This window comes from Ischnura elegans, chromosome 3, assembly GCF_921293095.1.
Source record: "Ischnura elegans chromosome 3, ioIscEleg1.1, whole genome shotgun sequence".
NCBI lineage: Eukaryota > Metazoa > Arthropoda > Insecta > Odonata > Coenagrionidae > Ischnura > Ischnura elegans.
In genome coordinates, this window is record NC_060248.1 from 78,082,159 (window position 1) to 78,154,247 (window position 72,089).

Below are 72,089 nucleotides of genomic sequence, written 5' to 3' on the forward strand. Positions count from 1 at the left end.
CTTGGTCACCTTTTAAGTATTTTCAAAAATGTTCGAAAATTGATTAAAATATGCTTGTAAGTGCCAGTTGTCCCGAAAAAAATAAATGCAGCATATCCAGCTCATTTGCAAAGTTAAAGAAGCAACTTAAACTGAGCCCTGTTACCTATTTTTGATAGGCTGTCATTTCTACTAGAAAAAGTAAGAACAATACCTCCGGAACCTGCATTTCCCGTTTCATGTTTCTTTTACTTGGTACGAGTATGATATTACATATTTTTTGAAGTTTGATTTGGAATCTATTTTGTACTTTTATTGTGTGGCTCGTCGTCTGTCTGGGGTTGAAGTTAGGTAAAGGAACAGTAAGAGAACGCACTCCCGCTCCATAGGTCGCATTAAAAAAAATATCATGCCGAATTATTTTTTTTACAATGCATGTCATAATCTTAAGTTTGAAGCTACATACTCGAGCAACTCGAGCATAATAATCACCTGTACCTCAAATGTACAAATTTTACCCTTTTACTTGAAACTACTGAGGTTTTTTCTAAAAAATAGGGATTACTGCTTTGACAATTATGTTGATTAACTGAAAAGTGAAACGGAACTTATTATCAAATAAACATTTTTTCAGCTTCGTGGTAGGGAACGCTTTACTGTAGGTTCTTTTTCGTCTCCGGCTAAATGTAAACGCATTTCGCAAATCCTCCTCCTTTCTAACGTGCTATTTGCGTAGCTTGATTGCATGCCATTACGCTGGCCGAATGAGTAAACATCTTTCCGCAAACCTTCAGCTCACGGACAGCTTGACGACCCTAAATTTGTTCACGTGACTCGAGGCAAAAATAAACGCTTAAAGCAAACGAGCAGAAAGAATGCTGCAAATGAGTCATTTTTTTATTGAGTAACACTGCCCCCATGTCCTCATTAAATCATTTATAAAACAACTCCGTATACAATTATCGGATTTTCGGCGTAGCCACGAATTAATCATGGAGTTGAACGCCCGAAGGAAATCCGCAGAAGCGTGTATCGGTTTCAGACGTTCTGGTCATGTAATGAATGGAATTAAAGCGGCATAGTGGAAGGAGGAACGGCTCCATTGATATTTCATCAATCATGTAAACTGTGGATGCGTTGCTAAGACAAAAAAATATTGGCCCCTTCATCGAAATATTTTTAAGAGGAGTTATTATTTTATAAGAGTTTTAGGAAAAGTCTAGACCACTAACACGCCTAACGCCTGCTTGACGTTTACTAGCATGTTATCCTTGAATTCGTGCGGCGCAATCCTAAGCAACATGAGAAGCTCATTAATATTACTGTATTAATTGGCTTCTCATGTGTGTGTATTAAAAGTGTGACCTTCTGCGCTCCTAATGTCTCCGCGGTGAACTTTACAAAGAGACATGTCTTCGACCAGGTCTAAGTTGTATTCTATGGTGGTTTTATAATTCAATCTATGAATATATTTAATCTGTAACGTAATAATGATACTTGATACACCCTGTTTACGAATTGGACTTAATTTTTACATTTTCTTCAAATGGCAAGGTTTAGTCCTCATAATTTTCTAATTCGTCGTCATCATGCTACTAAGATTATATCGAAAACGGGATTTATTTCCTTAGAAATACGACTAATATTGAGCCTTCGCACCACAGTTACGCCGACTACTGTATGCTAACTACGGGTATAGTAGGAATTTTACTAATCCTAACCGTCAATCCCATGTTTGGTGAAGAAAACTTTTGAATATAGGAGCTTAGCACGTCGAATTTCGCGTATAGCGGTTATTTCTAGGGATGATAATCGCTTCACTATTCGTGCATAGCTAATGGAATGGCAGCGAATCTTTTAATGCGTGTACATTCTCCGAGGAAAAACCTATGCATCCAATGACATTAAAATATTTTGAGAAAGAACTGCTGCAGAATTCCCCGTCAGCGTAGCGTAGTTTATATTTAAGTCCGAAATGAAATATATCTATTGAGTTACGTGTGTTTAATTTTATTCACCTTAGGCATGATATTTTGATCTCTTCTGATTTTTATGCTAGCATTAAATGATAAAAATAATAATTTTTCTGCAAAACATGCACTTATAATTAGAGATTTTTTCATTTAGGCGTGAATCGCATATTACGATTTTCGGTGTTATTGACTCCTCAACTAATCCTTTGCACTTAACATAAACTACCCCCGTAGATGGCTTGTAGTGGAAGTATTTTTAGATTCGAGAGGGAAAAAATATTGCTCGTTACGTGTCGCGAAGAAAAAGATTGATTATCATGTAACCTCTGATCCAGCGCTGTACCCCCTGTTTTGGTCGCAGATGATCTGCGAGTGGTGGTGATTTTATTGTTATTGCTAACCTCTCATACGCCATCCTCGTATCTGAGAGATGTTCTTGACGTAAAGGGGTCACAACTCAAAGCGTTGGCACTCATTGTTCCAGCGTTTTGTGAAATCCTGTAATAGGAGTCTAAGGTCTGATGGGAAGACTTTCGAAGACGTTAAATCGTCCCATAACCCATGGGTTCCTTTTCCTGCGATGTTAGGTCACTATGGGGCGTTAATATAATGGGCCGCATGAGACACCGCACAGAACATAAAATCAGGATTTGCGATACAGATGGGTAGTCTCTGCGGTATTCCTCGTTCTAGGATTTTTTATTGTTTTGTACTTTGTGTTTATTGCATTTTGTATAAATGGCATGCGACGAGTTGTGAAATGTAATATTCGGAACTGGGTGATTTATTGTGCCATTATAATCAAAATTTGAATAATGAACCTTGTCACGGACGAATAATCTTCATTGGGCGGTACCTTGTTGGAAGTCGGATACTGACGTATTACAGCCTCTCTATCGCTGTCGTTATTAAAGGGTTGGCTTAGTATGTGTGGTGATTGGTCAGCCTTTGAAATACCACATTTAGGCTTTATAAAATCAATTTGCTTAGGCTATATATTATTTATTCTGAAGTTAATGATTATAATAAAATTTAAACGTTCAAAGGCTGTTCTCGAATTTGAATCCAGAATCCATCACTTCATGATCAAGAGGTTTACCTGACAGGTCTGCTGGAATACCATTTGAAGGGTAACAAGAGGGCCAAGAAGACATAATAAAACACAGGGAAGTAGGAGAATTAGTGGTGGAATTGGAGGTAGTGGATTCTTGAGAATTGGCATTAGTTGCTGATGCCTATCCTGATTCATTTCAATAAATCCGCATCGATTAAAACCAGGTGTTCATCTAACCGTAAATGCTTCAGAATTATAATTCTCATATCTTGACGTCAAGGATAGCTAATTTGTCTCGATGCTGTTATTAAAATATCAGTTTATTGTCAATTTTATTTGGCACATACTTTGTATCACTTCTTGAAGTTGGAGAATGTAAATTATTTATCCCATTTTTTTACTTTGAGGATAAAAATTTTAAAATATTAAATAATTATGAAGTTTATCGAATTCCTGCTAATTATATAGAACTTATATTTTTAACACTTAACGTCCCATTCTTTGTTTTTTTTTTCGGCGTTTGCGGCAGTGACGAATCTGCACAAGCTTTTGGAATTTCCGGTAATTTTTGATGCGTGGGAATGATGCTGTCCCAATTTCATCGTACTCACACTTGTTTTAGAGGCACTCATAACCAAGTTAAAGTGTGAAATTTCGAAAGTATTTTTGTCAGAAGGTAAGAGATCCTTGTTCGAAGCGATGAGTGTTGATGATATTTACTGGGGCATGTAGGCACTGATCGATAAGTTTTTCCTGGTCGGATTATAAGGCCAACGCGGGTGGGAACAAGGTCCAGATGTTCCTCTGTCGGCGTCTCCGATCCGAATCGAAGACGTAAATCAATTAAATGCGGGGACGTGACCAGGTGCCTCGCTCTTCTGATCGCTGTGATCCTCCCTCCTGACGGTGGTGAAAGTGTTCTCCTTCGATCCCCTCCGGCTCCATGGCTCGCGCGCCGTCGCTGCAGTGGGAGGGAGGCTTCGCTCAAGTTCGCCGACCGCCCTGACATCCCAGGCGGAGGCCTACCCCCCCTCAACTCTGGGTCACCGGGTGAAGAGAAGGAGTGGGTGGGTGTGCGGGACAACTTACGTGCAGTCTCGATGCGGAGAACGGTATCCATTCCGGAGTGTGCTCAGGGAATCTGAGAAATTTTTAGCCTCCAAAGCGACTGAAAAATTCTTTATATTGGATCTGGGGTTTCCGCGGCGTCTCTCCATGTTGGCAAAGACTTTCGGGCGATCCTCCGCGTATTATTTTCTAAAGGGGACGACAGTTTCTCCAGTATTCTGGAGTGAGGGTAGGTAATCTGAGTAATTTTTAGTCTCTATAGCGACTGAAAAACGCTTTACATTGGATCTGAGGTTTCCGCGGCTTTTCTCCACATTGGTAACGGCTTTCGGGCGTCCCTGCGCGTAGTCTTGTATAAGGTGACGACAGCTTTTCCAGCCAACCTGCTGGCATATTTTGATCAGAAGATTGCTTAATATTTCATCAAAAGTGCGTGGATTTTTATTGAATGTTTCAAGAATCATTTAGTTAATTACGTGTGATGAATTACACTATTTATTTCAATTTTTGATAGCAGTGAAATGTATATATTCAATGAAGCCACTCTTTCATTCAGTGGTACGACCCGGTTGTTGGTTTGTACAGGTGTGGGTAGAGCTCACTCTAGACTCAGCCACAGCCGTGTGAACATCTCAAATCCAGAGTAGGGGGCCAGTTCCTCATTAATTATTTTTAGCCACACATTTTTCCCAAAATATTTTTCTTGTTCGTGAAAACCCAAGGCTTTGAAAGATTTTTATGAAATATTTCCCATCATTTTTATTCACGATTGTCCGTAGGAACTGTAATTTCGGATAAGTCCTTGATTGAACATGGAAATAGGGTCACGGTGAGGATTTTGCTGAAGTTAATGCGATGAAAAGAACCCTATTAGTTTTCCTTGCTTTCGAACCTCATCATAAATTCAAGGATTATTGTGATAGCGTTGGAATACAAAAAAATTTTTCTAGAGGAGTGAACATTACACTGAGCAGGAATCATTCGCCTTGACCTGAACTCGAACCTACATCTCCCTTAATCGTTGTCGAGTGATTTAGATTTTTGAGGCTCATCGTGAACATCTTCGTTCGATTCTAGTCAACGTTTCTTGAGTTTTCCTCTGTGTACACTACCTCTCACTCTACCAGTGCAACTGTGGATCTCCCCGTTAAAAGTACACCTCTGGCTAGTCCAAGATTTTTTCCTAGAAAAAGCTATTTGGCGTATAAAGACACAGCTTGAAAATCTTTCTCGATTCTTTCAACGGTAGAACGATGTGAAGGTGTTTTTTCCATCTTTAGATTCTGTTATTATCGGTGTTTACTTTATGAAAAATGAAATATTAAAAGCTTTAGGTTTATGAAAAAAGAGATCATAAATATATGATTGCCTTTAGGTATCTTTCCTGTTCATTAGTTTGAAAAGCGAATTTTTTTGCGTGCTATATCGTAAGTATATGCAATAAGGCAGGCAAACAATGTTCATACGTGAAACTTAAAATGTTATTACTTTTTCAGATGTAAGTACATGTTTGGGATGAGAGCCTGCTGGATATTATGTAGGTGCCTTACTAAATTCCTGCTAATTATTTTTGACTTCATCATTTCCATATCTCGAATTATAACCGTAGATGGAATGAATGAGGAACCCATTAAGCCTTATGGCTTTCAACTTTCTCTTTTAAATGTTTCACGGCTATTATTTTTGAGTATACAAAAAATACTTTGATGCAATAAGAATAATGTGTAAATTCATGGTGCGCCGTCGTTATACTATAATCTTCCGAAAGATAATGCTTGGAGGAGGTTTTAACTCGTGAAGCAACTTGCGTTGGTGAAGATGGGTACTCTTTGGAGAAGAATGAAATTTATTTTTCTCCATTAGTACTTCTTGTCGACCACTTATCAGTTTTGAAATGATGTCGTATATCAACACTTTATTCTTCACTATGATCGGCCGACTTGCAAAATAATATCCTTGGATTCTATCTAACTCCCTGTTGACTCTTCATTGGATTTACAGGTAAAAGATTACAGCTCTTAAAAGGGATATCATCCGATTTATTTGTTGGAGAAATAGGTATTCTTTAGGACTGCGAGAAAAAGATTATGTTTATGTGGGATTCGTGTGAAATAACGTCAAGAAGGGGACAAAGAGGGTTTAAAAAGTGCCGGTGATTGAGGCTGGCTTCGTGATGCTCGCTGGAGAGAAATCTCCGTAGGGATGGCCTTCGTCATTTCCGCAATCTTCAACTGGTGCCATGGTGACGAACTGCACGCGACCTATTTATTAGATAGAGGTGATTATTGGCGATTAATATTTTACGATCCTAATTTTCCCCCGGAGCGTGGAGAGGAGTATCGTATGACGCGACGCTCGTCCTTTGGTGGTGAAAGACGTGGGAATAAATCGTTGAAATGCGATTATGTCTCTATATTCTGCTTCAGTAGCGCTCACGAATTAATCAAGGTCTCGCGAAAGCAGAACTATTACGCTGACTTGCTGGCCTCGATTCAATGGGCATTTCGCTGGTTAATTTTTTTTTTAACTTCTACTTTCGATTCTGACAGCATACACTAAGAATCGTAAAGCCCAAATTATTTGGCATTAAGGCCTTAATGACGTAAGAGGCCACTTATTTTCTCCAAGTGCGTAGTACTGAGTACTGGAGGCAAGGAAACTATGTGATTACATTTTTGTGGGAAATTGCACTCTTCGGATCAATAATATGGACCAATTGTTTTGGACAGTTGTACATATACCAATTATTTTATACATCCCTGAATTTGTGAACTGATTTAAAAAAACAAAGGAAAGCTGCGCAATTCATCAGAAACTGCTGCGGGAGCACAGAAAGCGTTACACAGATGTTAAACGGATGACACTAGGAGCCGCCAGAGACTCGGAGGCTGCGCGCTATGCCCTAGATGGCTTGAGAATAGATATTTTTAAGAGTGACAGGGAGAAAATCATAGTAAAGCCGCACTATATTTCTAAGTCCGACAGAAATGATGAATTAAGGGAGATTTTTCCTCGAACGAATAAGTATTCGTTTTTGTCCAAAACCATAAAGGACTCAGAGAAATGCTAGTCGTTTTTTCGTTTGATCCTTTGCTTTTTATATGCAAACGGCTGGTGTCCTAACACCCCCCGCCACACGCCTTTTTTAGGCAGCTTGCGGGGTAGCATGTATGCCTTCAATTGGAAAAGTGTTTCAAAAAAGACATGAAAAGTTTGAGATATGGTGCTGGCAGTCGGTGTTGAAGATCAAATAGTCGGATAGTGTGGAAACGAGGTATACTGAGGGATATCTGAAGAAAGGGAATTGTGGAGCATCACTCGCCAGATATATGCAATGGGATATAACGCAGTGATTTCATGAGTTGAATAGTGAAGGAAAAAAAATGAAGGAAATATCCCCTTAGGAAGGCCAAAAAATTAATACTTTCGGCAGATAAGGATGGAAATTTGGAAAAAGTACATCGGAAAACTGAAGGATTTTGGGATAAGGAGGAATGAAAGACAACCGTATACTAATATTTTGATTCTGAAATTATTTGAATGAATGCCAATTCAGCTGCTAATACATGTTGTCGGTCACTGATATCAATGATGGGTCTTAGATCTTATTCGCGGTAGATGCACTTCCATTCATCAAGGCAATATATTGATCCCAACCTGGCACAAGACGGCAGGAATTTGTTCTAGACCATTAGTGTCACACTTTTACGCAGCTTGCATCGCCTCCGAGTTTGCATGGTATTTTGCGTGATGTGATGGATTCGCAAGATTTTCATGTCGCATGAATGTAATGAAACGCGGTTTAAGGAGCGTAGTCTGCTTATTTTAACCAATTTGCGTTTTTCCGGGGTCATTACAATTACGGGGCTTGCAATTAGTGAAACTTTACGGTTGGGAACCTCTGTTGGTAATCGTTCCTCGATGTGTGCCTAGGAAAACATTTGTTTAGCAAAGCTAAGAATTCAAATGAAGCCGATTGGACTTCTGCGGAACTGTTTTCGACCCCAGTACCCGGCATCTATATACATTAGGGGCGGTCATCAAACAACTTTTTTCGAAAGTCAAAGTTCGACATATTACAAAATGTAGTCCGACGTACCAAATGAACGGAGAAAAAATTTTGTTCATGTAGGTTGACATCCTACGGTTGCACCAGGGCCAGTTGCGTTTATGTTAAGCTTAGGCAACCCGCAATACATTCCCTCTTTTTACGCTATTTCGGCGATAAATGTCGTGATTTGAATGATTTTTTCAGCCGATTCTGCACCAGTCAAGTATGAAATAGTCGAGGTAAGCAACATAGGTCGAATAATAACGTTTATTATACAATCACCGGTATTAAAATGCAAAGAAACATAAAAAACTTTGAAATTTTCTTAATTAATGGTATATATTTTAATTTGGTGTACTCGTATGGGCATGATCGCACTAATATGACCCTACCGTTTATATACAACAACATTTTTCCCCTCTCCCATCCTAGAGTAAGGATCTCCTCGTCTCCCTACGCCTATAAACTAATGTCAACGCACTGCTCAGGCTACATCGTCTACGAAAATGACTCCGTGTTCCAAATTTTGCAGTTCTTCACCCACCATGAGAACAGGTGCCACTCTGGCTCTCAGGGAGACCCAGAACTCGCCACGTGGAGGGCGCTCCAACTCGAGCTTCTCCCATTACTACTCACCCTTCAAGTCTTCTGACGTACCAGTTAAGATGCAATCTTTTTTGTATCCAAAATTGGTGGAGATAAATGGTAATTAAACAGATTGGAAGGAAGTGAGTTGCTGAAGGCTATGTAAATACAAATTAAAACAAAATAACATTTGCCGGTATCCTCTCCTTTTTCTCCATTTCCCCTCTATTCTCTTTTACTATATACATATCCCCTGTACGCTATTGATGAATTGTCTTGTACATGTGGATGGCCTTTCGCAAGGTTTTGTGAGGCAAGGATTTCGTGCCGAAGTGATTTTTTTTAATGGAGAAGCAACTAAAATAAACAATGTATGTATTGACACGCTCTTCAGTTGAGAGTCATCTCTTTGGCGCTCCTCGACAGATGTTTGGGAGATATCTTCCCACATATGAAGATATTATGAAGTATTACTAATGGGTGAAGATGGAAAAGATGCAAGAAAGATGAGAATTTGATCAATCGGTCCAGGAGATTGCCCATGTTGTCGCCGACAGAGTGGACCAAGTGTAAAACTACGCGTCTGGACCTTTAATGTCGAACCGCGGCATCCTCATGGCAGTTTAGAGATACAACACGAAATGTAAAAAAATTATGAAGAGCACAAAGAAGAAAAATTCCTCTGTTGCCCATCGAGACTTTATTAATTTAAGGAAGATGTTAAAATATTGTTTTATTTTCCTCAATGTGTCTTCCAAAATTGGCCTAGTGTATTTGTAAGCCGAAGTCGTAAATTAAAAATGAAGAAATATCATTCCTTTTAGACCAAAGATCAACCGGAACTCTAGTGATTGGGACCATTGATTGGATAACCACAAAAACATAGGAAGAAGGCTGCCAAAGAAAAAAATGATAAAAACGAAGGAATCATTTGAAAATAGGGCATCACTTGCCCAGAAAATTAGTTCTAAAGTCTTAGTGCTCTAAAGTTCAAAATGACTCGCCACCTGTGCTCGGCGACGAATGGCAACCATCCTCCCGCCCATCCTATAATAGCTCGGCGCGCAACATCCTGAAGCTGCCTGTGACCTGCCAATCGGTGAAAAGGCACAACGTAGCCAGCGGTTTGCAGCAACTCTCGTGACTGGAGCGTTTGAAGACGTCGGCCAGGTCACACCTGAAAATGCATCGATGATTGTCGACCGGAAGAAAATTGCGCGACAAAGGAAGAAATACAGAGAGCTTGCGACTTCAGAAGATATGGAAAAGCTTAGAGATCAACTGAGGATAGCATTGTTCTTCGAGGGAAGAAAAGAGAAGACGAAAATCAGGGAATTGTGCAGCAACAATGAAGTGCGCATCACGACATAACCGAAGAGCATGTAGTCATCCTTGCAGAACCCGGCGGGGTTCATTTGGGACATGCATAAACTGAAACAGGAGAAAGAGAATGGCTCGGAAACTCTATCCTCGAATTAGTTGAAGCTGCTACAATTGACACGTCTTCCATATGGTGCATCGATTGTGATGGATCACATTCGAACACCGCGAACGGCTGGAACGGAGGCGCTATATGTTTATCGACGTGCGTCTCGGGCGTGCCTTATAGATTTAAGTGCCTTCTGCATTCAGATGAACTCCACTTATAATGGAGAAATTTGATGGGACAACGACGGGACCAAATATCTACATTGGGTCAGTTGGTCGCCAACTAAAGACCTGTGCGCAGCTACCTCTAATGAAATTTCAGACGATTGATCTTGGTCTACCTGATCCTGAACTAAATTCATCTTTCAGCAGCAAATACCAAAATTATTCGCTGGACATGGCTCGTGGTATTTCCAGGGGATAATCCCACAAGAGCTGGCTGATCGCGATAATGGGGAAATGAATAACAGCAGATGGGGAATGACGGCCAACAGAGTGATCCGCGTTTACATAGAAACAAGACGACCAACAGTGGCTTTGAATTCAATAACCGAGACTATGATGAAACTCTATATTCCTATGAGGTTCACAATAAAGAAAAATTGGAAGATTACAGAAGCAGAACATATCTGGGAAATGCTTAAGAGAATAAGACAATTCCGTAAAAAGTAGAGTTCTTGAGAAATTCATCCAGAGCAAAGCGTTCTTCGCTCATCCAGAAAACATCCTCATTGGTGAAAAATGAAAGGGTCGAAGCGAGAAGAGTAGCCTTCCAAAGGATATTGCAGGCAAGAAAGACCTATTCGCCAGATGAAGGCATCAGGGCTTTTCACATCCCTGACCAGTGTATTTATATCAGTTCATAGGCGGAGACGAGTAGGGAGACGAGGAGATCCTTACTCTAGGATGGGAGAGGGGAAAAATGTTGTTGTATATAAACGGTAGGGTCATATTAGTGCGATCATGCCTATACGAGTACACCAAATTAAAATATATACCATTAATTAAGAAAATTTCAAAGTTTTTTATGTTTCTTTGCATTTTAATACCGGTGATTGTATAATAAACGTTATTATTCGACCTATGTTGCTTACCTCGACTATTTCATACTTGACTGGTGCAGAATCGGCTGAAAAAATCATTCAAATCACGACATTTATCGCCGAAATAGCGTAAAAAGAGGGAATGTATTGCGGGTTGCCTAAGCTCAACATAAACGGCCCTGGTGCAACCGTATGATGTCAACCTACATGAACAAAATTTTTTCTCTGTTCATTTGGTACGTCGGGCTACATTTTGTAATATGTCGAACTTTGACTTTCGAAAAAATTTGTTTGATGACCGCCCCTAATATACATGGTATTAGGTCATTTTATTCTTCGTAAATGAAAATGGAAAGTTTTGGTGTGAGAATACGGAGGGAGCAGTGACGTTATGGTAAAATTAGCAGTGCCGGAACGCACTTTCCGTCACTTTCTTTAGAAGTGAAATATTACTCTTGTGTATTATTTTATTGCATGTTAATATTTACATTTTATTACAATTTTTTGTTTTGGTTACGAATGTATATATTAAAAATTTTGAGGCAACAAAATTTATAAAAATGTTACTTGACTATTATGTCTTTTGTTAATCAGTGCCGGAACGGCTTTCCGCTTCTGGCACCATGACACCACTGGGGGAGAGAATTAGAATTTAAAATCATTTCCACATTAAAAAATTTCAGTGGTCATACGTTATGACGATGACTATTATGCATTCATGGTACGGAATATGAATATTTACAATATTATTCCAGTGGTCCGCATTGATGCTCTGATAAAATACCGCTTTGGGGAAGTAAAATCTGAGTGATATACATGAAAAATGGAATACATATCGATTAGATGGCCATTTGCTGTTATAAGGTTATAATTTTCCGGGGCTGATGTCCGTTGTCATCCTTAATTGGTTGCCCTTGGTTTCCTAACGTAGCCCATTTTCGAGATTTTTGTTTTTGTTTATGATTTTTGTTCTGTTTATGAGGGCGTCATTTTTCTTTTTTGCTATGCGATGTGAATTACTCTCCTATCCCGTGAGTTTCAAAACTATGTTTCCCTGTACGAAATTGCTCCATCGATTCCCGGAAGCGTAGAGAACCAACGTTAGACGGGAGGTATATAGGTTATAAAACAATATTTATGAAAGATGCGCAAATGATGTAGTATATCTTACTTTTTATACCCCTTGCAGAATAGAAAGTTTGTATGATTCCTGGTCCATTTCATCTTAACTATTTCAAGGAGCTTGTCTTTGCTGCTTAGGAAGCAAACTTTCTTCTCTTTGCAATGGGATTTTTTATATGTCCCTTCGTTAGCGGTAATGTGTTTGGCCAACAGATTTCAATGTAATCACCCTTAGTGAATGCTTATTCACCATTTCCTTATGAAAACTGTTCAAGTGTAATTCAAACGGTGACTTACGAAGTGGGCTTATCTTCATGTCGTCTTTCCCTGCACACCGGTTTTCGCTATCATGTTACTTTTCATTTCAACTTTAACAGAAACGTGAGGGCAGCTTAGCCTAGAGAATTGTACCATTCATCATCAATTCTCAATCAACTAGGAATTCTCTGTAAAGTGTGCGTGCATGGACTCATCTCAACATGACTCGGCCATCATTTTTCCGTAAAAATAGGAGTGATGCACTGGTCTGGCTATGTACCCTCTCTTTCAATAGGAGGTCATATTTTAATTAATCATTCCGCAAATATCCTTCAGTTTTAACTGTGTAAACTCATAAAATTATTTTTTCCGAATTCGTCGTTTTCAGTGCTTACCATATACATGAAACCTCGAACTTTTGGCTCTCATCATAAGAGTCTCTGCGGAACGAATAATACTTATCCATGCTGGGAATAGTACGTGATGGAGTTTTGAAAATGGAAAGGGCGAGATTAATGGTTGAGGAAAATGGAGTTTTTCTTAAATTAGAGGGAGTAATGGACATTTTAATTTTTCCCCTTTATTTTCTGTGCATGGATTTCTGGAAGAAACTATTTGTTTTTGCTGAACAACTAAGATACCATCCATAAACGGAATTTATTAATTGCGTTTGAATTTCTGGTCAAAATAAACGATACATAATCCAGAATGATGCCACGATATAGAAAGATTGCTTATTTGTGCCGTAGTTGTTTGCCATTTTACAGAAGGTATGTTCGATATTCCTTAGTGAGTGCCTGTATAATGCAGGTGGTCACATCTGGATTTTCTGTTATGCTTAGGATTCCAGAGGTGGAGAGTGTCTTCCAAAATCAAACGAGAGGCTAATGCTCTCATAAGAATGACGCATTGGAGGGCAAAGAGAGCGAGTATGACCACAAAATTGACTGTCATTAACTTATGTTCGGCCAAGCACATTGATTGGTGGTCATTTAGATTAAGAAAAATTTTCACTTCGTTTTGAATAGAATTAAAATTTCTGTGGATGAGTAGCCAAAAAAAGTAATGACAGAGACTTGCTGGTGATCTATGTAAAAAGTCTGTCAAACGTTTGATATATTATTGTGTTGTTTAGGTTCTACATGAATTCAATGGAAAAGATCTTAAACGTAATATTAATGCCGCATTTTACGCTTTGATTTCAACTTGTTTCCTAATGAGTTTTATGGCATCCATTCATCTTGTCACCTAGAATTAAAATCCAATGTAATGCGTTGTGAGTAAAAGTGCGTGAGAAAGTCATGGGTATGTAAATTTTTTGATCTTGTGAAACATCCGTCTTCCTGGATTATTTAGTGTGGCGGTCATTACCCGCGATGAAAATGATTGCATTGAAAACCAGTTTTTGGTTTCTCTTTCATTTTGCATCAAAGGCCGAGTACCAATTAGCTTCGTCTTTCATCGTTCTTAATTGACTTCTTTACTTTATCTAAGTATAAAATATGCTCACTTCGTCATCAAATGTTGTACATTTAACGTTTTTAGACGTTTTACTAGGTAAGGTGCTCCGGGGTAACTGGGACCATGGGGGTAACTGGGGCATGGGTTGATATAGAGCATGATTATGGGAATGTTAAGTTTATAAGGTTGGCACACGCACTTCTCCTTTTGCTCCTTGAACAACACCCCTTACCTCATTTGCTACCATTTAGTGAGTTTGGGCTGCTGTGGACTTTTAGTGTGGATATTATCTGTCTCAGTGAGATTAGCTGGTTTTCATTGTTATATGGTGAGTAATTTCAAACTATTAACTACTTCAGGATAAACATGAACGTTGATTGTGTTAATGTATGTGGTTGTTATAACTCTTAAACTTCCTGTAGTTTTAATAATTTGGGTGTTCCTGTTAGCCCATAAGTTTTTAATAAATGGGGTAACTGGGGCATGGTGTTGGGGTAACTGGGTCATTACGGACCCAGTTACCCCAACAGTTAATTTGAATAAGAATTGCACAGAGATATTTATTCTGTAACTTCACTTTGCTCTGAAATAGCGTAAAAATCCCTTTGATAAAACCTTTTTGCTCAGCTGCAGATAATAGTGCGAAAATGTAAGGAAAACTCAGAAGGGTGCTGGACTAACTTACTTAATTGAAGATCTTGAAAATGCTGTAAAATGCGGGAACAAAACTGCTTGTAGAGCAGCATTATTTTATCCTATTGCTAGGAGTACGGAATAACATCATGTTTCCGAAACTCGGAGGAAAAGACTCATATCTCAACGCCCAAGTAAAGGAGGTGGGGGTGTGACTTCTTATTTCTCTGCTGCTGAGGAAGAGGGATTTGCCAATTCAATAAAAGTTATGGCAAAAATGGTTTTGGCCTTACTGGCAAAAAGGTATTAGACATTATACAGTGTTACATTGTTCTAAACAAACTCAATACCAGATTCAAAAATCAGCGGCCTGGCGCAGACTAGTTTTTTTCGTTTCGAAAAAGAAATAGGCTACCCATTAAAGTTTCCTCAAATGATTCAATACTCTCATTGTGACCAAACTAATCCTGGAGTAATTCATGTCCTTTTCTAAAAATTAACGGATTTTGTTCAGCTACTTCGCCTGGAAGGGGAGCCAGGCCAAATATTCAACTGTGACGAGACTTCATTCCGTCAGGATTCCTTCCAAACCTAAGGGCGCTATTAATCAGAATATTCAACGCAAAACAATAACGTCTGGTAAAGAAAACACGGCAACATTGCTTTTCTTTTCTGTTAATTGTAATAAGCTTCATTTATTATGTGTTTTGGAAGGAAAATCCTTGAGGTATTTGTTACCGTCCTATTAAAACGGCCTTAACATTCATAACAATAAAAAAACTGCGTTAACCAATAGTTTTTCTGACCATTTAAAGTACTTGGATAGATCCAGTTACCCAAAATAGTTATGGCAGTGCTCAAATGGGATTTGCCATGGGGTGATCCAGTTACTCATAAATCGTGGGGTAACTGGGGTCAACCGAGACGTGAAAATAATATTAATATAAAATATTGTTTACTGATAGAAATTACATTCAAGTCACGTGATGTTTTAGTCCGATAGTTGATAAATCATTACGTTTTTTTCTCAGCCATTCATTGGGGTTATCTGTACAAAAAATATTTGAAAATGATACTGTACTATCATATTGAAAAACTATGCCCCAGTTACCCCGGAGCACCTTATCCGATTAGCGCATCTTAATTAGTGCGGTTATAAAACGTAAAACTAAAGTCGTGTAAAAACCGGGGGTGCGTGTTTTGGATATTTTTGCCGGTAATTTTTTTCGCAGCATATGCGATAATATGGTGCTTAAAATATAAGTAGATGCACGGTGACTTGAGCTGGTAGGGAATTTAAATTATTTGGTCACTACACTAGAGGAAAACGGTTACAGCCTTAATCGATAGAATACATTAGTGATTATAATTTTCCAACTATATTTCATGCAGTACAACAATGTTTCCTTTGGTATTCAAATGTAGAGGCAAGTCAAGCCACACCTTCTCACCAAAATTCTGAATTTTCTGTTTGAACAAGTGACATAGTAATCTTGAGTGTGAAGCTTCTTCGATATCATTTTGACTATTCAGATTGTCACGTTTATCGAAAAAAAATTACATATAAATATTTGAGTCTTTGAATGCTAACAAAGGCACTTCATAAGCCTTATAGTTACGCAGATCAAAATCATTTTGAGAACAAATATGAACAAAATTACAAAAAAATATGATTCTTTGTATTCGATTACCTCTCATTCAAAGGCAGGTTGGCCGAGCCTTCAAACAATTTGATGTTATAATGTATTTTAACATTGTAGAGGCAATAGTTCCGCTACAATGAGTAAAAATTTAACATTGGGTGTATTAAACTCCCTGGGAGGCCTTCCTCATGCTTAACTCTGAATTAAAGCAATGTGTTATTATTAATAGTTTGGCACTCGGTCGAAATTGCCCCGAAAACTTTTAAAGTAACCCACGTGTGTGTTCTACGGTACTTTTGTGTTTTCGCAATACTAAACTTATAATACTACTATTTCGAAGTTACTAAGACTATTGATAACCATAACCATACTCGCAGTTAATCTTATCCAATGTGATTTACCAGAAGTTGGAGCTACCTTCAATTGAATTACATAGCTTCGTTATCGTCAGCTTTGTTGGAAGGCAATTTAGATGTTATGATGGACGTGGCGTGAATAATGGTTCCATATTCCTGGAGCGGATCTTGTTTTATTCATTTATAAAATTCGATTTGATTCCAATTTATTAAAACAATCCTGTATGCATGAACTGTGCACGGACTGTATATATCCTGTAACACGGACTGTATATATCCTGTAATCCTTAGATTTTTATCGTCTGGAATAGAGACTGAAAAATTGTCAAACTGGACTATTTTTAGTCATTAACAAAAAAGTCTAAAATAATTTATTAGGCAATTTTATTTACCAAGTGTTATTGTAATAAATTTAGTCTCAGTTCCTTTTCGCAGTTTATGGTGATATATCATCCACAGAAAATAAAATAGGATGTATAGATTCGTCTTCACCTTCTAGCTGTTATCAAGAAGTAACCTAACTACCAGATTATGCCTACCCAATCGAAGCGGTTGGAATGGGCTTATGCCTGTGGTATGAAGCCTTATTTACCTGTTTGAGGCTTTATTGTTTACTAAACCAACGTCAAACCTCTCCTGATTGAGATTCAAGGATACAGCTATTCAACTTAGTGACCATTGAGGACCCGTTTCAGTCGAATGCTCTTAAGTGAGAACAAATAATCTTCTAAACTCTGTCCTTGGCGTTAATGTGTGAACTCCACTTGGAATCTAATCTAAATCTATTTGATCTATTCTTGTGAATAATCTAGTTCATTATTCATACATTTCTCTTAGTTGTGATATGAACAATTCTATCTACGATCCTCTATTAATACTTATTATGTGAACTATCTTCCGCCTTCTTATAATCTAGGTGCTCTTTTCGTCGATTCAATCTTTTTTAGTTGGTCACCTGCGATTAGTAATTTCTCTCATGTACTGTATTTAATTTTAAGACACGTAAGAGACCCTACCCTTAAGATAACGAGTTTCTTAAAACTCTTTCAAACGGTTAAAGGTCATTCTGGGACACGGGTGTCTTTTATTGGATGCCTGAATGGGAGCTTAAAGCTGAATAGTGAAAGGCTTATTCGGTTCGGAAAATTTATCAGAGCCCATAAAAGCGAGCGAGGTGATTGAAGCCATCATTCCTTTCTCCTAAGGTAATCAGCTCTTATCTCCCGTGCCGGTAGCTTTACTTCATTCTTAATACCTACGGCAGGCGGTGTTTCGTCTTTGTTTCAGGTTATGTCTAAGGTTGAGGAAGAATACCTATGCGTTTATGATTCTATCTGTGAATCATGCATAATTATATAGGAATTTAATGGTTATCATTCCATTACTCAATAGTGATTTGTGATCCATAAAATTAAATATGCAACGTCCTTACTGGGTGGACTTATTGCGTTTCCCTCCGGTAAGCTTATGGCGTAATTTCCTTTTGTTCACAGGTTTGTACGTAGGTACCTGATTTCTTAATGAGTGCTTGGGAACTTATTTTTTTCGAGGGTCGCGTTTGCTTCCCACTGTACCGCGTTCCATTCCAAAATAAAATAAATATAAGCTTATCTCTACGCGTGACCCAACATCTGAGCGTAAATCTGAAAAATTAATAGTTTTTGGCTCTGGCCGATTGCAGTTGTTCCTCGATGATTTTCGAAATCTTTTTGGCAAGGCCTGGTTCTCATGCAGGGAGTGGCATGGAATTTCATGTGGTCATCTTCACGTGGTTTCTCGGAAATTTGAACTCTTTTTTTGTTTCTCGGCGCTTTAAGAGATACTTGCAAGGTCTTTTTTTGCCGCGATATGTTTTTCATGTGTTTTTTGGTTCTTTTTATTTCATGAGCCCCTTACGAAATTTCCATGATTTTGGGCGAGATAAGTGGTATTTTTCAGGTTAAAAACTGGCATAGTGATTCTAATCCTTCCCCCTGAGAACCGGTAAGCGCACTCGTGTCGGGAAAAGAAATGCTAGGTCAAAATTTTCTGAGGAGTTGAAAAAATTGCTCGCCTCAAGGATATTTCGATTTGTCGAGCATGGCAAGGAGTTTGGTAGCCGATTTCAAAAATTGTTTGAAGTAATGTATTGAAATAACGACTCGTCCGATTGTAAATTTATTTACATCACGATACGTATTTTATTCTGCGTTGATCAAACGGTTCTTATTCTATTCTGCGTAGGTTATTGACAAAAAATATTTTATTAGTAATGAAGGCATGTTTATTTACCGAGAAAAAAACACCTGTTTTACTTCACTTTCAGCGCGATCATGGAGTTTGCGCCCTTCTAAAACCAAAACTAATTATCACTCAAACTTGAAAAAAAAACATTGAGAGATCATATCCATAATTGGTTACATAAATGTGAATAGCGGATTATTATTTTTACTCGCGTCAATGTTCATTTTGTGCGAAGTAACTTGTTTCATGATTGGTTATTATACTATACATAGGTGTGTTCATGTTTACGGGCTGAATTTAAACCAGTTTGTGCAGTCGCTCATAAATCTTGGTCACAAATGTAATTTAAATCAATTTCACGTTATAATCGAAATTTTGTGACAATTGGGATTTTCGTGTTCGTAAAAAGTTCTGTTGCGATTGGCGATTTTAGATGCAAAATTTGAATGCTATTCAGGGATAGTTGTCGGAAGTGACCCTATGGTATTATCCGAAATAAATATGGATTTGAGTCTCCTTATTTGTAGGCCTCTGTGCACGTTAAAAAGAAAGGCTTTCTCTTTGTAACGCGTTCTAAGGAGTGTGCTGGGTAAGAGTTTTGTGCCGTGCTCCGCATAAGTATTCGGTACGTGAAGGCTCAACTACCTTTTAAGGGTAATGTAATCGTGCCGTAGTCATCACTTCACGTGAAGGCAACTCAGGTTTTCTTGACGTCTCATTCTCATTATCGATGCCTTGGTTTCGCCGCAAACATAATGAATAGAATAGATGAATATCTCTTGCGACGAATGGAGGTATATTATTCCGCGGAAAACTTCACTCGCTGTTTCGAACGAAGGTTTAATTTTTTTAAATATCAATGCATGGTAAATATTTTAGATATTGAATATAAATAGCTTGGAATTTTTTGACAAAAAGGGTTTCTACGATCGTTTTGAATGTAAGTATGCCGATTAGGGCAAGTATCTGTTCAAAGTCAACTTCACCCATGACGTATATTATAAAACTGATGAAGAAATATAATATTTGGTAGGAATTCCTCTCCATGTATTGCGTCCACTTGATTTGGTACCATATTTGATATTTTTATGTGCTTTATATATTTTCGTATCACATTTAAATTTACTTAGTTATACATATTGATCGTTAAAAGAATATTTTAATATCTATCAATTTGAGTTGAGAATACAGGGATTAATGCCACGGAATTTCGTAATTTTTACCGGGATGGTTGGCAATTAATATTCCCATGGTTACGCCTACAGGGCCAATGGATAGATGACTCTATTTTTATTTCTGTTTAGCTTTATGTTCCCTTTTTACCATTTATGCAAACTCTGCCGTTATCACCGCGCCCTCAGGAATTCGCGTACTTGATAATATTTTTTCATTTCGTCATAATATTATTTTTTCATTGTGTTTTCACCACGCGCCTTTCACAATTTACCCTCATGAGGTACGACGCTTGGATCATTATCAAACTCCGTTTCGTCATTTCTCTCTCCAAACAAGAGATTCACATCTTGATGGATACTTGATGGACATTTTGGAAAAATAAATCACACTTTCATGTGCTCACTTAAAGGTTAAACTGTGCCTCATTTGTACTTGTTATACCAGATTTCAGCCTGGTTATGTAACCCTAACGTATGAAATGCCGTGGGTGTTCCCTTTTTTTAAAGGATTTTGCTCTTCCCTCACAACTTGAGTCTCATTTTCCGAGTAAAATAAAGATTGCTTAATGTACCCAAAACGATTCGGTTATTTCTCTGGCCGTGATAAGGGGCGTGGCCTTTTTGGTTGCTTCGGATAACGTCGATGGATAGTAGCATGAACGGAGATTCATGTATCTCGTTTTCGGTGGAATCGTGAGAATAACCGATCACGGCTTGAAATCACTTCGTATAGTGATGGCTGTGGTTGAAATTAGAGGATTGATGTTTCCAGTTCCACGAGGCCCATATTTTTAAACAACCAAAAGAGTGAACGACGACTACTTTTTCAATACAACGAGCCGCAATCAATTATGCATTTCACCGGCGAAGTCGCAATGAATTACTGATACCAAAATTTAATTTCCATGAGTGTAATACCTCTTACAACAACAATTATAGATAAGATTTTGGTGCGCTTATGAAGAAATCAATTCATAACTACATACAAATCGAACATTTGTGAAACAAGTCACATTGATATAAAATTTTGATATAAATAAATGTTTTCAAGTATCGACAGTCACAGTGTCACATATAGAAAAAATCTGAAAAGACAACAAAAAATATAGTCATACCACTCTTTTGGTGTTCTATGAAGTGATGTCACGAGAAAATTTCTAAAAATAACAATCAATATGCGCCAAAGATGTGCAGAAAAAAAACCCACAGAACAAAGCAACAGCGCTACATACATTTTTGAAGCTGAATTTTAGATTATATTTTTATAGCTCAATTGTCACATGTTGCACAGAGGCTGCTCTCGATTTTCACCATCTTCTACTTTAAGGTCAGTATTTTGGAAGAGGAGCTTAATGGCGTGTATAGTGAAGCTCTTCGTTCATGCGGAAAACTGTTCCTCCCATCCATGTCTTCATGTCGCACGCAGAGCGCCATGGTCAGTGGCGGTCACCGTCCCTACGTGCTTATCCCTTAACCCCTACATAATTCTTTTGTTTTACATACTTATGAGCCTGCTCCACATTTCGCATCCGTGGCCATCCTTTGCCATTCTCCCCTTCTACCTGCCTTTCAGAAATTGTTTCAATAACACCATCATCAGGTAAGGGACGAAAAATATCGCAACTAGATTAACGATGGAACCACAGAGGACTACAAAGGACCTCATCTTTGTTTTCGACCCCATGTGAATATAGTTTTGTTCACTGAATGTATAGATGGTGTGATCCAACGATAAAATTATAGTCATTTTTATTGTTCTGTAAGTATTACTTGGATTACTTCAAGTTATGTTTGGAAACGCTTTTCACCCATTTATCAGTTGAATCAGTCAAAAGTGAGAGTGAATTTTAAGATGTGACGTCAGAAGTATGGATGGAAAAACCTTTCCTTTCAATCCCCATCCGTGCCTCCTGGGAAACGGAGCGATGCATTAATCTCCTAGTTCACATCTCATTCCTCGTCCTCCAAAAACTCTCTCTAAGGATACCAAATTACCGCCTTTTCACCACCCTGCATTTATTGTAGTCTTCTTCAACCATCACCCACGTCGATTCTCGTAGATATGGACGTAGATATAGATTGCGATGGACGACGCTTGGCGTCATTGTCTATTGTGCGTGTGTGTGTCCGATTCGCCGAGGGCGCCCTGCGACCTTTATCTTGCGATGCGCCGCTGCCTTTAAGCCATCCGAACGAGACAATTGAGCCAATCAACCTGCGATCGCATGGAGAAAGCGGCAGATGCGATTATGCAATTTCCGGTGACTTTGCGAAATGTTGCCGGAAGTTCGAGGGTTACGCGACCTGTTCTTCCTCCGCTGCCTTAATGAGAACGGCTTAATGGGCTCTCGAGCCATTAAGTTCCGGAGACCTTGACCTGGTCTGCTAAATTCGCGCGCCTGGTCGCGCAGGTGATTTAGAAGGAGCTTAGATGGCGATTCGCGAGTGCTCATTTCGGGTTACGGTTCTCTGTTGTATTCTGCTCCACTTAAGGAGTCGATAGTTTGAATAAATATTTATTTTTATGATCTTGGTACAAATCACCCCTGAAGAAAATTCTATTGTGAAAAATAATTAAGTTGGTGCAGTAAAAAAAAATACATACATGAATGGCTAAAAGAGCCGATGTATAATGCTTATAAAGTAAACAAATAAAAGGGCTAATTAGGAAACAATAATTCAACTATGGGATGGAATCGGGTGATTCCTCATAATACATTCTCATTTATTTCATTTATTCCACTCCAAGTAACACCAATTAACTTGCTGGTAAATGTTGTTTAGGTTTGAGATTTGTACATTTTTGCTGCTTTTGCATAACACTCTTTTAAGTGTGTATCCGATGCTAGTTTGTAAAGGAGTTTTGTCTCGCTATTGGTCGTTACCTTTCTTCAATGGTGCTGAGATATTGCCAGGCTTTTCAGTGTTGCATCCATCATGATTGCAGACTATGGGACATCTTAAGACATGGAAAAGTATTTAAGCACCAAGTAAGTAAGCTCCACTGCCTATCTTTTTCAATGTTTTCCTACGATTTTTGACCCTCTAACTCATCTGGCTAAAGGCCCGTCTTTAATGTAGGCATGGAATAATGTAAAATTTGATTTCTTTTTATTGAATTGAATTTTTATTTTATTGAAACTATTCAAATACGTATTAGCTTTCTCTTCCTGTGATCCGCTGACTTCTGGTGGTAAGATATTTATTTAATTATTTCCGTTTTAAGAGTTGTATTTCAGGTGTGGTTATGTTACAAGTATTTCACGAAAATGTTTGCATTAGTTAAGTAGAATACTAGTGAGATTTTTTCCGTATTATGTTATTCATGAACGTTCAACTTTGACGTCATAACTGAATGAATGCATACGGGACAGAGATATTGAATACACTGCCAGTAGCCATTAAAAATGCAATTTCTGTAATTAACTACTTGTGACTTGCTGTTTCTGCATGCGTATCTATAATAATTTTATCGGTTTTTATAGGTTTTAACGGTAAATATGTCTATGTTTGTGTGGCGAAAATGTCTCAACTATTTCATCTAAGACTTCATTTCTTTCGTTCAAGGTGAGCCCTAGAAATTTGAAATTTCACTTTTTATTTTCCTTTCTTTTGAATACATTTTACAAGCACATTAACTGCGGTAAATTGATTGCTTTTTGTTGATTGCATTATTCAAAAGGTTAGCTTGCGTGTGACTAATTTATGTGCTTTTGACCGTGAAGAATGCTTTTATATTTTTTTGATCAATTTTGTAGCTACTTTGTCTTTTATCACAAGTTTAATAACGTGTAAAACTTACAGTGACCTATTGAATGAAGAAATATGAGTATGATGGATATTTTTTGGCTTCTATCGTGCGCTTACAGCGGGGTAAATTCTTTAACCTTTCTCTTGTACTGGATTCTCTGAATTAGCGACAGACGACCAGAGTTTCACTTCGCTTCGAGTAACGTGTAAAACTCAGTCGATTGGTAGTTTTCGGGACGCGCTTTTGGGTGAAGGAGCTTGTGTTTGTGTAGTCTTCAGATCAGAGATGTAAATGAATTATGCCTCTCATTGTCAATTTTCTCTGGTGCCGGTTGGAGAGGATCGCTGTGCAAATAACCCGTGAAATTCCATTTTGAAGTGGTAATTTTTAGGGTTCGATTTTTATCGGCAATTTTGTTCTGTAAATGTGGTTTTGAACTCAGGGCATTCATTCGCACAGCCTGGGGCTCAACTAAGACTTCTCTATTTACCATATGCTCATGCGGAAGTAAATGTCTGAAGGGCGAAATTTTCTGGAAAAGTGGAAATATTTCCGGGTTTTACGTTTATTTAAGTTCTGGTGGTTATGATTTCCTGATTTTAGAGTGCTTCTAAAGTTTGAAAATTTTATTGGGGGTTAACCATAGTGAACTATCATTGCTTACGAAGCAGAATATCAATTCCTCGAATCCTCGTAAAAGCTAGACGTTGATTTGAAAATAATACATTGACGACTTAAAATCACAGGTAATTCAGTCATTATCATGCATAAGGAGTTAAATTAACTATCTATCATGGTAAAAAAAGTATAGCGATATGTAAAAGCTATATTTTTAAAATATTAGAAAAATCCTTCAGAAATTAAAATCAAATCGATTCTTTGTCCACAACCTTTCAATAACCACCCGATGGCTTTGTTATCGACTTCAATATAACTCTCCTCCTCCGAGTAACATCACAGCCGTGGTACTATTCATGAGTAAAATGTAATAAAATGTAATAAAATGTCTTTATAAAATATTTTCGTAGTTAAAACTGAAAAATGTTCGGCGTTTGAGCATTCTCTGCCCCTCCTTTTATTTTTGCTCGAAGGGTGAAAAATAAATGCCTATTGTTGGTAAAAATATCTATATTTGTGTGGCGAAAGTGTCGCAACTATATCATATAAGATTTCATTTCTTTCGTTCAAGGGGAACCCTAGAAATTTAAAAATTCACTCTTGATTTTCCTTTCCTTTTCATGCATTTTTCCTTCATTTATTCACCCGGCTGCACTATAAATAAATCATAGTGCTTTACCGCTCTTTCTGGCTTGTCAAAGAAAATGCAGCCATGAAAATCGGTGAGAGTATCGTTTAAAATAATGATTTTAATAGTATCAGTCAGAGCTTTAATTGTGTATTAGGTGTACCGGCATCCGAGATTTCAAATGATATACCGTACGCCTCTCTAATTTTTGATTGGATTTGTAGGTAAAAAAAGGTTTACCTATCCCATTCGGGTCATGCTTTCACTTGGAAGTTAAAGTAACTTCTAAATCGGCTGTGGTTTTTGTAATGTTTTCAGGATTGAATGAACCCAATACTAAGTTTCATAAATTGCTTGACGTTCATTAAGGCGAGTCCAAAATGTATAAAACAATCAATTTCGTAGGATCCTTACTCCTGTCTTCCCGTCTGGCGAATATACGCAGTGATGCTGAAATAATCTTTTGCAATTGATGTAATGGCATGTGTACAATAGACGGGGAGTGCCAATCCTGCCTTAATCGTACCTACATCTAAAGGCCAAAAGGGAAAGTAAGCGCTGGATATTCATTTCAAGACAAGCAATCGCAGATGCACGCAACCATTGAAATGCAATCAGTTGATTATTTTGGATTCATCGCTGGAAGTTTATTGTGGGTTTTGGTACACTAGGTCATTAGCTGTAGCAGAGATGAATGGTTGATTTTCAAGGGAAGTTAGAAATCCCGTGTGTTGAAGAGAGGGGATACATTATCTTGCACGAATAGCATCAGAAAGGTGAATTACTGAAATGCCATAATCTGGCGCTTCATCCGCGATTATTCAGCATACTGTTAGCAAAATATTGTTCGAGTAGTACTCACATTTTGGATCCGGTTCGTATGCATAAGCTATTGCTTGCACTAAGTCTTCGATACGTAAATAGATATGTCAAAAGATTACATTTTTGGAAGGAAAATTGAGAATTTGGACCTAATTTCCATCGTTGATATCGCATGAAATATTATTTTTCGACTTTTTTCATGTCACTCGCTTCTTTTAACTCGTGACGAAGGATTTTTTTTCAATTTCTTTCACGTTGGCGTTTTAATGATGTTATTTGAAGTCAGCTCATGTAATCAGTTGAAGTATTTATAACGCCCATACACCTTGCTGTATTCACTCCACGTCTCTTTGGAATCGTATCCTTAACGGAGATGAATTCAAAGAGCTACCGCTGTCAACTATTATCTTCTGATTTAGAGATGGAATTCATTTTTCTCATGGTCACTTTTAATGGATGGGAGCATCCGTAGCCTGCCTGAAGAAGTCGCCGGTGTGCTACTATTCACGAAGCCGTCTACTCGAATTAGTGGTGAATTAGGTCAAATTGCCCCCGCTGTGGAATAGTGGCCCTGAGGGTCGCTATGGCGACCATTGGTCGACTAATTGAATGGCTTCGGGTTCAAATCTCGAGTGACGCATTCGAACTACTCTCATTCAATAAATGCTCGAAGTCCGAGGTGGCCCAGGGAAAGAAACTGACCTCCTTACCCTGATCGAGCGTATAAATTCGCATATCGGTGGTTAATACGAGAGGATCTCTACCAGCGCCTATCCAACTTTACATTATTAACATTCTTGCACGGAAAAGGTGTATTAAACAAGCATTTTAAGAAAATTTTAACTGCGCTTGATTTATAAAATTATTTGCCTGAACAAAAATTAGTTATATTTCTTATTCTAATATCATTTTCAATGGGTTAAAAGAAAATTTGTTGGAAACTTTCGTTTCAACCCAGTTCTGATTTTCCTTAAAGACTTGTGCGAATTTTGCTTCTTGGGAGGTGGGGGGGGGGGAAGCTGCCCCCTCCTGCCCCCCGCTGGGTTCGCCCATGGGTGCTGCGCATAAATATGACTATGTACTTGTAAGTGATGTTTTCTCGGGTGTACCTCGAGTACTTATTCGGTTTGTTACCCGAAGTTTCTCTTTCCCTCCATGAACCATTATAAATACCCTTCACGGAAAAACTATTTTTATTCCCTAAGAAAGAGCGACTAGCAGCGGCCGCGAAACGTCGAAAAATCGAATAAGTACGCGGGGTGCCGCTAAAAACATCGTTACAACGATCCGCGAGAGCTTCAGCCAAGAAAGACTTATGTATTTGTTATCAGGAAGATTAATGTGCATTCTTTGCTTTTAGAAGTCGGATTTGTTCTACTCTGCATCGTTGCTCTTTCTCTCTATTCTGAGGTTCGCGGTCCATCCTAAGTATCTAAAAGTGGTTTGAGGCTGTGTTGCGGTCACCGAGGAGTGTTGTGGCGATGCACTAAGTCCTTTCGCAATGCTTTCCTCTGCCGTGACTTATTGAAAGAAAGCATACGTTTCCAATGCGCTCGTAGAATTTTCCCATGAAAGGCTGTGGTCTGAGCTGTGGACGAGAATGTGGAAAATTTGCTGTTTGAAACGAAGGAAATCGGTGGATGAGAAAAGTCACTGGTGTGCTAGTTGCAGTGAAAAAGGAGAAGTTCTCTTTAGTGAACACAAAAAGCCAAATAATGGAAGGAAGTCTTAAAAAGACTATAAAGGGAAGGTAAAAAGCCGGTATAGGTGAGGACAACCAGAAAAGAGAGCATTTATAAAAATTAATATTACGAATGAATTCCTCATGAAACCGTCTTCAGATTTTCTGCTACGTTGAGATGTCATATGATTTTGGCGATAACTCAAATGTATTTTTTTATTGCAATAGAATCAAATTTCGTTCTACCCTCGTCGATGTCAAGCGATTCTGTAACATTCAGTTTTGAATCCAAAAATGCCATAAATTTTATTTTAAAAATAATTTTTGTCATTAAATGTGTCTAGCAACTTTATGAATCATTTAGGAATCCCCTCTTAAGATCTATAGCCTATCTATCTTTCTCCTCTATCAACATTTCTTTTCTTGCATTAGAGATAATTCTTTCATTGTTGAGGTTGGTGTAAAAACGCCTCTCAATAGCCAAAGTGTAAAAGCGAGGGTAATATCCCTTGATAAACTGCCTGTTGCAACAGCCTTGTGAATCCTTCCGAATTCGATTATGTGTTTCTGAACTTACCATGATAGTAATATGATCTGATGGCAGAGGCAGCCATCTAAACGTCGGCCTACAATCAACTCACCCGGTGGAAAACCCAAGAAGACTTCACCCGTTACCATGATAGTCTTAGATGTATAAATAATTTAAGTGTCAGTTGTCAAACTGAAGTGCATGATATTACTAGTGCACAATATAACGACTTGAAGGCACTAAAAGAAAACTTGAAGTCTCCGACAATTTATCTTTCGAATACGCTTTGTAAGGAGCTATCAAATTGCTTGAAAGGATGACCGAGTTTTCATCATGATCGTAAAGTATCTAACAATCGGATAGAATCTTCGCGATTTTCTCCTGTTTAAGATTTTATTTCCTTTACTTCTGAGAAAACTCTTTTGTGTCAGGTTAAGGCAGTCATTCGAATCTGCTATAACCATCTGGGCACATGAGACTCACTCTATTTATTTGGTCTGAATGTCATAAGGTGCTGAACGGTATGGTTTGAAAAATCTCAAATGATATGCCATGAACATATAAATATCTCTATGTTCGGGAATCAATATTATCCCTTTTTTTCCTTGTGTTACAATGATATTAAGAATTTATAAGGTCAATGTGTAAGGTAAAATGTGCCTATGATGGATAATGATATTTTCAAAATTGCTTTAGAAATGATCGTTAATGAGTTACCATTCTTATATGCAGTACATAAATGATGATTACCATATGCTTGATCTCATAAAATTTGCATTCTGTTGGCAAAATATTTTAGTGCCTTTCATTATGCAATAATATTGTGATCTTGGATTTTTCAGAACATTCGATAATAGAGAGAGAATCTAGTTGTGGCTGGAATGCGGTGGATGGCAAATGTTAACTTGTGTTCACATCTTCGAAGCCATAGGGTAGTTACAGATCTGAAAATATAGATTAATTACAAGTGTCATTTTCTCACAGATATTATTGCTAAAACGTTTTTTATTTTTACCTCGAAGTTGGAAGAATGGATAAATTTTGCTGGCGTACTAAGCTATTTCTTGCATCGTATGCTGTAATTTTGCGCGTTGTATTCGAAGTTCTCATCCTCATAATATCAGTAGGCGAATTAAAAATACCTCGATTCCTTCACGGTAGCAAAATTTTGAATTGCTATATCATAGACTAATCTCCTATGTCCTTGCTTTATTTTAATTTCCTTTCAAAAAATCAAGGGATCGTTTTCATTAGGCAATATTTATGAACCCTATTAGCTCAGATGCAGAGTCAGTATCGAAAGTACGAAAACATAATAGGATGATTATTAAATCTTGGATTTGAATGATACATTTGATTTTATTAATTCTTCGCTTGTGTCAATTACGATATGCATGTATCAAATAATTTTAATGCATATAAATTGTTTATAATTTGTCCTTTCTTTGGATGTCCATACAGGTTTTACTTAAAGCACTGTGTTATCTATGGTGATGGTAAAATGAAGTATGATTTCCTTTATGTCAGTCTTATGAGCTGACGTAAATTTTATTTTTCTTGCCAGACAATGACTGCATTGTTTAACTTGACGAAAGAGCCCGATTATTTCATAATTGTCAACCTGCTTAAGCTTTGCTTTGCTTGCCGCGCTTGACGTTTACGCTTTGGAAATTAAACCAGATGAAATTGTGCGAAGCGTTACATATCGCGTCCTCAATTAAGAATCAAATTCTGAATTGAGATATAAGTTGCAACACACTGTGGTGCATGATTGATTTTTTGAATGTCTTAATGGAAATAGATCTTTTGATGCATGTTTACTCCCAAAACGTCTATATAAACTGGCATTATAGCTAGTGCAGCGTGAGAAGTCCCTCTGATACTCATGCTCCTTATCTGGATAGTTCTTTGGTTTGACCAGTTGCCATTTTAGCGATCATTTCTCGAACTTTAATTTTAGGAGAGTTGGTATAAGGTTAAGGCTGCCTTTGTCCGTATATACCTGATTAATATTTGACACTTGGGCTGGTAGATAAACGATCCATTAATATATCGTTTGCGGTTATGGAAGTGAAGAGGAATGAATGAAAAACCGTGAAAGTATAAACTATTTTGTGAATGAAATTATGAATAAAAAACTGTTTTTTCATTGCAAACTTAAAAAATGTATATTTATTCAGCACGTTTTCCATCACAGGCGTTGTTACACGTATTTGTTGTTTTCTCTTTTTCTTAAGTTAAATAAAGGGAATGGGGGTACAAGAGCTACGGGGAGCTCAATAAGATAGGGGATGGGGGTGGGAGGGGCCGTATAAAAAAATCAATGCTTTCTACCAACTACAGAAGTCCATTTAGAACGCTCACTATAAAAAATGAACACCGTCTTGCGACTGGAAGACGAAAATATTGGCATCCTCGGGCCATTTCCAATCCCTCGGTTAAAAAATACCAAGTTGGACGGAATTTTAATTGCACTTTGTGGAGAACACCTATTTCACCAGGGAGGGCATCTCATTTTGCTCATCCTAGTGTGGTTTTTCGCGATTATTTTCCTGGCTTGGGGTAGAAGTATCCTTCAGATCCGCCGCCTTGCTGTCCACCGCTGCCACCTGACGGCCTTCCGCCGTACCCGCCGGCGCCTCCGCTACCTCCTGCTGGTCGTCCCCCAAAGCTGCCACCGGTGGCGCCACCTGCTGGCCTGCCGCCGAAAGCGCCGCTACCGCCTCCTGCTGGGCCGCTTGGGTAACCTGCACCGCTGCCGCCTGCTGGTCTTCCGCCGAATCCCCCAGAGATGGCACCACCAGCGCCTCCGGGCCCGCCGAAAGCTCCACCAGCTGGTGAGGCGAAAGTTCCAGAGGGGGCACCACCTCCTACGCCACCCGCGGGTCTTCCTCCGAATCCTGCGGATGCGCCTGCACCGGGAGCGCCATATGAACCTGATGGTGCGCCGCCGAAACCTCCAGCAGCACCGCCTGCAGGCCTACCACCGAAACCTCCAGCCGCGCCGCCTGCTGGCCTACCACCGAAACCTCCAGCCGCGCCGCCTGCTGGCCTACCACCGAAACCTCCTGCTCCACCTGCGGGTCTGCCTCCGAATCCACCGGCACCTCCAGCACCGCCCTGGTACCCTCCAGCGCCACCTGCAGCACCACCCTGGTATCCTCCAGAACCTCCCTGGTAGCCTCCGGCGCCGCCGGCACCAGCACCCTCTCCCCTGTAGATTCCGTCGTCGAAGATTCCGGCGGCCTCATCAGCGGCGTTCTTCTCCAGGGCCTTGAGGATCTCCTCCGGGATTGGGGGAGGGGTAGGGAGATGGGCACCCTGGAAAGAGATGATATGCCATCAGGGGTTGATTACCGCTCATTTTCTATTTTCTTCCCCATATTCCCAAACTATTCAGAAAGGTTGTTTGGAGGTGGAGATGTAATCCCAAATTCGTTCAACAATCTTTCAACGCAATTTATTTCTTTTTATTATAACAACGGAATTATTTTCCATCCCTTGTTAACAGTCTCCCCCTGAAATCTAAACAAAACTTCACCACAATACAAGTTGAATGATTTCAAGCTCTGCCCCACAAATGCATCGCATACATCAACATGAAAGAGCTTCTCAGACGTTACAGAGGTTAAGGGGTAAACCTCCCAGAAATATTTGTGAAACGATCTCTCAATCAATGCGGGTTCTCCAAGTAAACGGTTCACGTACCACCGAAAAATTTTTAGCAATTAGCAGATTATTAAACCTATTTGGAATGTATGCGACCTGACAATGCAGTGCAACCGACCAAATACCCTCAATGTTTCGTTTTGTCATCGTAATTGGTGGGAGGTATTCAAAACCTCTGTTCCTAGAAAGTATGCACCACGGGGCCCTAAGATCAAGAATATGGCCTTGCTTCTCATACTGAAAAGGATCTTCACTCAAATCGGAGGCGTTGTGAGAAGGATTTCAGGTGTTAAAACCCTGTACACATTACCTAAATAGGTTTCGAGGGAGGGAGGTTATCGAGTTGGGTGATTGATAACTGGTGTCGAAAAGGGATTTAGAAAAAGGTACAAGAATTTGCCTCTAATAATGGAATGTAGTTGGTGCTAAAGTGCTTATAAAATATGCAGCCAAAACCCCAGTAAATCCATGATAAATTGCTGTGATATTATGCACGGTGGTCCAATCTTGAAATCCTCCTTTAGTTGTCCTCCCAACCCTTTAGTCGTGTCATCACAGGAAATTTTATGCGAAGAGAGGTAGAGTGGGGACGAAAGGATGGAGCTGTTGATTGGCTTCGACCACATCTCAGAAGAAACGGGCCTATTAAAACGAAGAGACTGTGGAGTCTAAGAGTTTTCGGCAAAAGTTAAATGCAGGAGGATGCTGAATTCAACCCACGCAGAACAAAGTGATAGGCATTGCTGGTGAAGGTACATTTTGGGTGTAAGGGACATTTGGTGGTTAACTTCAAATGATTCAATATCCACGAGGATGTTGAGCGAGCATTTTTAGTTTATGGATGCATGATTTGTCGAGTGGCTCTTGAGTGCTCATTAAGGCAAAGATAATTAATGTTAGTTACTGTTTGAGAAAAGATTTTGTAATGGCGTGGAATTTTCATAATTAAACTTAATGATTTTCGTATTAAAGCAATGAAGCTCGACAGTGAACCTGCTTGGTGAGGATGCTTCCTCAGGAGTTTCAAAGAAATCAGCAGCCTTTCTCGTCAGTATCGCTTACGAAATTTAATGGGATAGTACCATTTTGAGATATTCCTTGTGGGTAATTAACAAATTTCCTCTCAAAGTGATTGTGAAATTGGACTTTTGAAATTGATATCTCGGAACTCGATAACCATAAATGCGAGGGCATTCAAGGAAATGCGTTTTCTGTATGGAAGTGATTTCGGAAATCCGAAGGAAAAAAATTTGCGACTTTAACTTTCTCTCTGTTTAATATTACAAAATCAAGATTAGAAATATATAGGGTCCACCCAATAACAATTTACACCCTCATTGGCCAGGCATCTATTTTTCCGGACTGCTGGTAAGGCTAAGGTGCAATCAAGGTGTAGAATATTTAATTAGGGGAGACTAAAATAAGTATCAACTCCAGAAGCTTTAGTAAATTACGAAAATGGCAATGACAAGATTTTTCGGACTTATTTCGTACATTAATTTCTTTCTTGACTCTGAACTCCCATTGAAGAAAACAGGCACAAGCATAGAGTGAACAATTTTAAGAGTTTATTTAAAATTTAAGCATCCTTTCCTTTAAACAACTGAATGTCTCGGAAACTGTTTTTACTCTCCGTTATCTCCCACGCTAAATCAGTTTTCTCTACATCATTTTTCTACTAACGTTTTGTGCCTTGATTTTCTCTCCACTGTAATCAACATGTGACTCCAACAGTATTTTTCGCATTCCACATAACCCCCCATGTTCTTCCCCCAATTAAACATTCAAAAGCTTCCATCATACACGCAATCGCTAATTCACTGGAGAATGAATAGCTTGAGTCATCCCGTCACGGACTTTCATACCGTTGGGCATTCTTAATTCGATATTCCAATGGAGGAAAATTGTATTGCTGTTGAAGGTCGAGACTTCTGAATGATCGCAGAATTGATACTATGATGTGCGAAGACGATTCTCTGCCTCAGAGTGCCTGTCGACACTTCAGAGGAAGAATGAGGAAGCTTGCACTGAGGGAAGCCCGAACAGAACCCATTCAAAACTAATGGTGAAATATCTAGATCGTGGATTTAAAAGAAACTCAGATCTAGGTTGGAATCACAGTTCCGCACAGTGCTCCCTTTTTTTTGCGTTAATGTTTCGCAGCTTGCGAAAACAAAGGCACCTGATGCTCATCAATGATCGCTTGCTTCTAAAAATAGCCGTTCTCGGTCTGTAGGACTTCGCTAAAATCAGTTTTGGCGAGAATTGCACAAATATGGAAGTTCATATCATGGATGTGGCAATGAGGAAAATCTGTTGAAGAAAACCGTATATGCTCTGGTGAGCTTTTTTAATGTTTGAAGGCCTCAAAAGCGAGGTAAAATGACACAGGATTGAATTTAAAATGATTTGACGAAATAATGACGTATGGTGAAAGTAAATCACTAGCCAAATAGATAGTATGTACGACGAGAAGAAACTTTTAAGCATTATTTCACACATTATCCTGTGGTGTTTGCAATTATGGAGTTTTTCAGGTTGTTCATCGAGTAGGGTTTCTTCATTTTTAGCATACGAGAAAAATCACGGGGTAAACAGCCCGATTAACTCCTGAATCTTCCTATTCCGCAGTCGGTGCTTGTGAGCTACTTTCAAAGTAATATCGCATCTTAGTGAAAATCATGTATTACCGCTTTCACACCCGATCCCTCAGCTAATTGTTCGGGGGATTAAAATATCTAAAAACTCACCAACCTTCTCCGTGTGCTGCCCTCTTCAGCCCATACTTAGAGATCCTCCCTCGCTCATTCAAGTTTCCCACGCCCCGATCCATCTTGCTAGTTTGCACCGCAGTAAGAGAGGGCTCATCACGAGAGCTTTCATTGTTCCTCCGCTGTCCTGAGGCATGCTTAATGAAATCATGCGCAGCCCATTGTCTTAAACGGTGAGGAGGCACGGTAGTTCCAGAATGGGGATAAGTAGGCGCTAGACTATTTCGGCGACTGGCTTCCGCTATTTTCCCACCATTTTGCATTCCTTCTCCCCTGCGGATGATGCGCGGTCTAGCGTCCTGACCTCCATCGCGGGTCAGCTCGTGACGGGCCTTTTGAGCGGGCGACGCGTCGTGGCCTGGAGAGGTCGTGCTAAATGCGCACTTGAGGGGTTCAACTTATTCCTCCCGCCATATTTCGGAAGGGGTGTAGGAAATTTTGACCTCCCTACCATCGCCTGCTAAAGGAGCTCCAAAAAAAATGGATTCACGGTAGTTTTTGCCATGGTTGCGGTAGTCGTGGGAAAAGGTGGTCAACGACAAACTATTTCGTAAAATTCTTAACTTTTCTATCCTTCTTTTAAAATTAAGTAAATTCGAAGGGGTGGGGTGTTAATTTGATCGTTTGAAATTAAGATAAAGAGAGTAGAATTATTCTCCGACGGGAAGTATGGAAAGCTTCGAGTTACGGGAATTTTGAGTGAGAAAAAAAATTAATCCGGCTTTTCCTATGTTTCGGTTTAATATTTTGCTCCTATTTATCTGTTTCGTAAACTAAATTTATGTAAATGCTCTATGGAATTTCTGCACCGTATGTAACAAACAACATTTTCACGAAAAATTTCCTTTGAAATGGAAATGTTTTTAAAAAATTGATGGAAAAATTCTTTGGATAAATGGAACTGTATTAAGCTGACTGTTTTGTTTCTTAAATTGTTGTTCCAATAACTATTCGTCGTTCCTGAATGTGGCAATTTTTAAGTTATACGAACCAAATAGACGAGCTCTGTGAGGTTACGCATTTTTGGGACGTTGGGAAATGGTTACCGTCTTTTCTAATCTTAATTTGAGAACAGAGTGTCAAAATATCGACCACCATGAGTTACAGTATCCGATGTTCTTTCGAAAAGGAACAAACTCGCCAAATCACGAGGAAATCTCTCAAGTTTACATCAATAGAGCTCAGTATTTGTATCGAAACCAGTGATCTGAGCAGAATCGCCTTAATGAGTTTGCAAAGAAAGAAGCTCCTGGGATAGTTTTCCGCAAGCAATGACTCCCCCAGGAGGTGTTGCGTAATTGGCCGCGGAGTCTTGAGTTAAAAAATAATAATTACACCCGCACCCATTCCGCTCTCGCTTGCTCGTGTGGGAAAAAACGGCCGTTCGAAGAGGTTGAGGGGAGAATTAAATCGGATCCTGCTCAAGGATGCGTATCTTCTCCCTCAATGTCACGAGCAGTGATGCAAGAACCGACGGACGAGTTATATAGCGGTCATGCGAAGAAGACGTGTGCCGAATTTTGTCGCGTATGCAATCAGTGCGAAGGAAGCAATGGAGGATATATCTTTGAGAGTCCTCAACGCTGTGTAGCGTGTTCATTATTATAATTGAGAACAATAGCCTCCCAACGGCCAGTTTTTTTATGCATTAACCGGAACGCGACACAGCTGTAACCTTGAATGTGGAATATTTGACAGTCAGCCGAGCAAAGTAGTTCATTATAAGGTTTTATTTAACACATGACAGTAAATGGAATCATCCGTTAACTCTGCTTTTTCCTACCCCGCCAAACTCAAACCAGATACTATGAAACCGGCCATAACAATAATTTGATCTATTTTATTAACATGCGCATACTCGCGTGAACCATAAATTGTTGGCTAAGGTTCCAAGGTGCTGTAGATTAGTGTCTTTCTTAATTCCAGGATTCGTGGTTCCAGTTGAGTTGTTGGTACTGATGCGATAATAATAAACTTTTTCTCACCTTTTTTTACTGAAACTTGCGGGTAAATCGTCTTGCTAGTAATATTGTAACGGTATCTGGGGTAATGCTTTGTGATAATTCATCTATTATTTGTGGGGGTCCGCCGACACTCCGCATCCGAGGTGATTGTTGCGTTTCTCTAAGTCGCCAGCCTCGATCAAAGTGTGGGCTATTATATGTCTTTGATAATTAATTACTCCGCATATTTCCAAGTCAAAGTTTGCCCCCTTCCACATTTGATGACCACATCACGGCCCTAAGAAATTATTTCTCATTAAACGTGTTAGCAAATAGACATTAATTTACGTAATCTGAATTTATTTGCATGAAAATTTGCTTTGTATTCTGGATGGCCTCTCTACGACCTAATGACCTCGCGAATTCAAAGGGTGTTCGCCCACGCCTTCGTGGTGGAGCTGTAAATTGTTTCACGCGCTGTGCGTCCTGTCAGCACGCGTAGTGATAGCTGCAGTAATTTATGCTTCGCATGTTGCAGGAACAGTGACCCGTTGATTTTTTTCTTGCGTTCCGTTCCCTTGCACTCGTCCTAACGCATCACCTTGCTCCGATTCCCCACCCGTGACCAAGTCCCCGAACGAAGAGTTCTGTCTGTCCGGAATTTAGGTCTTTTAAATTCGGTAAGTTGCATCACAGTTTCATTTGCTTTTTCTAAAAGAATTAGCTTTCTTCCATTTTTGAGGATATGATTTTCAAAATTAATTTAACAAGATTTCCATCCTCCGTACAGCATCCTGATTTTATTCAAGTTTCGTTTATCTTCGTTTTGGCTCAAGGATAATTATGGTAGCTCTTTTCTCATGCTAAATTAATGTGTTATAAATAAATTTTCCTTGCTTTAGGGAAGCTAAGTAGGAAGTTATTTTTATGTTCCAGCTTATTCCGCCGAATTTTCCCTGCAAATGGGCTATCGCATTCATAATATCATCCACTTAGGAATTCTTGATATTTATTATAAAATCCATCAAGTGCCTTCAAGTTCTGTTTTTTTTTTTAAACGACCAAGCTCAATTATACGAGCGAAGACGTTTCTTTATGACGGAGCATTAAAAAATGGAGAGATGGTTTAGCAACTTAATTACTCAGTTGCAGCCTTTTAGAACTTGTTCCCCGTGGGACTCAAACGCGAGGGGGATGATGAAAAGCATTGTGACATAACCTGATTGTAAACAACCTCGCGAAAAGGATTGTTTCCAAACTTACACAGTCTCAGGGAATAATTCGGCGCAGAAATCTTGTTGTTTAGCAACCGGGTCGCCTACCTCCACCCTCTCATGTAGTCGTGCGCGCCTCTCTGAAAAGTTCCTGGAGTTTCATCTTTCGACGCGACGGACGGTGCAGCGAGGGGAGTAGGGACGAAGAATGCCGTCGGTCGGATGAGAACCTTGGTTCTTCCCGCGAAAGTGCCGCGGAAACTTTTTCCCACACTCTCTACGCGTCAGGGAAACGTGTGAGAGGACGAGGTGACTGAGGAAGCCTAGGATCGTCAGGATCTCCTTTTTGACGGGCAAGCCGCCGTGAGGCAATGACGATGATCAATTAGCAACTCGTGCAACGTTCACTATTAGTCCACTCGCGTGAGCGAAGCTGAAAAAAATTACCGAGCCCCTTTTTTTCTTGAGAACAACGTCTCCAATTACGGTTGTGCCTCAAATCATGACCACGAGACAAAAGGGTAAGGAGTGAAAAATGTTTCCCAGCATAAAAAGATCTTATTTTTTATGCAACACGCATTTATTATATATTTTGAAAGTGTCTTGAATGACGTAACGGTTCACCCAAGCGGTGCCTCGTGTAAATGCTCGTGTCGACATTGAGCCGACTTCTTCAAGGACATATTTAAATTGTAATTTCTATTTCATCCATAAAATGGTGATGCTTTTTCCCGACTGGTTTTCGTCTTTCCGAGCACAAATCTTTATGGGAGAAAAAGAATAAATTTCTTTACAGGGATTTTCTCATGCCAGGTTTTACTTGATCTTTTGATCTTTTTTCACGTAAAATACTATCGTTAAATTGGTTTGAATATTAAAGGATTCCATTATAGGTCATGAGGCTAAATGGGTGAATCGTTCACGTTGCCGTATTTCTATGATTTATAAGTTAAATTCAACTCGAATGTATTCGAAAAATATCTTTCCATATCATGAGGCATTAGGAATTAGTGAAAATATACTGAACCCGCTAGAATTTAAAGCTATGAAGAATTTCGGTTTATGTACTTTACGAAATAAGCATACAGTTTTCCAACTATGCCAACATATTGATCTCTCTCTCTCTGGCGTCTCATGGAGAACCAGATAGCTAATCAAAATGAAAACAGATTCATTTTATCTTAAGAAAAATTTTTTATGCTGCATAAATAGAGCTCAATGTATAATTACTCCAGGGCATCTCCAATTTTTAAAATTTGTCATAAAAATAGCTGTGATTACGAATTTTGAAATGTTCCACTCACCTCAGGTCGGAATCCGTTTTCATCAGCAGTATAGGTGATGGAGATTGGTTGTCCTTCAGGAGATGTGTAGGAGAATGAACCTTCAGCGACCTGAGCCTCCTGCTGTGAGCCAGGGTTCTTCAGATAACCAGCCTCTTGAGCAGCAATACCATTTCCGGTCTCGTAACTATTGTGGAAAATAATCGTAGAACCGTATTAAGGACTAGCGGTTCAGGGGAAGAGGTTTTGCCGCTATTTTTCTCCAACAGTGAAAATGTGTGTTGCGATGGCGAAATGGTTCGCTACAAATATTAATTTCAATCTGACCGGGAGATCTAGTCTCGCTCTGCTATTCACGTGGTGTTTAAGGGAAGTGATCAGTTTACTTGTGAGTAATATTTACTTTTTAAAACATATAAATAAGGAAATCGTCGTAGTACCGACAAAGTATCGGTTTCGTCACTGGGAGGTAAAAAAGTTTGAGTTACGAACGAGGATAGGAGCCATTGTACTGTTCTGGAAGTGATCAAAATATTTTCTTTTTGTTGAAAAGGAAAACTTACCTCAGTCATTTTCAGCATTTTTATTGATATAATGGGTAACTTTGAAGGGTATATGTTGTTTCTCATTGAGAAAACATCGAAGCTGACGCATGCATATTACTTTTAGTGCCACCTTTTCTGGTGCAGGCATAGGCATGTGAATCTCTGCATTTGATTTTTCTAGTTGAAAGTACTGCAGATGGTTATCGACATAAAATTTACATCTTCTTCTTATGAAGTGCACTTTCGACTAATGGTGCTATATCTGAATGAGGAAGTAATGCAATCGGCAGATGCCATTGTATCATGAAGCGAGTGATTGATGAATAGAAAGGCAATGGCTTGGAGTTTTTTCAATACGCAAATTTTACATTTGTCATGCATTGTTATGACGTTTGGAAGACTCTTATCACTTCTGGATTCCAATTGTCATTCCACTGTGGCCGTAAGTGTTTTATGTTCTTAAGAGGCTGACGTTCTTATAACTTTGCTCGTTTAGCTATTACGTCATGGGAACAGAATTCGCGAATCCTATATTTCAGAATTTCTTATTGTTCAAGTATCGTATATGGGAATAGTTTTCTTTTATGTATGGTTATACGTTGCATTTAAAAATGAAAAATCTGCTAATTTTACGAAAAAATTAAAATGTAGCAATGGGCGTTTATTTCTTATGTGTGTCATCATAAAATGTTAAGTTCTCTTAGGTGTGGACGCTTTTTTGTGGCATTTCCATGATTCAAGGGCTCAGGTGTCTCTTAATGCAATTCTGACGCCGTGGGGTTTCTATCCACCCTTGCCGTCTATTCCATTTGTTTTTATAAGTCCTTTCCATGGAGATTTTCAATAGTATATATTTATAAAAACTAAACCCTGAATTTTGGAAAACTAAGATACTTCCGCTGTATACTATCAATTTTAAAATATTTTTCAGAATAAATGACTGCAAAATGTACTCGGGTATCAGCATAACCACGATGTTCCTCACCTGTATCGGTAAGATCCATCTCCATAGTGCGGCTCGTTGACGTAAGAAAGGATTGGAATGACTGGTCCTGATTGGTATCCACCTCCTCCAACGGCTCCACCGGCTCCAGGCCTGCCTCCAAATCCTCCAGCACCTCCGGCTCCAGCACCGCCAAATCCTCCTGCACCACCGGCTCCAGCACCGCCAAATCCTCCAGAACCACCGGCTCCAGCACCGCCAAATCCTCCTGCGCCTCCAGCCCCGGGTCTACCACCAAATCCTCCAGCACCACCGGCTCCAGCACCGCCAAATCCTCCTGCGCCTCCAGCCCCGGGTCTACCACCAAATCCTCCAGCACCACCGGCCCCAGATCCTCCAAAACCTCCTGCGCCGCCGGCTCCAGAACCTCCGTAGCCTCCAGCTCCACCGGCTCCAGATCCTCCGAATCCTCCAGCGCCTCCAGATCCTCCGAATCCTCCAGCGCCTCCAGCTCCGGGTCTACCACCGAAACCTCCAGCACCACCAGCACCGGGGCGACCAAAACCGCCTGCACCACCTGCACCACCAGATCCACCATAACCTCCAGCACCACCTGCACCAGTGGTGCCAAAGCCACCAGCGCCTCCTGCACCGGGCCTTCCTCCGAAACCTCCAGCACCACCGGCACCGGATCCACCAAAACCTCCAGAACCACCGGCACCAGTGCCTCCGAACCCTCCGGCACCACCGGCGCTACCGCCATATCCTCCGGTGCCAGCACCACCAGTGGTGCCGAAGCCACCAACGCCGCCGGCGCCGGGTCGCCCGAAAGTGCCTCCTGCGGGTCTACCGCCGGACGGCAGTTTGGAGCCGAAGCTGCCGCCGCCAGTGGGGCCGTCGAAGGGTGCGGCCAGACCAGCCTGAGCGCCGCCGGCACCCGCTGCGCTCGCGGGAGGGAGGTAAGTGTTGTCAAGTCTCTCAGCTGTCGCCGAGGCACAGAGAAGTGCCAGGGCCATAGCCGCTATTGTCACCTGTGGAAGAAAAATTAGGGGTGATTTATGTTTTCTTCATCCATTTTTTCACGGAGAGGATAAAAATAAGCCATATAGGAAGAACGGGACGAGTTCAATGTGGGGTGGGGAACTGACCGGACTGATGGGTAAAATGTACCATGTGAGTCTATTTAAATTGATCATACCTTCAGCAACTATTATCCCACATATGTTACAGAGAACTGTAGTGGAGAATGTGTTGTAGTTCTAGCACTGAGCGATCGACGTATCAGTGAGAATGATTCAGCCCGAAACTATGACACTCACCAGGCCCCCACTGATTCATAAGTTGAAAAATGAAATCTTTCTGTGTTTGATCATGCGGATACTGCCATAGCTTAGCCCCTAACTAAAATAATAAAAAAGGATGAAGGGATGCGGAAAAATATTTTCGTGATGTTGACAAATTGTGGTTATACTAGTCGGCAGGACTTGAAATCTAGTTTTTAAGTAGTAACTAAAAAGTTTTAAAATTTATTAGGAGTGTGATTTCAGGCTCTACATTGATATTCTGTCCACCATGGTATTACGTCATGTAAGGGATTTCAAAAGGTCTTACATCCCATCAGTTGGATGTGATTCTGTACGCGAAGGTCTTTCTATAGGATACATATTGATCGTAATTCCTCTGTATAAACTGCGACACTACTAGGGTATAACACTGGGTTCTGGAGGTATAGAATAGCAGCCGGCTCTTCACTACAAACACCTTATTCCCACGAGTAAGAAAGTCACGAGATAAAGTGGACTTAGTCAATAATCTCTAAAGCTAACTTTTCTGTGTCGCACAAAACTATGGATGAAGCATGATATTGATAATGAAGCATTCGATATACGCCTCCCGGTATAATTCTTAAAAGCTGAAGACTACATTCCCTAGATCTTAGGTTAGAAGTTTTCCATGTTCCATTATGATTGAAAAAATCAATAAATCAATTAATCCACTCCATTATTCGGAGTCCAAATAGAATGCCGAAGAAAACATTGAAAAGGGCAAATAATTATAGAATAAGTCCATCCCTTGTATTTGAAAAATTTAGAAGGTTTTACCTACTTCCCATTTTGACTTAAGCTGTACCTGTGCGCTTCAGCTTCGAAAAAGTGAGAACGATTCGCAAATACGATTTCAACCTCCATTCTCTGGATGATGTGTTACGTTATCTTTTATCCCAATGAAGGAAGTCCAAATGATCCCGATATATTTTTAACCTTGCCTACGGCCAATTAATGTGAATACTCTCCTAAATGAGGTAAATGGTTTCATCCTTATCGAGTGAGACGAATGATCTAGGTATTCCAGTCCTTTAAGGACTGCACCACACACGTTGAACATGTCTAACCTTTACGGGAATCATTAGGGTCTAATCTCTCTAGACTCGGTGTGAAAGGTAATATAATTCACCGTGAGTGCTCCAGCCCTGGAGAGGAGTAGTGCCAATTGGTTGGCCGAAGGTCGCCCCAGTAATAAGGCGAGGGATCGCTCGCTGCTTGTGAGGTCAGAGCGCGGCGGATGTGGGCATCTCCTCCTTTCGGTGATCCCCTCGTTCATTCTCACTTATTTGCCCCAAGGGGGTCGCGAAAGTGAAAGGCTGCGGCCCGAGAGATGAAATGGCCGAGGGAGGGGCGGGGAAAGTAAGAGTGAAGCCGCGGACGTGATGAGCAAAGAACATTACCCGTCTGACATAATTCCTTTTATCGTCATGAGGTCGACCCGGATGGGTCTCGAGGGTACCGATTCCCATAGCGCTCGCGACTCATGGAAAATTGAAGGGATTTTTTTCCCGCATCGCTCATCTTCTGCGTCATAGAGCACATCTTATTTAATGAAAATGAAAAAGCAGCATCAATTTCCACAATTTTACATTTATTAATACTACCGGTTTCGCTTTTCAGCATCATCAGGTCTACCACATCCATCAGGTCTACCATCAGGCCACCTGATGATGCTGAAAAGCGAAACCGGTAGTATTAATAAATGTAAAATTGTGGAAATAGCTCCTGCTTTTTCATTTTCATTATGTCACGTTTCCACTCCATCTCGCCTGAAACCTCAGACTACATCTTATTTAATTCATGCATTATTATTCAATGAAATTATATATAATAAAATTCGTACGTTAATGAAATAATATACTGCCATTTTTACTTTGTGAGTCGTTCAACTAGCCAGGTTTAATACCTTCAGGGTTTGGCCTAATTAATGCCTTCCACTGCACTTCCACTTTGCGTTTTTAGTTTCCCCCATCTTCCATGAAAAGCACGATTAGCACGCTTAATAATACATAATTTTATTGTGTTTGCGCCCGTTAAGATTCCGTCTGGTATTAAATTAACTAAGGTGGGAAATATATATTGAATTGCAAACAGTATTCGGTGCTAATATTAAAATATTTATTTGCTGGAAAAGTGAAATTTGGCTTATCTACGGCGACTTATGCTGATATAACTAATGGAATAAAGCTTATTACTTCATTTTTACGAATAGAAAAATACCGATTCAAGAGATCTCTGCTTCACGTTGTTCCGATTTTTTTGTAATGTAATACCTTTTGTCTTAGCCAAAATACATTTGTGAAAATGAGATAAATTTTTCATACGGATTCAAATTCAATGTTATTGAAAATCTGAGAACTTGATTACTCTTTTTTTAATTTTAAATTTCCTCAAAACTTAATTCGGTGTAAAATGCGGGTACTTTTGAAAAAATAGGAACTACTATGCTTCGAAAATGAGGTAAAATATTAATGCTCATTCCCTTTTATTTTTTGTTAGTACTCTGCCCAACAGGTATAGTAAAATGTTTGGATATCCTTATAATGTAAAAAATCTAGCTAATTGCTCCCTTGGGACACATTTGCTGCTAACATAAATTAAAAAATCTATGTTCCTTGGTAAGCATTTTAACGTTATTTTAATTTAATCTGTTTGCATTGAAATTTTTACGTTCCAAACTCACGAAAGAAGTCATTGACTCCAATTTTGATTTTGTAGATATAGTATTACCCCAAAATTGTATTATATTAAGATTCGTTACTTTTCAATCGAAATTTTATAGAATTTTCTTATTTCATGGCAGGAAAAGTTAATGAAAAAATTTTAAAATCAGTATTTTTCACCTTTAATGTGGGATGATTGCTGCTGATAGTAACATTAAACTGATTGAATACATTTTAATTGGAATTGCGAAGAAACTAGTCTGAGCAGCATGGAAACGTATCCCTTGCTGATAAAATGCAACAAGGAGCAAAATCTACTGAGTACGAAATAACCATAGTGCCTGACGAGATCTCGAGATGGTACCCTTACAATCGATATAAATAGAGTAGGGCTTATTTTTTCTGCATAAAGTTGTCTGTCTAAATGAATCAAATCGAAATCTTAGCGGAAACTATACGAATATCGGTGATGTTTAGCAGTTTAGACGATATTATTGTGAAAAAATGAGCACCAAGGGTTTGACCTAGATACTCTTCGCTACTTAGGTTGTCTAGTTTCTTCCCATGGGACGTTTCCGTATTATAACCGTTCCCGAAGTAAGATCTTGTGCTTCCCCTGCCATGTGTACAAGAATCTTTTTCGAGCATCTCACCAGGAGTAGGTTCGTCAACGTCTCTATGTGTGACGTAGAAATGATTGTTTCATGAGGGAGTATGTCTCTAAAAATCCCTTTGTCAGGTGTCTGAAGATTGGAGGAACTGAATCCTGTGTTTTCCCAAACAAAGAACGCCGAGTGAAGTCGGTACCCGACTACATATTAGAACGCCCATCCGTTGAAGTCTCTCGCTCGGTACACCGTGGTGGTACCCTTATCCGTACATTCGCTCTGTATTATAGCTCGATGGTTGGTTTGGTTGGTTAGGATAAAGCGCAGTCTTTATATTTAAATTGCAAAATAGGAGATCCGACACGATTCCCTAGGAAAACAACGCTTTACTAAAATCATAAAATGGCATTTCAAAAAAAATTAAGGAGGCATATCCAGGGGCATCATCCGGATTTGAACCTGAAAACCCTCAAGAAAGTAGTCAGAGCTCAAAGTGTCATCAGACAGGATGGTTTTGTTGTGTCTTCCGTAAATGACATCCCGGGATTGAATCTTAGAAGTGGTGGAGAATTTTTAGAAAGAATACCGGTCCCTTTTTGAACACTTGAAATACTGCACTTTGTCCGTCAGATAGGACGTGAATCCGTGGTCCCTTGTGCTATAAAACGCCTATGCTACTAACGGATTGCTGTAAACCCTTTTCCCTTTCCCTTCCATGAAAGGCACAAACACTTTCGCTTCCGGTCGCCTGGATCAAAAATCATACCATTATCCATCCCCATAGCAACTGAGTTACTACTTACTAACCCTTGCCCTTAATGGAATATTTTTGCAAACTCAGTCACCGTCTTCAAACTTATGCTATGCCCCTGTATTTACTTTACCAACTATGATACCACATTGCACCCCTTATCCTGTACGGAGTAACTTTTTTGTTTCAATCTCACTCACCATCTTCATGCTTGTCTCTCTCTTCTCCTCCTGGCGAAGGGTTTTCGATGTTCACAGTATCCCCTTCGGCGGAGACGGCCCGACGAGACGAGGTCCCTTGCGTATTTTATTCCGGGAAATAAAAACCAAGTCACGGCGGAGCTCTTCTTTGTGTTTGAGTGGTGGGTGCCGCTCCTGTTCTTGTTGTGGTTGTTGGTGGATGGCGATTGATGTTCTGCGACCACCGGCGGACCCCTTATATACGATCGAATCCGTGAGGGTGGGTGGAGTGGGGTGGGGGAGAAAGAGTGTTGAGGGGGGTTGGCAGATTCTTCCAGGAGAACAGAAAACGATCTTCCATGAGTTCACCACCACCACTCACGCCCCCAAGCGAAATTCCTCGCAATTAGATCCGCCGCGTCGGCGCGCGGGATGATGGAACAGTTGAGGAGTGCTCTGCACAGCGTGGGGGGAGGAGAAAATGGTGGGAGAAATAGGGGAAGTTTTTCTCATATTTTTTTTCTCTCTCTCTTTAGGGGTAACCGAGAGTGTGGGGGAGGATGGGAGTGATGAGGGAATCCCGCGGGATGGGACGCAGGCGGAACAAGGAAGGCTTGTGGAGGGGGAGGGATAGGTTGTGGACTAGAATGGAGGGGAGGGGAGAGAGATAGGTTGGGGATGGATTACTACCATTCTGGAGGTAGGGATGGCAGACCTCACCGTGTGGATGGGGATACTCTGTGAAGATATAGGGAGATTCTGGGGAACTAGATGTTTCCCAAAGACACCTCCCACCTCATCAGAGTTGTGCATCACCTAGCCAGTGATTCAACCCGAATGTGATCTTGGATGGGTGAGGGTAGAGCTCACCTCTCTCTAAGCCACAATTTTGTGAATTTCACAAGTTCAGGGTAGGGGATTCCGCCGGAAGGTTGACTTGAATGTATGAGGGTAGAGCTCACCTCATACTAAGTTGCAATCCTGTGATTTTCCCACGCTTAGGGGGGAGCAGCTCATTTCCATTGCACTTTTATATTTTTGATTCGGGATGCCCGAGGGGTAAACCCTGGATTTGAATCTGGGACCCCTCTTTCGGCAGCTAATCACTCTACCCTCTAGGCAAGTTCACTAGGTTGTGCATGTTTATTTATATTCAATGAATCTATTTTAGAAGATTCTGCAGAATATCAGCAATTATCACATTTTAGTATAATTTATAACACATATATTCATTCGTTTATGCGAAAACTTTGTACCCTGATGGCATTAATTACTTTTTATTCAAAATTTACTTTTACTAAAACCGTAGTCCGTCGCCAGTCCATCTAAATTTTATGAATTAGAGTATTTTTCATTGTACCAGATGCATTCAATCATTTTCATCGATTTTAACACTTTTATCATAAAATTTATTTTGATATTATATTATTAACCTGAAGCTCTTTTTGATAGTTTGACTATTATTATATCTTTGGAATGCGAAGGCTAGAACTGGCGTTAACGGTGTTAAAAAGAGGTTTCAACAGGTTGTTGGAAGCATACCGGAGGGGACGCATATTATTTTTTTCTTAAGCTGCCAACCATGATGCTTAATCCATTTATGGAATTTAATGAGCAGAGGTGAGGAGCAATAGAGGGGAGAATGGGTCGGCCTCCTCCTCTTCTTGCCGTGGCTGTCATAAAGCACCCTTTCGCGAGGGGAGACCATCTTCCTCTCTCCACTCATCTTTCTCCCCCACCTCCTCCTATGCCTCCCCTTCTACACCCCTCCCACTGCCGCCCCGAACCCCTTATTCGCCCTCACTCTCACTTTCCACCCGAGCTCATCCCATCACACGAGAGCAGTCCGCCTCCTCTTGTCCATTCAACGAGGTCGGTTGCGCAAATATTACTCCCGACGCCCTCCCCTCTTCCATATCACGGCTTCTTCTCTCACAGGCTGCGGCTCCGAGGGACGACTCCCTTGCTCTTCCCCACTATAATACTATGGTTACCCCGCGTTCCTCAGGGAATCTGGTCGTCGTTTTTCTTTTATTATTTTTTGCCACCCTTCTGCAGACACATCGATTTCTTGGGTTCCGGGAGGAGGCGGTGTTGGAGTAGGAGGCAAGGGAGAGGTCGAAGCAGTGAAGTGAAGACGAGCTAAGGATCAGTTCGTTTCTTTGCTCCCTCAGAGGAACTGGGGGCTAAAATCTGTGGTACGCAGGCGTGATGATGGAGTAGGAAGGTTTGGCTGCTCGCGACAGAGCTGGTGTCGTTGTGGTGGCTACTGAAGAGAGGGTGATGATGTATTGGGAAACTAGGGAACCGTCCGGAATATTTTTTAATGTCTTGAGATATCAGGGGGATATGCTTTAGTAAGAAAGTGGGATCGTGGAATCACGCTTTTTTTCTTACAATTTCTTGTGTTTGCAGACAGATGGAGAGAAAATAGGATAGTAGACGTACGGCATTCTCTTTCATTGGTCAGGCTACTCTCAGGTTTGAGCTGAGAAACTCTCTTGCTTTTCCCCATATAGTATGCGGGTACCCCAAATTCCTCAGAGGCTCTAGCCGTATTTTGATTCATAATTTTGCCTCTTTCTGCAAAGCTGCGGTTCGTGGTTTCAGGGAGGATGATATGTGGAGGACATGAGATAGTTCGACGCGGTGGTGAAGACGTGCTAGGCATCAATTCGTTTCCTTATTCCCTCAGTGTAACTGGTGGCTAAATAGGGTAACAGCTCCAAACAGTGCTGGTATCTAGATGTGGCGATCAGTAGGAAACTCGAGGGACCTGTCGGAAATATTTGAATTTCGGTAGTTATGAAGGGGGATTTGCCACACGCGGGAATAATGGGATCCCAAACGCGCACATTTTTTCTGCAATTTCTAGTTTTTTCCAACCGTCAATTTAATTTATTCCGCAGAACAATTAGCCTTCGAAGACTCCCTGTCCATAAATCTGTCGCCTGCCTGCATGAGATAAGCCTCAACAGCCGGTGTAACGTTCAGTAGTGATTCTTATTGACATTCGTGGTTTCCATTCCTTTTAAGTTTCTGTTATTTCATAAACGTGCGTGTGAAAACATATAGAAGTTTTTACTGCGTGCCATTATCCTTGTCAATAATATTAGCTTCATCCCTATGAATAACGAACATGATTTTCTGTGCGCAAGTGCATTCTTTTCATTCAACGCGTCTTGTCGCCTCGGAATCATCATCAGACTATCTGATTAGGACTTGATAATGACGCCAAGATGTTCAAAATGGTCTTACAAGATACAGTTAAAACTAATAGCTTCATAGTTCGAATTCTCAGTAAATATTTTTCTCAGGAAATATCTCAGGAAATTTTTTCTCGAATTGAAATATTTTTTTAAATAATTGGTAATTTTTTGGCAAAATATCGGTCAATTAGCTGTTAAATGATTTAAGAAAAGGTAAGGGAATTTCAAAACTAGATATCCGTAGCTAAAATGAAGGTGTCAGCGTAATCAATAAGGTCCTATACTTATTGTGTCATTTGCTTGAAAGATACGCGAATATAGGAGATATTATCAGACGCTTAAATCGTTTCATCTTATTCTATTTTTATTGATGCTGTTTTAGAAAACTTAAATACATGTTTAGTGAACGTGAGACACATTCATGAGGAAACTTTGCTAATAGTCATTGTATTCTTTGCTCATTCAAAATAAAATATTTTTTCTACTTCTCATTTAATTAGCGTTGATGCGAGAAATTAATTTTCATCGTACTTCAAATTAATTTAAGCTTTCGTTAAAAATAGTTTTGAATCTCTCGTGGATAATAATGGATGCAATCAACAGGTGATGATTAGGTTTCATGTACTGCCGCTGGAAACTCCCGTCGTATGAGAAGGCTACTTAGCATTAAATGCAATCAGGAACGTAAGTTTTAGGTGTTACTATTTTATTGGTTGCGATTAGATTTTTTGTTTGCGAAGAATTCTCATAACTCTTTGACATAAATGGAAATGGAAAGCATTTGTTCATTTCATCGCCAAAATTTCATCACACTTTTTCCTTCACTCATTGACTATCGTGCTAATGCGAGGTGTTTCTCAAGGATATATTCTTGTACGGGTGTATCCGTCTGTAAATGGCACCGAAGTTAATTGGACCATTGCGTGTTAGGAGGAGGGAATGAAGCGAGGGCAATTTCATGGAATTTAATGAAGGCATTGTTGCGGAGAGGATCGACATGTGTCATCGCAACCTTCAAAGAAATGGCCCCAGTTGCGATAGTTTCTTTTCTTCTGCATTCGAATACTGTTGGAAATGATATTTTTATAAAATAATTTTGAAATTTGTCTGCGTTTCTGCCTTTTCTGTCTTCGTGTAAGACTTTATTTCCCCTTCGCAGCATCGCTTTTTGCTGTACTACAATTCCTTTAGACTTAAGTTTACGCGAGTGTAAGCCACTGATGATCTCAATTGTACTTTCAAGACCCTTGGAAGAATAAGATAGAACAGAAAGGTGAGAATGCTGGGAGTAGTAGATGTAGGAAAGGCATGTTATGAATTAGTATTATGTGAGGAAGCGGTGTATTCAATTTTATCGGAGAACCTCGTCCCATTCCTCACCTTCAACCGTTTACCATACGTCCGTTTCACCCAATCTTGGTTTTGTCGTGATGTTTGAAGTTGACCGATGTTGGTATCCTGAAAATAAGGATAGAATTTTTCTGTTGATTTTGTTATTTGTCTTCGTTCTTATCTATCATCTCCTGCTTTAAAGCACTTACTGAAAGTCGAAACATCGCGTAAGGCTGTGGCATATGTGCTTGGTTAATGGTTAAAAAAAGCCTCAGAGAGTGTGGTGACCTTGCGGATATAACCCTTGTTTACTAATGGAAAGGTTCCGGGTTTAATTCCTTTGTGTGAAGGCTTAGAATACCCCAAACGAAAATCCTAGGTATGCCAAGTGGTCCGAGGTAAGGGAAATGCTCCCCTGCTGTAAAAATTTGGAATTTCGCACTTCTGTGGCCTGGGGCCGTATTCTGTTACTCCAAACCGATCGGTGCGGCACCGATTCGTCGGGTGCGACGTCACACCGACTCCCGGCAAGCAGTGGTGCGATTCTGTACGAACCCGATCGGTGCGGCACCGACGTGAGGACGGGAGATCGTCGGTAGCCGTACCGACAGCAAATAGGTGTCGGTACGGCCACCGACTAGTGGGTTTCATGAACTCCCCGGTGCGCATTGTACGTTTTATTTTGTTTTTACCTCATCACCGGGTAAATAATGAGGTTTGCTGCAATGTTATCTTTTTCTGCCCCTTCGAATACGCCTCTATAATTCACTGTGTCATCTTCTATATTGATTACCTTGACAGAAATATAAGATATTGGTTAATAAACATGAGGTTTGCTAACATATAATGACTTTCTCTCATTTATGTGACCACTTTCACTCGCTTGTGATAGGATTTATTTCTTTCTATCATAATTTATTTGCTCCTTTGACATAAAAAAGATATTTTTGATTAAATATGAGTTTTGCCGCAATGTTATCACTTTATCTCACTCTGAATAGGCAACTATTATTTCACTCAATCATCAATTGGCGTTTCTCTTGGCATAGAAATAAGATCTTTTTATTTAAGCATGAGGTTTGCCAAAACGGTATCAGTTTCTTTCATTTGTAATAGGTAACTATATTTCATTTTATCGTCAGCCATTGATTCCCTTGACGTTAAAAGAAGATATTTGTTAATAAGTATGAGATTTACCTCAATATTATCATTTTCTCTCACTTGGAATGCGCAACTTATACGCATGTATTTCACCCAATCACAATTTCTTTACTTCCTCGTCATTACACTTCTTTTAATTACACCAAGCTCCATATTTTTATAACAATTTCCTAACTTGTTCCTCTAATATAACATTTAAATTTGCTTTTGAATCCTATGGTATATGCAATAATAATCCTATGTATATATACGTTCACGTTCCATGGTATGTGATTTACGTCTGCTACGGTGCCAATGGCATAACCTTCCGTTGGTAACATTTAGACGGAACTTACTTAATGACAACTATATTACCAAATCATGAATAAATAGCAATATACGGAACCAATATTTACAAAAAGAAACTACGATCTCTAGGATAGTTTCAATAATTCATTCCAGCAACAACAATCTCCATCACATACAAACTTTATTGTGATGTTGTAATATTGTTTCCTTCGATTCTGTAGGTACTTACAGCATTAATACCACACATTATATAAGTATTGTTAACAACTTATCCATTATCGATTATCTTAATCTAGCAATAAGTCGTAATTTCCGCAAATAAAAAGATTAAGAATGACGACAACGAACTGTGCCAATGAGTCTTCACTTTTTTACCCTTCTTTCATTGGTGGTAACACGTTAGATGACTTCTAACTTCGGATATATTCGGATTTTCCCTGTTTGGGAAGGAAAGGGAACCGTACCGACTGGTTTGAAACCGACGACCTTACAGAATCGCTGAAAGTGCCGTCGTGGTTACGGAAACCGTTGTCGGTACGGAATGATGCCCAGTCGGTGGGCTTGAAAGGGAAACCGATCGGTGCGGTACCGACGAAATACAGAATACGGTCCCTGGTTTGGGTTGAACTCGACTCTTTCCTATCCAAACGAGGTTTTGGGTTGAAACATTGAGTGAATGAAAATTGCCTTTAAAATATACGGGGAAAACAGACCACCCTGGTATTAATTAATAACTATGAAAACACAGACTAGGATAACCTTTAGCTTCTGGCGCTGCAAATCAAGGAATAATTCCATTTGAAGTACACATATTCTGAAATTTTTGTTATGATTATTTAAAAAGTTGCGTTAATTTATTTTTGTGCGTTGAGGTATTTCCTTCAGGAGCCATTCAAAATTACTTTGCGGGTTATCGCGTTACCACTTTTCTGTCGATTGTTTGTTCAATTAGTTCCTCATCATTCCATAAACATAAGGAAGCCACTTCCAGTCTTTTTTTCTGATATATTCTATTTCCTCCCACTCCTTCCTTTGACTTTCCTATGTGGAATTTTTGCTCCACACGAAGACTTGCGGAATTCACCCTTAATGGCTATTTGTTCGTTTTTTTTCAAATACAGCAAGTTTCTCCTGCTTTAATTACCCTTAACCCTAGTGCTGTGCGTACCATCATATTATGTTATCATTAAGTCAACGCGTTCATCATCTCTGATATTTTATCTCATAATCCTTCAGCGAATCCAAAAAATCTTAAACTAACAATTAATATTTGAGGGAATGATGAAGATCAAGCTTAACTGACGACAAAAACGGCTGAAAATTATATGTTGAATGCTCTATGGATGCTCACTGGTCAGTCAAAACATCGTGGTTTTCACATCGTAAATACATGGCCAATAAATAATAATAATAATATACTCATTTATTTCTCTAGGAGTTTTAACGCCTTTGGAACATAGAAATTGTTAAAGTGGTGAGCAGTACAATTAACATAGTAAGCTGGAATTAACATAGTAAAACTGGAAAAGAATAATTTCTTTTTCTAACAGAAAAAACGAACATTAAACATACCAAGAAATAAATAACACAACTTTAAAAAAGGAAATTTAGCTTAACAAATGAAACAAGAACTAGATTACTACTTCTAACACAACAATAGGTATTATTCACATCAATGAGCAGTTAAATGATTATTAAATTACATGATCAGTATTCATGGGTAGCCAGAAAGTAGGTGGGTGACTATCCTTTTCTTAAATATTTTCTGTGATGCAGTCTCTTTAACCTGTTTCGGCAAATCGTTCCACAGCTTTGAGACAACAACAGTAAATGACTTCTGAACTGTAGCTGTGCGGAACTGTGGGGCATACAAAAAATAGGGGTCTTGTCTTGTAACAACATTAGTGTGTTTACAACTAGGGAGAAAAATATACTATAAATACAGAGGGCTACTATATTTGAATAACTAATAATAATTGTCGCGTTCAGACAATGCTACCAATAAATCTGGCACTCTTTGGTCAGTGAGACCAGTCACTCAACAGTAGCATCGTCTGAACGCGACTATTATTACTATAGTTATTTAGTATTTTTAACGTTTCGACTATGATAGATAAATCCATAAAAGTAGTACCTCGCGCGAATAAAGAGGATCTTGGTTCGATTCTACTGGCGATGAAAGCGAATTGTGTTATCTTTTATGAGACATTCACATTCAATACAAAGCATCACTCACTCTCTCTATCGATCCTTTATCGTGATATATTTAAATTCTTACACTGATGCTATCATCACGAAACTTTCAAGTTCTGTCGTATGGACCCATGCCAATATTTGCCCTGTCTCAAATTTTATATCTCAAATTAACATTTTTCCTTGGATTTTAATCAGGTGGTTGTAACATTATTGTACTTGAAATACTGACAAATGTAAACTTAAGTGTATTTTTTATACCCTGAACATTTGAAAACTATAGTATTAGCGTTTAAGTGTTATAATTCCATTCCCCAAGTATGAATTCTGTCTAACTCAATTGCTACTTACTTTCCACAATTAAGAAGGCGCATCTCTCCCACTATTCTGGCCTATTTTTCTGTCACTTAAATAATTTACAACTCCCAATGTTTTCTTTAACTCATCAGGATTTATAGCATTGGCACCTTTATATATTTGACTCAATCAAGCATGGAAACTTCACTTTCGTATTTTTTCTTAGGCAAAATCTTTATTTTATTTGATGCAGGTTAATTTTTACAAGGGTTTCATCCAATAATCCTAAAAACTCAAATTATATCGTCAGCTTGGGACAAGTTAAATTTCAGGAAAAATAGACAAAATGCAGCCGTTCGAGAGAAGGAGATGCTTCCATTTTCGTAGGAGTTGAAATAATAAAAACTTGGCTTTTTCCACATGTTTAAAATCGAATAAAAACATGTGGAAAAAGCCTAATTTTTTATTCCTACAACTCCTACGATAAAGGATTTCAACAAAGTCACGCCTACTACTGATACTTACGCTTCCTCTTATAATTAACCCGAGGCAATGGAGTTATTTATTAATTTTACCCATCAAAAATTTGATGACGGCAATTTTCCGTCGAACAAACCTAGGCTCTGCTAACCATAGTTCTCCCACATCTGTTCCAGTGGTGTGTTGTTGTGGGAGGAGGATAGGTACCTACTTCGCGGTAGGGGAGAGAGTCAGTCACTGCGTGGGTGTTGGGTGGGACGGTGGGGGAGTTTGATAAATGCTCCCCGTGGTCTTTTTCTAAAAAAAAAGAGGTGGGAAGAAAGGAGAGAAAAAATGTCCGTGGTGCATCATCAAGATTTTCGAAAGAATAACGAAAGTGCAAAACAATGAGGAGGAAGGTATGTTTGCTTTTTTTTCTTTCTTTTCCCCTCCCCCGTTGTGTTGAGGACCGTGGAAGGAGTGGTGGGGGAAGAGAGGGTGGGGGAATCGTGGGTAGAGGAGGGGAGGGGAGAGAAAGGAGGGGAAGTGGTAGATCCATAACATAAGAGATCAGAGGCCAAGGGAATTGTGTAACGATTTGCTCCCCTCCAGAAGTTAGGAAGCATCTGCCTGTTTGTAAAAGGAGGGGAAGGGCCCCCTCCTCCCGGCACAACTTCTCCTCCCCCACCCTCCATGACTGCACCTCCTGTCCAGCCTCATTTCCCTCTCATTCTTCTCGAACTCTCTTCTTATTCGTGCGAAAAGAAAAAACAAATGTAACTTTGCCTTTCACGGTGGTGGCGGGTTAAAGTCCTTGCCTGCCACACTAGAGGTGGCGGGTTCGACTCCCATTTGGGTAGGTTACCCCGACCCAAGGCATGGATGTTCTTATACCCTTCAGTGTTAAGTTAAAAACCCCTATGTAAAAGGCCACAGGTGCTGTTTTCGGTGATACAGGAATAAATATTTTAAAAAATTCAAAGTCAAACAAATGATAATACAATTGACTGTGGTTTCGAAAATATAGTTCCATTATCGGGACAACATTTCCTATCATGAGAACCCAATATTGTGGTAATGGAGGGGGTGGTATCCTCTTCCCAATCCTTTGATGCAATGCCCCTCCATCTCCTCCTGGGTAGATATTGTGAATTAATATTTGATTGTGCAACCTTGATGATAGAACTTCATTTACATATACATGCTAGCCCGCATGCCACCTCAATAGACGTGTGGCGGTTGGTGTGAGGGCACCAACCGTTACAGAACGCTTTACTTCCGCTTTTCTGTTCTTTTATCGTGACATTTAACTCGTTTAAAACTTATTCAATCATCGTGAAAATTTCAGGATGCTTACAGTAGACCTATGTTAACATTTTCCTGCGAATCATAGTTGAAAATTGCGCTACACTATTTGCACAGATGTCAAGTGCTTACATTTGGGGTGCAGGCAAATGTTGAATCCATTTACGCTGAAAGTTTCGAGAGATTATGATGTAAGCTTTAAATGAGTATCTTTCTCGAATAAAAGACAAAGAACGTTAGATTGATAGGGATGTATGCGTCCGATTAACATTTCAATTTTAGCCGTTGATATTTGGTAACCATTGAGTCCATAGTCGGCTGAGCTATTTCATTGTTTTTTTCTTTGAAGTTACCTGCGGTTTTACCTCTCGACCTGGGTTCTACAAATTATATCAAAATGTAACAAAATCGTATTAAGCCCGGTGCGCTGCGACTCTCCTCTTCTCCTCTCCTCCATCTTTCCACTGCACTTTCGCCGTTCCTTCATCCCCCCACTCCTTCCCCTTGAGCCTCTCCGCCTCCCCATATTCTCCCCTCCCCCTCCTCCCTCAATCTCCTCCGCCTTCTTCTCCACCCCCACTCTCATATTCTCCAAACTGTTTCCGTCAATCACACACACTTCTTTCGCTCCACTCTTCTAGATATTTCTCTTCTTAAATTTTGCGCTCCTCTCATTTCATTCGTTTCGCACTCATCCCTTCCTCCTCACCTAATGGTAACCAAACCGCAGGTCGCGAGCCAGTTCGACTCATTTGAGAAAATTTGGCCCTCCACCGATATCCATTCGTTGCTCTGTTAATATTTAATATTATTTTAAATGATAAATTTTATGACTGCCTTAGAAAACTTTCCATGGATATTTGCTCACAGTTGAATATTTTTCTTTGGTGGTAGAAAATCTGGTGGTCAGGGAGAGTAAGATCAAATTTCCAGGCAAAGAGAGAAAAAATGGAGCTTGGATGTAGGATGAAGTAGGTTTCAATGGAGCTCCATACACATAGGGCGTAAATCGTGTCAATAAACAGCTACCAAGGAGAAAACATTTTTCAGTATTTTGCCCAGATAGGGCAAAGACAATATACGATCATTTGAGAGGGATTGATGCGTCCATTTAACGTTACAGTTTTAGCCGTTGATATTTGGTGGCTCGATGACATGGTTGGTTGAATTATTTGTTTACCAAAAAGTTAGTTTCCCCCATAAATATTAGGGAAAACGATGTTTCTTTGGCTATCAACATAATGCTTGGAAATCTATTGATGTCTCGCTGAATTTACGCATGGTAATTTAACTTTTGTCGGAAAGAAGAAAATTTCTAAATTATTATAAATTAAACACCTACATGACTTAAAAATTTATGTTTCACATGTTCGAATTACGCATTAAATATTCGTTTCACACACATTTTCTTATCTGCATAGAAGTTTCTTCAATGCTATTTATACGTTTTTCATTAAGAATTTTCACCATACATTAGTCTATCTTATCTATCTCCACGCATCCACTTCTCAGACCTAACAGAACCGACACCATAAGTTAATCGGCCAGTCTCCACTTTTTTCCTAACCTCTCTATAGCGGCTTTTGCATATCCTCCGTGGAAATCGTCATTAAAGTAGTGCCAAGGGACCCCGAAAAAATCTAGTGATAATGTCCAATGTTTGTAGCTTACCTCCTTGCTCTACGAGCCTAAAAACATATCCTTCTTTTTCCGTATTTCTCGGAAGGAAGAGCATTCAAAGGTGTGATTTCATTTGCGGTGGAAAGGTGGCTCAGCCATCGCTTTTCCAAGAATACCATAGCAATGGGGACCTCTTAAAAAATATTTTTTAAATGAAACCATTGTCATTTCTTTTCTATCCTCTTTCATATATTTTCCTGATTTTTTATCGACGAAATTTGTTTTCGTGATTGCTATTTCTTTAGTTGGTTCCGGACTTTCGTTCGTTCTCGAAAAAGTGATGTTTCCGTATCCGTTCCGCGATTTACTGTTTCCTATTTCGTCACCTTTTGAAAGCATTTTTTTCACCCCATGGTCTATGTTATCCTTTCCGCTAAGTCATTGGATCTCAATGCCGCCTGTTCATAATTATCCGTGCCTTTGTTTCCGTCATTAGTTTCGCTCTCAAAGCAAATGCGTCTACTACGAGAGCTCTAATGGAAAGAGTTCATTTCCCTGTCTTCTTTTCCCACTTTCCACGTTAATTTCGTGTATTTTTTTCACTCATCACTTTCGGCAATCTTGGATTCATGATAAAGACCCAGCAGATTGTTAATTGAGTTTTAATGTTACGATGGTTGTTATCGTTAGATTTAGTTTGAAAAATTTTCTCGTTTACCTTCCATTTATCTTTTCAATATCATGGACGACCTTAGAAACTAAGTGAGATTTAGCTATCGATCCATTGTGTCAAACTTGATATCTTCTTTACTGCGAGCTTTTTTTTGTCACTTTTTCCTTATATAATAGCAAAGCTTAGTAAAAGTTGACAGAAATTACTTAGTGGCCGCTAGAGGCTCGTGAAGAGCTCTGTCTGAGCTAGTATATGTCCTCACTCTAGTCTGTAAGTGAACCCATTTCGCATATGCTATCTTTGAGTGCGTGGCGCCATTAGTCCTCGTAGTTTGTTCATATAGCATACGTATTCCCTTGCTAATGCTTGTGGTCAGTAAAACATCGTACGAGAGGGTACCTACAACAAACAATTCTGGAAATTGTTATTTCACTTCTTTTATCTGCTAATGCATCGGTGAAGTTAACAAACTATTTATTATGATGGCTTTTTAATTATTATTGTCACTTCTTTCATTATTGAAACGTTTAGTGTCTACTGTTTTTAAGTAGTGCGCGGTAGCTTATTGAGTAGAGCTCTAGGCTACTTAGCGAAAGTTTCTCTGATTTTTATCCCTGATGGAGTTTTCGGGCACCCTGAAAAAACCTTCCCTTCGCGAGGTGGGTCAGAAAGGTTTGGCCAGTGGTTTAGCCCGCGGTTAGCTCTACCTTTACCCATCCAAACCAACCACCGGGTTGAATTACCTTGTACCGAGATATCTTCTTCCCCAACAGGGTCTTATGGTGCTATGCACACGAAAAAACTGTCCAATGTCCACTGTATTAATATGTCACAGTATGGTGAATAGAAATTAAATGCGCGGTTCGAATAAAAATTTCGTGGAATAAATAAAGTTTTTTCCTCCAATAAGAAGTAATTATTACGTTTATTTTTGTCATTAAAGATTTTAAGGTTTTTCCATCAAAGCTTCTAAAAGAATTGTTATTTTTTAAACGGGAGGAGAGAGAGGTTCTATCATCGGAGCAGATCATCAGCGATAGGGTCTAAAAGAACTATTTTTCTTCATTGATTTTTCATGCAAAAATTACAGCAAAAAGGTTTTTGAAAATTTATCTATGATGTATTTTTTTCCCTATATTAGCTTAATCTACCTGACGTTCTACCCACTGTGGCACCCCTTTCGCTGCTCTAGCTAGATCGAAAGAGCGGGGTGGGAAGCGGTGAGGGAGCCCCCTTTCCATACCTCCCCTCTAGCGTCTTCTCCAGCGCCACCTTGGGAGCTTCGCACCCACTCCCCCCCCCCCCCCTTTGTCAGCATCCCCGAGCCTTCTCCCCTGGCAAATCCTAACCCCACCTCGCCGGTCGGCGGCGCGGCGGGGGCTCAAGTAGAGAAAAAGGGGAAGAACTCGGTGCAAGGAGCTCATCCGTGGTCCGGCGTGAGCGCAGTGCGGATCTAGTCCTCGGAGGTCGCTCTTCATGCTTCCCTCGCGATAGTTATCCTCGCCGGGATTCGATGAGAAGGAGCCTCTGTAGTAGATTCCCGTGATCATTGCTGAAAGCCTCGCTCACCACAACTTCTCGTAACTTGGAAATGCGAAGATTCTACAGGGGAAAAATTGTTTCGATTTTCAGGGTTTGAATCCGGGTCTCCCGAATTTGCGCCAGGTGTTCCTCCACTTTAAATACCGAGGTATCTTCTTCGCCAGCAAAGTCTTTTGCTACTATGCACACGAACATACAATGTGAAATGAACATGCATGCCTTGCGGCATTGTATTTCCGGCAGGGTAAGCCATCTGATAGCTGATAAATCTCTTGGTTGAAGTGATGCCCCCTTTTTCCGCAAATTAATTTAATGCGTAGGAAATTTATGTTAATGCTTGTACGAATTGAAAATTCATGAGACTCCATGGTAACCTGCTATTTGGGCGGTATGATATTAGGTTACTTAAGGGCAGGTCTTTATTGGGTTTCAGAAAATGCTCCTTAACAGCTGATTAGAATTCTCTTGGTGCGAATTTAGGAATTTTACGAACCTGAGGAAGACCGCTAGCGGGCCACGGAGAGGAACGTATTCCGCGTGAATTTCTCTGAAGATTCGTGCTTTGTGAAATAACTAGAAATCAACCCTAAGCTACCAAAATCATTCGACTATGTGACTGGAAATTAAGAGCATACTATTCTTAGGTAGGTCGTTCAGTTTGTAGTTTATCGATTTTCGTAGTCGGGTATTTCTTGTACGTGCTCATCTTTCATTTTAAATGAGTAACTGTTACGCGTTTCATAACAGTTTTTCTCATTTTCATTAAAAATTTATTAATATTCAGTCAATTTTCATGTTATCAGCTCAAAGTGTAATCGTTTTCAATTTCAATGGAAACTTAAACTCTGATTACCATTGGGTCTAAACTCTAGTAAAGACCAAAAGTCAGATGATTCTTGCTTGCTTATGAGATATATTTACTACTACGATGGGGAAAGATCAAGTATGAAATCTAATTAATGTGGGAATTCTTGTAATTTATTCTTTTGCTTCGCTGTATCTTATATCTCTTTCGAAATTGCGATCAACCGGCTTAGGTACACACCGTGGTAAAAAGAGGGCAGGCGGGATATTTAATAATATGTTTAGGTAATTTAGCCATGTGCTTTCGTGTGATGTATATTCTTTCGAAATAACTATGAAGTTGGCTAGCATATTGTCTGAATTACCTTGTTGTGTTGGAGCTTCAAGTTAAGGAAACTATTCCGTACACTTCTAATTCCAAAGATTGTGCACGAGCGAATGTCGCACTGAAGGTACCTGTGATTAATGGGCAACAACGTGCTCCATGTCATCCTCATCCTTGAAGCTGTGTTTTATTGCTTATCGGAGAGCTATATCTGCGGTGGGGTAGTAACTATGCTTCCACGTTTCAGGAAGCCGTGTGCTGTCTGTCGTTAATTGATCGACTACCTGTGTCACGAGGGAGAATACACCCAAGCCTCCGTTCATAACGAATCTCACAACTTTTGCCGTGAATGATACTAAATATTTCTCATTATTCTCGTGAGCATCTGAAAGGAAATCATCTAACGGATACTCGTATATTATTATACATCTTCCGTCAAATTCTTTCCTTGAAAATAGGCTAGGTAATCTCTTTGTTACGTTATAACAGCGTGTATGAGGTCATTCAGTTTGTTTTATTACCAATTTAGTGCCCTAATTGATACAGTTACCATAACGAGGGATCATTTAGATTTGACTTTACGTGTTAAAATTTATTTTTATATTTTTTCAGTTACTATGGTGATACTAAGTAAACTGTATTTTTAACTGCATCCAAAAATCGTTTTCTGCAGATGGATTTGAAAATAATATATTCATTCACTAGTAAAAGCATCCTCCAAAGGCAAAGAGTGCCTCCAGCGTTAATTTTTTTATCCAAGGAATAATTTTTCTGTTTATGCCTCGTTAGAGTAGAGATTTTTATTTATATTTTCAAGGCTTTCGGGAAGATTTTTAATGGTGGAAGAAATTCAGTTATAAGTTGAAATATATAGGTACATTTTTGTACGTATTTCCAAACTTTTTCATTTTGCAACTGTTCTTCTTTCTCTAGCAAAGCGCTGTATTATACAATGCTTGATCTCTCGATTGCTTAGTAATGTAAATAGCCCCCAAAAAGTAATGGCATTCTTACATACACGTGGCATAAATTGTCTTCTGTATTTATATAATGTATTGACGTGTACGAACATCAAATTAAAGCGAAGAAAATCAAGCATTTTGTTCCCTGTATTATCTTATACAAGAGGTTTAATTTGAAGAACCTTATCCCTGAAAAGATAAAAAATACTCACCTGTATCAGCTTAATTTTATTGGTATATATTTAATGTTCGATGCGTGGCATTGTCTTCGCGAAACAGATGGGCTAATAGCCTCTCGCAAATGACTTAACTGTGCGGCAGATTTCCAGTCCATCCCGCGCGTTTTAGAGCCTATTCAAGAGAGTGGCTTCTATGGGTCGGCTGGATTGCTTTATGCTCGCTCGCTCACATAGTATCCTCTTAATTCGTGGGAAATATTCTCCTTTTGTCTTTTCATCCAGTTCCGCAATAGGGGAAGTACAAAATGATAGCTAACAAAGCTACATAAGTTTTGCGAATCTGGGTTTATGATCTGATAAGAGAGACTTGAGCGATTCCCGTCGGGAAGAAAAATCGTGCGAACGAAAGCTACTCCATCCCAGATTATGTCTGTACTTGCCCTCGTGAAATGAAATCTTGATATCTAAATCTTCGCTTTGATAAAGTTAAAAGGCTTAAAACATACGTTTCTCTCTGTTACTCCCATTGTGGTTCCTTTGATTGCGAGAGCTTTGCATTCCGGTCCAAGTTCCAGCTATCTCTAGTTCTATTAGTGTAGAAACTGCAAATGCTTTCAAATCGAATCACTTATAATCATCTTTTATTACATTTATCCACTTTAAAATTATTTGACAAGAGAGGAATTAAAAATGTGTGAAGATATAGGACTCATTTTCGCGCTCCACCATTTGGTATCATCTGTTTTGTAAGTTGGTGAGTTAGTTGTAGGTAGTAAATTGCATTCGTGCAAGTTTACCTTTCAGGTAAATTATTCTATCTGCTATTTTTAGCATTGTTTTCTTCCTGGGGTTTTATTAGCATTTATTTATTTGTTTAACGGCAAATTGGTTCTGAAAACGGATCTTTTCGATTTTTTTCGATATGGTTTTGGCATCAGTTTCATTTTTATTCGATTTTCAAAGAAATTAGATTATTCCGATATAATGTGAAGAAAAAATATTCAATCAACGTTATTTCAGAATTTTGCGAAGTATATCTGCTGAAAATTTTAACGCCAGCGTATTCATAGATTGTATTCTGTTCACTTTATAGGATTTAGCACCTACTGTTTTTTGAAGCCAATTAAATTCGTGATTGTTACCCGCTTTTATGATTGTATCTACTCACCGTCCAGGTTTTTGCTGTTTGTATCCAAATTAATGCTAATATTTCAATCATCCATCTCTTATCAATTGGTGGTTTAACTGAGGCAGGCGTGTGTTCGGTGCTAGTTGTGAAAACTCTCCCGTAAATTACTGTTATTCTTATGTATCAATTAAATCTTCTTTCCATCAACATTGGAATTATTTATAGTTCGTAACTACACTTATTATTTATATTAGTTCCCTCGTGTTCAGGCGTGTGTTCGGTGCTAGTTGTGAAAACTTTCCCGTAAATTACTGTTATTCTTATGTATCAATTAAATCTTCTTTCCATCAACATTGGAATTATTTATAGTTCGTAACTACACTTATTATTTATATTAGTTCCCTCTTGCCCAGGACTCGTTTTCTCAGATACAGGGATGCAAGGTAATACTTGTATTTTTTAGCAGCCGTTTTCCTACTCTATGGTTGTATTCCTTAGCTCTTTTCCTATAAAATAAATGAAGAATAGAATGAAGAATAATTTACCTGAAAGGTAAACTTGCACGAATGCAATTTACTACCTACAACTAACTCACCAACTTACAAAACAGATGATACCAAATGGTGGAGCGCGAAAATGAGTCCTATATCTTCACACATTTTTAATTCCTCTCTTGTCAAATAATTTTAAAGTGGATAAATGTAATAAAAGATGATTCTAAGTGATTCGATTTGAAAGCATTTGCAGTTTCTACACTAATAGAACTAGAGATAGCTGGAATTTGGACCGGAATGCTTCCCTCATTATTTTTGGAATCAAATAAGTTTTATATTCATACTTATCATTCGCAGTCTTTATCATTAGGCTCCCGAAATATTCCAAGATAAATAATATAGGGATTTATTCCGCTTCCCTCATTATTTTTGGAATCAAATAAGGTTTATATTCATACTTATCATTCGCAGTCTTTATCATTAGGCTCCCGAAATATTCCAAGATAAATAATATTTGAATAAATACTAATGCTATGTATTTTTGATAATGCTTCGTGAAACTGAAAAAATTGTATTATGATCGTATTCATACTGCAAAGCGTTTCGGTGACTTTTTAGGCGCGATTTTATATTTTTTTCTTCACGTTCTTGGCGACAAAAATGAATTGTTAATGACGTAATAAAAATTCAGTTCGCCTTTAAAATGAAAAAAAATGTAGTTGAGGACGATAAATGTTTTGACCCATCTGTGTATGCATGGTATTTTCTCACAATCGTCTTTAGTGATTGAAAAAAATTTAATTACGCAGTTTCATCGTTATTTCCGTAGTCACGTAAGCGTTCCCAGTGCATCGAGAAACGATTTATTTTGAGACTCGCGAGCTATTCGAAGCCCACTTATTTTATCATCTTCAGCTGCTTTCAATTACATTGTCTGGCTATGGTATATTCAAAATCTTAGCACATGTCGCAATAACCGGGCATTCTTGTCTGGGGCTCGCTGCTTGAATATATTTTTCCTTCTCATTTGGTAACCCACCCCCCCCCCCCAATTCAAAAGCACAATAGGGAAACCAGAACTTTCTTTCTTCCTCGTTCCCCACTTTTCACATTGCTCATCGGTGATTTTTGCTCTATTATTTGAATCATTCCCCACTGTTTTCTTCTCAATCAGGAGTGGAATCCATGCTCTCTGACTTTGGTATCAGTGCGTCAGTGGGACTTAAGCAATTTTAGTTATCATCATCATATGCCATAAAATAAAATTCCAGAGTTCCCTATAAAATGAACTTTTCCACCTATGCCATATATCTATATGTGTAAAATATCCTTACCTAATAATAGAAAGTGATCCTTTTCAATCATGTGAATTGCAAACTCAGATTTATTATCTCAAGCAATGAAAAAGTATTCAGGTTCCCGTGGATGACGAAAATGAAAGATTTGTTGTCTTTGTTTACCATGGATGTACATCTCTAGTTAACGTTGCTAATGCGTATTTTATCGGCAACCCTTTGATGCTAATTATGTTTTGAATTTCAATTAGAATATCCATCCGTAAATAGTTAATCTAATAGTAGTGACGAATGCAAAATTCTCAATTTCTTAACTATCTCTTGAGATACCAAAATTCTCATTCCATTTTCTCTCATTCTCTCAACTGAGAACTATTGCATGATAATCATCAAATAAGAATACGAAATTCATCATGATATCATTTTTTTAGTGATTATTGTTGAGAGGCTATGACATGGATATTGTAATTTTTATCTTGAAAATTCATATCGAATTCTTGCACGCCTGAACCTGGGCATCTTTTTTAAGCTTTTCAGTCAGCTCAGAGGATCATTCCATGCATGGCTTATGCCATTGCCGTTGTCCCCTGCTTATACAAGTTTTATATGCTTTGCTGAGAGTACTTTTCACATGTAGTAGTTGTTGTTTTCTTTCTTGTTACAGATACCATTACTTATTATCATTCCCCGCCATTTTTTTCCAGTACTTACTGGTATTTTTGATTTAAGTTACTGACATGATATACCAGGGTCATGGCTTCTAAATTGGCTCTTAGGCATTGAAATCTTTGAGAGCAAAGCCCAATAAAACAGAGTGAAATGTGCATATTTAAGCATAGATTGGCTCGACTGTACCCCACGTACTTATCTCGTATTTCATTCAAGGAGATTTTAATATTCTGCACGAATATATTATACTTCCTTTACTACTCAACGATAGCGGTGTTTATAATTCCAGACACTGGGAAAGCAGAGAGGACTAGAGATTTAAGCTTTTTTTTTGTAATTAATTAAAGAAAAAAATTATTCCCGGAAGGTGTATTTGTAGAAGTTATTTTAGGGCTTATGGTCGGTGTGTAGACGTATAAAGTACATTTTTCCTTGAAAAAATATGATTCGTAGTTGTTTAAAAGAATGTAAAAGAATAAGTCATGATCATATTTGTATCGGTAACCGTAATTATGAACTTTGTTTTTTCATCATTCAATTTACATTATTTTCAGTCTTTGATCAAGAGCCAATTTTGGCTCTGAGGGAGCGGGCTTCTTGCACTCAAACCTCCCTCACTATCAACGCCGATGCATAATGAAATGTGTATTTGGCAACGAGTGAGTAGGCGCAATCGTGGATATTGGATTCGGCCTCTTTCTCTCACTTAGAACGGAGCTGGGGTTACGGGGAGGTCAGATGTGCGTCCTCACTTAACATGAAGTGTGTGTATGTGTACGCCTCGGATCATCTCCAGCGTATCCGCTTACCTGCTGAGAGCGCCCCAGAAACCCATAATTGGATTCACGTTCGGTGCAAATAATGAGGCATACCTGCTTTGAAGGATGCCCCCGGAGATCAAGAAGAGATGGATGCCCAAGAAAAAGTGATTTGGGTGATGGACGAGGTGGAAAAAAGAGGCGATTTTTTTCTTATGCAAAAATTATCTCCTCAGCACCTTATACAATTGCTTTTTTGGTTCATTGCGAAAGCTTCGGTAGTGATATAGAAACGATTGTTATGTTTTCGGGGAATTAGACCGAGTTGTTTTTTATTTCTTTTCGATGTGAGTAAATACAATTTTTGACGTATTTTTTTAAATTATAGAATAAATCAAATACTAAAAATATCTTCGCATTGAAATTAATTCAATTTAATTAATTGGATCCTCGATTAATTTAGATTTTCTATGCTTCTACTGGCCGTAAATTAAAATGTTCAGATTGCAGATATCGACTGCAAATGAAAAAATACTTCGATTGCAGAACTAATCAAACACCACAATTTTTATGCTCTACATTTATTAATTTATTACCTCTCAGCTTACTACATGTAATGTAAGTGAGACTGAATCGAATTGTAATTATCTTGTAGAGTTGATTATGTGCTAGACGATGTTTGAAAGAAAGTGCCAGGAGATGGAAAAAGAAGCGATTGAATACATTAGATACTTTCTTTTAATTGTAAAGGCTGCTATACACGGTAAATGATCGTGTACAGAATCATGCGAGCAAAATAGAACGTGTTTTAATTTTCACTGAATGATCATGCGCATGAAGCTCAATTCGCAAATTGTTCCGTCATACATGGTGAATGATCATGCGCATGATCATGCTGAATGATCATGCGAATGAAATCATTCGCCGTGTATAGTAGCCTTAATAGGTATCTAATGCTACAATTACGACATGGCTTATATAAATGAGGCGCCCACTATAATGTGATTTTACTAATTTAACGCTAATGATAGAAAATATGCATTATTAGTGGTCCCTAATAGCCATGAAAATATCTAATAGCAGCCCACAGGAATAGAAAGTTTTCCAACACTTGACAAGAATTGATTTCATTCAAAAATATTGGTCGTGTCATGTGTAGGCTTACTAGGAAAAGTAATGAAGGTGTATGCTTGATGAATGCCACTGATTTGAAAACAATTTGTCTCTGTGCTAAAGCGTAATTTTGTATCCACTTCATCGTTGAAGATCATTTTATGCAGTTCACTATCGTATAATGGCCTATCTAAATGGAAATAGTAATGTTCACTGTATTACTCAAATTCAGCTTTTGAGAGTTTGAGAAATTGAATGCACTAGATTATTATGATCCTTATTTTTTGTAAATTTTTGACCTACCTATCGTTTTCACCCTTGGGTGGCCTTATTCTCTTGGTTTTATTAAACTAAAATAAATTATGCGTTAAATTATGTATTGATCATTTAAACTTTTCAAGGCTTTCCGCGCGGGTGAGATATTCTAAGGCCGAAAAAAGTTTAAACATTCTGTTCGCCGAGAAAGTATAAAATCGTGAATATTGATCTTTTGTAGTTCTGCTTGTACATATTCACCACTATGGCACTGAAATCCCAAAGATCCCTTTAAGATAGCAATTATTATTTATTTTTTTTTACTACCCAGATGTAACTACTTTTTAATGCATCTTAACTTTAAATTTCGTATTTTTATGGCAGAAAAAATACGAAAAATAGGTAATGGTTGAAGTTTGGTTTGGTTTGGAGGCTTGGTTTGGAGGTGAGTGGTTGAGGTTTGTGCCTATTTACTTCTTGGAGAAATTCCGCGACTGAGTTTATGCTTTTCCCAACTTAAATTTTATCTTTCGCACGTTAACATGTGCCACTCTCTTTCTTGGACCTGTGTTATCTATAATCTATGTACTTCCATTTCTTACCATGTGTCGCTCACTATGATGTTGGACGCGGGAAAATCACTGAAGGTAAAGAATGCAATCTCCCCGTGAGATAAGAAAATGAGCGTTCACCTCGACACAATGAACACAAGCGTTGACGTTGATGCCGACTGAAGCGGAAGAAAGCTGATTTTATATGACTCGTGGGAAAAGAGTCATCTCCATTCAGAGCAGTCAACTTTCCAGATTAATGTAAATAACGTCTTCGTTTTTTTTAATGCTCTTGAGTTTACCTTATGCTCAATTCGGAGACTCGGTCCATTCCAGTTCCATGTTTGCGAGGGAAGCGAAAGTCAAGGAAAAAAAATGAGACGGCAAATGTGATCACGAACTCTCTTCATACAGGTAGCCGTACATCGGGATGAGCATGAAAGTGGATAAAAAAAACTCGCGCGAGATTCCCCAAGTGATGCCCGCTGCAATTAGTAGTAGTTGTCTTGAAGTAAAGGCACCGATGCCGCTGTCACGGAAGAGTGATGCTTCTTGCGTCATCTTGTATATGTACATTTATATTGGAAGTTAAGTACTGAGCATTCCTGATTAAAAGAAATTAACTTTCAATTCAAATCACATAAGTAATTTGTCCGTGGAAAATTGCCTCGAAACTAACTTGGACTACTTTATTGGTAGTTTTACCTTATACGTCAATAGTAGGGATAGTAGGTGATAGGGGATGTTTGCCTTTTACTTACCCATTTAGAGAAATTCAACCTCTTTTTCACTCAACAATCAGACTGTTATTGTGGTAACACTCTTTATTACGCTATTAAAAATAGGAAAGGAATGCGTACCCTGTAATTTTAGTATTTATAAAGTATAATACGTTAATTTATTACTCAAAGATTATATGTGAGGTCATATATAAACATGTATTTTCCATCAAGAGGGAATGAAGTACTAGCATAAAAATCAGGTTGAATGGACAAAGGGTGCCAGTCGTTTTAAATGATTGTATTAATGTACCAATGTTTCCCAACCTCCATCGAGTATATTCCTTTTGCTATCCATTTTATTCTTGTTTTACGCGGTTAAATTGGACCAACCCATATTTGCCGTGGCAATGTATAAGAATGTATAAAAATTTGAAGCAGGTTTACACAATTTTTTCATAGCGGATTAATATATCTTGATTGCGTGTGATATATTGTTGCTAACAGTTCTTAAAAGTTTATTTCTCAGGGAAATGTCGTAATGTTTTATATATGCGTTTTTTAAGATAAAAATAAGAATAACGTTATTAAAATAAGTGTTTTTAGTTGAAGTAATGTTGATAGAATAAGAATGATGTAGTGGTATTGATATATATAATTTGGAAAAAGCATCTATTTTGATCATGATGTCTCACGTTGAGAGAGAAAATGATTTGATGGGGAATGGACGAGGTACCTATTCGAGGAAGGAAGAAGTAATTAGAGGAAAATAATTGTGTATTTTGCTAAGTACTGCAAGCCAGAGCATCTTCGACATCACATTTAGTTCCTTGTTCATCAAATGTGCAGATGAACACATGGCTACTGGGCAGAAATCGGGATTTCACAAGTAATCTACAATCAGCGCCATACTTGATACTCACTACCATCATTTTAAAATTATGAACTTGGAATTTTAAAGTCGCGCAAAATTCACTCCTCAACTTAAGATCAGCATCTAATGTAGTGACTGACTTAAATTTTTACCGTGTTAGTTGTGATTCGCGACAGACTCCGAATATATATTTGTAGTATTCCGATATTAAAGGAGGTGCCGTAACTCTTCCCCCGGGTTCGCAACGGTTTCAGAAATGTTCCCTGCGTGTGTCTGGTATTAGTAATCGTTTAGATTAATCGATTTCCTTTCAGTTCCATTATTGAGTCCGATTCTATTTATTTAATCGCTGTGATTTCCACTACAGATGAATTGACTTCTGGTAGTCGATTAGAATTACCTATTAGTGTCGTGACAGTTTTAATAGCATGGTGAAATCCTTGTAGAAGCAAAAATCTTATTTTTCTAATCTTCGTCCTGATTTTTCAAAGTGCTGTTGAGTCCTTTTTGTAAGCTAGGTAAATATCATCCCGAAAGATGTGATTTCTGTTTAATTCCATTGACTTTTGCTGTAATGGCCTTGATGCAAGTGCCGTATATGGTTCATAGATGATATCACAGTGTACCGAGATCCATAGCTGTTGGATCTAATTGCTCTGCATTCTCTCGCCTAAGTGACTCCGTGCGGAGATGAAAGAGCTTACGGATAAACGGGAGTGGGAGGGATTACGCATTTTACATTACGTCACGGATGTGTCTAAATTTGCAGATGAGAAAAACGTTTATCTCTATTTAACGTAGACGAAAAATCAATGTGATGGGCATACACTTGCGAGGTTGTTTTAGGGCAAAGTGTTCTGAGGCGAAAACCAGACGGACCTTAGGTCATATCCAAATAATAGATACATATGGGTCATTACATCTCAAAGCGACCATTGTTTTGATCCCTACGGGTTCAGGTTTTCATTAAATGATCTATATAGGTTTATACTCAGCTCAAATTTAATTACCCAAGACCGTTTTGCGAAATCAAAGTTGTTTTATTTATGCGAATTTTACTTGATTCACATTTTCGATGAAAATTGTTCCTTGATTCATACAAACCCATATGTTTCTTTACCAAATTGTCGTGGAGACTTTCAAATTGCAGATTCTTTTATTTCACTTAATATCAACAATTGTGTGTGCCATTTGTGAGTATTTTTAAATTGTAAAAGTAATAATAAAACTTTGTCATCAGCTTTTCACATATTATACTTATGATAATTGTCCTGTTCTACTATTGTAAATATAGACATGTCTTTTTGACCTCCTCAAAAATAAATTTTAGGCAGCGTATATCTGTAAAATTTTCTCCTGCGCGGAGTACCCCTATCAGAAATACGCACAATAGGCTTGTAGTACAAATTCTGAATCTACCAATTCCTCCTATACATTAGTATGACCCATAATTTCAATTATTATCTATCAATTATGGCAATAACTTAGGTCTCATTAAAGCAATATGGTATGAGTAAATTTGGAAAACAGATCATTCCCGCTGATTTTTGTTCAAAGCTTCAGATTAGCTCATCAATTACTTTCGTCATTAACATTGTTAATATTATGACCAGACATTTTAAGGATACAGGAAATATCCAAAGGATATGAAGGTTGAATGCAAATCAAAAACCGGGCAACTTCCGGTGTAGCATGAAGGTGTTAGGTAGTTTTTATCGTGTGCTATTTGCGGTGTTGGTTCACCATTGAAGTTAGCTCTCCTCTTCCAACCATCGCATCGTCTCAGGGTTGCGCTTCGCTTCGTCTTCTTTTTCTCTATTTTGAGTAGAAATACGTGCGGAAAGCTACATGTTACTCAGGTAAAGGTTAAATGAAGTTGAGTATGAGGTCCATAAAGGTAAAGGCTAC

At 39.0% G+C, this 72,089-nt stretch overlaps 1 protein-coding gene across 2 annotated transcripts; it reads right to left on the minus strand.

The window, feature by feature from the left end:
• Window positions 1-30,222: 30,222 nt before the first annotated feature.
• LOC124156043 (WAG22 antigen-like) lies at window positions 30,223-46,195 on the minus strand. Of its 2 annotated transcripts, XM_046530341.1 has the most exons (5): window positions 45,997-46,195; window positions 40,492-41,480; window positions 38,983-39,148; window positions 31,147-31,402; window positions 30,223-31,110 (listed from the first exon to the last, which is right to left on the minus strand). In XM_046530341.1, the coding sequence occupies exons 1-5, from the start codon at window positions 46,003-46,005 to the stop codon at window positions 30,626-30,628; spliced, it is 1,905 nt and encodes a 634-aa protein (XP_046386297.1). In that variant the 5' UTR covers window positions 46,006-46,195; the 3' UTR covers window positions 30,223-30,625. The 2 variants fall into 2 exon arrangements, with proteins under 2 accessions (XP_046386297.1, XP_046386295.1); XM_046530339.1 differs by having other exon boundaries at window positions 30,223-31,402.
• Between the last annotated feature and the right edge of the window lie 25,894 nt (window positions 46,196-72,089).

Excerpts from the sequence above, each read along its gene's own strand:
- LOC124156043 (XM_046530339.1), bottom strand. Across the intron at positions 39,149-40,491 it reads GATGGATCTTACCGATACAG|TTACGAGACCGGAAATGGTA; the intron begins GTGAGGAACATC and ends TTTCCACAATAG. Across the intron at positions 31,403-38,982 it reads AAAACGGATTCCGACCTGAG|GGTGCCCATCTCCCTACCCC; the intron begins GTGAGTGGAACA and ends ATCTCTTTCCAG.